The sequence below is a fragment of the Thermobia domestica genome, chromosome 18 (genome assembly GCF_964235325.1).
Source record: "Thermobia domestica chromosome 18, izTheDome1.hap1.1, whole genome shotgun sequence".
Lineage (NCBI taxonomy): Eukaryota > Metazoa > Arthropoda > Insecta > Zygentoma > Lepismatidae > Thermobia > Thermobia domestica.
Window position 1 is genome coordinate 153,137,565 of NC_137471.1, and position 72,089 is coordinate 153,209,653.

A 72,089-nucleotide genomic window follows, 5' to 3' on the forward strand; every position below is an offset into this window, starting at 1 on the left:
ATATATATATATAATATTACAGGGGCGGATCCAATATATGATCAAGGGAGGGGCTAAACAATGTATTGCCGTTTTATCCAGTGTAAAGCAGGATTGAAGCCCATTTTATCCAGTGTATACCTGAGCGTTAAGGGAGGGAGCTATAGCCCCTGTAGCCCCCCTTGGATCCGCCACTGCACTGTATATATATATATATATATATATATATATATATATATATAGAGAGAGAGAGAGAGAGAGAGAGAGAGAGAGAGTGAGAAACAGAGGAATAATATGGAAATGTTTAGGCCTACTCCCCAGTATCACCACCCTAACAGAAATCAATATTCATAAAATTATTATGTGAGTAAGATTTTGCGTGAGCATATCGGCGAACTAAATGTGTAAGAACACGGATGGTACGTTTACTTATACATCGCATTTACAATAACAGTGATCCAACGCAGACCTTAAGTGGATGAAAACAAGAAAACGCATAGACTATATGCCCATATGCTTTCTAGTCTTGTTTACAAGGCTTTGTAGGCAATCTCGTCTCGTCTCTAGTATATAGTATTTAATAATTCTTTCCAATTTCATTTCCATTTTCAAAAGCTTCTTTTGGTCTCGTCTCGTCTCTTGGTCAACACTAATTTTGTTATAATTGTAAACACAAAGTCCAGACAATGTGAAAAGAATAATTTTGATTAAAAAAAAGAGTCAATGCGGATCTCGGTTAAATATTTTCGGCGGAAGATACGGTAGCTAGAATTCTTTTGAAGGGGGTGGAATTGCTCGCACAAATGTTGAAAAAAATTAAAAGCACAAATTCTGCAATTGAATAGGGTAATACGGAACTGTTATTTCTTTCGAAGCAGCAGCAACGAAACATATTTGTTAACGCTATCGTCGTTCTTATTTGTATGTGTAAAATCTTTTTTCTCTTTTTACCCGGAAATTACAATCTAAATTAGTTATTTTTACCGCTATACCATACCGGCCGATTTTCTAACTTTCGGATGCATAACCGGCTCATACCGGCTCACTTTAAGCACTGCGTACAGATCGAAAACGACATTGATACAGGAACGCATCATCATACAGATAAAACTGCAGCAACTATGGCTTTTTTTTATAGCTGATCAGTTGCGTACAAATCTGATAAAATTTCTCAAGCAAACAGATTGTTTTTCAGTTTCAGCGAACGGATCTACAGACAAGTTTGCGGATAAGCACTTGCTGTTATATATATGACTTATGTGGACGAAGAAAATAACCCTTGTTGTTGGTTTTATAAATTAGTGCCTGTAGAAAATGCCGATGCAAAATCCTTTGAAGAGAAAATTATTCCAACCTTTGGCGAAGATAGCATAGATATTTTAAATATGAAAGTAAAGCTTGTTGGATTTTGTTCGAACGGAGCTGCAGCGTTTACTGAGAGAAATGAAGGTCTAGCCATTCGAATTTGAAGAAATATTAACCCGTGCCTAATTAGCAAACACTGCATGGCACATCGAAAGCATCTTGTTTCTCCAAAAGTTTTTGGTGTTGTGAATGCTGTTCACAACTTTGAGTGTTTGTTAGATGAACTTTACAAAGTGTTCAGTTAGCCTTCTGCAGCTGCAAAACTTAAAAGTATCGCGACAGTCACAAATGCTGCAGGACTGCTTAAAATCAAAAAATTGTTTTCATCTGCGTAGGATTTCAAGTGTGAGGGACGCATTATTTGCAGTTTTTGCAGATTTTTCTCGTATAATTCAATTTCTATTTTGGAGTGTGAAAACACTGACGATTTCAGCAGAGACCGCTCTAAACTGAGTGTTATTTACAAAATACTCTCAGTGAAATAAAACATTCTATTGCTAGGCTTTCTTCTGGATATTGGTCCATTCTTTCTAATATTAGTAAAACGATGCAAAAACTAGCAGTTTTGTACAACGATATAGAGTGAGTGAGTGATTTTGAGTTTAACGTCCCGTTCAGTAGCGAGGCTATATGAGACGTGGACCTAGTGATTAACGTGGAATCCGAACTACATGAGCTCCCGCCGGAAATCGAACCCGGGTCTCCCACGCCAAAGACGCGTACGCTAACTGCTTAGCCACGTAGAAACTGTACAATGAAATAGAGAAAAAATGCAATCTATAATTCAAACTGTAATACAAATGCATATGAAAAATGATGTCTCTTTAAGTCTTTGTAAAGAAAAGTAAGTGAAGATGGGGTAATAAGAGACAAAATGGCTGATACTTTAATTTTTCATCAGAAAAACTGAAAAAAATTGCTCAACTTACTGTATTATTTTGTGTAGAAGCCTCAGAAAAGCATGGCTTTTAGGCAGCTTCTTTATCTTCTTTCCCCCCTTTCAAAAGTTGTCTGTAGAAAACTTTATTTACGTAAAGTCAATCATTTTCGTGAAGATTTGTTTACACCTTAGTTATAAATGTTCCTAAAAAACTGTTTACATTGGTTTTCTCTTATAAATAAGCTTGCCAGAAAATGTGTCTCTTATTATCCGCCATTTTGTTTTGTCGGGGTAATAAGAGACAGTCCTTTGGTCTTTCCTGGTTCACTAACTGAAGATTAAAATTCCACTGGCCTCCTCATGATGACATTGAGGAAGTGAATAAAGTGTTTATCTTTTGTGGTCCTGTAATTTTATTAGGAAATGATCCGTTCATTGTTATAAAAGCAGAACTTGTAAATATTAAGAGGCTTTATTCTGCTAAAAAGAGAGAATGTTTGGTTTAAAAAGTTTTGGTCTAGACTTATTTTCTGTTTTAAGACTTAACGTTTCATTCTATTATTGTAAAAACATTCACGCAGGCAGTTTTTCATTTTAGTATAGCCCATTTAATTTTGTATAGCCCACTGTGTAAGAAGTCATTGTAGCATAAAGAGTTGTTTTATGATGTTGGCTCTACCTTTTTAATAAAAAAGGTTTATACGACTACAATGCCTAATTTTGTCATTCCAAAATGTTCAGAAGAAGTTAAAAACTTCACAGATTATGAAAGGCTGTATGTAATTGGTATAGCTTGTAATAAAAAGCATTCAACTTTCAAGGACGATTTCCAATAACCTTAATTTTTACATGGCAATTGACAGAAAAGTAGCCAGAATAGAAACATGTAATAAGGTAGGGGTACTGGGGTTGTAAGGCATGTCTCTTACAACCCCAGTTTAATAACAAGACACAACATGAAAGAAATCTGGGCAGCGTCTCTTATTACCCCATACAGGGTAATAAGAGACAATTTAAATTTTAAAAGAAAATTTCTCGTAGTCTTCATTGGGAAGAAATAAAATAATTTTCTATTTTGTCGTCCAGTAACAAAGTATACATACACAAAGAATGAGGACATTTTAAATTACCTTGCTCTCTTATTACCCCATCTTCCCCTATTTAGTGCACTACAGACAAGCGTCAGATACAGGGAGTGATGATACTAAGTTTGATCAAATAAGGGGGCAGGTAATCCAGGGTTTAGTAGACGAAGTGGAAAGAAGGTATGTTTCTAATGTTGTGCTAAAGTGATTTCCAGTGTTTGAAAATAAAGATCGTAACAGCATGAGTGGTTTATACGGTAACGTAAGCGTATATAAAGCAACTCAATTGTTGGGATTGAATAATGATATTCCAGTGTCAGAATTGAGAGGAGGTTGGCAAGATGGCGTAGAATGTTTTACACAATAGAGCGTCATGCTCTATAATTATTTCAAGTTAAATTTAAAACACAATTTCAATTTTAGATACAACCTAGTGTACAGGAACGGCGCCAGAAACGTTTGATGGGGTGGGCGGAAAGAGGCGGACCTAGTTGCTGGGTGGGCGGACAATGAAAATAAGAACTGAGCAATGTAGACATTTTTGACAATAATTTTCAATTTTTATACTCTTTAGTTAGCTAAGGCTCAGACCGAAATAGGGGAAGAACAAGTATGTGGAAAATAGCTGTCTTGGCCTTATAGAAGGTACAATTTCGACATTCGCCTGGTGGGACTGAAGAAATGCAGGACTTAGGATGGGCTGCGCGAGTTCGTGGCTATATGCTCGACCTACCGAATTCCAAGTGGCAGACACACTACCTCACCTTTTTTTTTAACGATAACGGTGTGTACTGTGTAGTCAATGAAGTTCAAGACAGCTTTACCTTCTCTCTCTCCAAGAATACACATGAATGCATAGAAACAAAAGAAGGTTCAAACAACACAGACTAACGGATACTACTCTATCTTTCGTTAATAACATAAAATAAACAATAAGTAGGTAAAGTAAAACAAGGATAAAATAGGCTACTGCGCTGTTCTGATTTGTGTAATGACACGCAAGAATTAAACCACAGAACCTTTATTGATAACCATATTTTGAGAAACCCAACTTACAATACCAACATACGCAACATTTTTATCTTTGAAGGATTTATTACAAGAAAGCAAGAGAAAAAATTAAATCATTTATATTTTCTCTCATATATTCTTAATTTGTGAACATTAAATTTTTTAACGTGATCTCTATATGCAACAGCAAAGACCTATTTTACTAAAAGAATAAAGACATTCGACAGCATGATTGTTTGATCATACCTTACACAGAAATCTTTGAAACTGAAACTCAAGTTGGAAAAACAACTAAAACAATTATAAATTGGATAAAGAAGTAAATAGCAATTAACAAAACTTCATCATGATCCACAAAAACAACAATGTATTTTAAACTATGAAGGGCTGATCACATGTTACGAACAAGCTTGCAATAAACTTTCATACCTGCACTTTAATTAAGTGCAAATCGTCGATATTTGTGTCCAGCATCGAATGCGTTTACCACATCCTCTACAGCAATATTCATTACAAGTGTTCTTTCTACTGAAAGGAAACAAAGATCGCTTATGCGACTGTTTGCCATTCGATTTCTTAGTTATGTTTTAACCCGTCTAAGACACGAGAAAGAACGCTCACATGGTGAACTAGATACAAGAATGGTGATAGCAATTACGGCTAATTTGTGAATTTCATGAAAAGCAATTTTGAAACGATCCATCCCTTCAGTAAACTGAGAAACGGAGGTAATTTTGCATTGCTTTTCCTCCTCATGGTGTTTCAAAACTTTCGGGAGAAGTTTCAGTTCCACCTCTACATTATCGACATCACATCCATAATGACGTGCAAGTGGTTCAATTTTCTCAAATGAGAGGAAGTGTTCACTTTTAGAGTGAAAACTGTTTATCCCACTTAAAATCACTGTTCATTGCAGAGATAAACAGGGTCCTAGAACCTATTACATTACACTTGAAAGTAATACCTATTGCTTTTGAAGTACATTATGTTACCTTCATTATTCTACTTCTGTTGGGGTGGGCGAGGGAATTCATCGGGTGGGCGGTCGCCCACCCCCGCCCATCCTTAATGCCGTCCCTGCTAGTGCAGGGTTGAATTCAGGGGGTAGCCCGGGGGAATCTCTCCCCCGAAGAAAATTCATTCCCCCCCGGAGAAACTCAAAAATTTTCAGTCACAAAATGTAGAAATTGCTTCACATAATTATTTGCTTTCTTTCCGTGCACGTGCAGACAAAATCCAATCTCTCAATATACATATAAATGACGCAGACTCATTCTATATAAATATTAAACATGTAACATCTAAGATAGAATACCAAATAGCCAATAAAACTTGTATTTCTTAACGCTATGACCGAGTTTGGCAGAACATGAAATTGTCAACTGTTGAAGAAAGGTTTGTATTTTAGTAGGTACTATACACTGTTAAAAATGATTTCTTAAATTCGAGAAAAAAAATCCGCGTATTTGAGAACATCCGTTTCTTATCTGTGGACCGAGTAATACATTCTTGAAAGTGAGATTTCTGTTTTCTCAAATCATTTTGAGAAATAATGACTCAAATGAGAGGAATTATGTCTCATTTCCGAGGGTGCAAATGTTTTCTCAAATTTGAGAAAAAATGTATTTTTTCTTAAAATTAAGAAAATAATATTTCAGGAAATGAGACGTATAACCCCAATTTTGAGAAACACATTTCTCAAAATGATTTGAGAAATATCTTCCTCAAAAGCGAGAAACGGTGCACAGAAACGGGGTTCTCAAATACGAGAAGACATAAAAGGATATAATCAAATATATAAACATGCAAAAAATTCAAACTATTAACACACCCAGAATTTATATTAAACAAACACTTATAGTTATAGATATTGTTTAAAACATAACACATTTAAATCTTCACTTCAACTCAAGAAAATTCCACGAATACCACGACGACTTGTACTTTAGGTGCGTTACTTATTCCTACTGCAACAGACAGCAGAACATTTTCCTTTTTATCACTGTCCACTTTCTCAAGACTTTTCTTTTTCATCGACGTGGTTTACTCAAGATTGTCCCGTTTCCTCCAACATTATACCAACTTCTTGATAATTCAGATTCAAGTATTATCCGTCTACTTCAGAATAACGGCAACAATTTCTGCTGGAGTGTAACGTCCAACGCTTATGCTACGAAGCTCAGGGAGACGTTATGATGATATTGAGCGAAAATGCTGTAATGAAGAAAGTGAGGGAATCCCGAGAAAACACACATAAGATGTTTACTCACACTGCCCACTTGACGGAAGTGGAATCAAACTAGGGACCCCAGGCATCGGAGGCTAGTTCTACCACTGAGTCATCGCAGTCCAATATGCCTACTTCTCTACCATAAAAAAGTTGCCTACATGAGAAAACACCGTGTTTGTCGGCTTTTCCAGGATTCTCCAGTTTCCGCCTACAAGAAACGTACATAGGAATTTATTTCGGAGGGGTTCCAAGTTCAATACGAGGTCAAATTGTATTAAAATGTGTAAAATTGCCCCTAAAATTAGATGAAATTTTCATAAAAGTAGCGATTTCGGAGAAGGTCCGGAGTTCCCGGACTCAGCCCCTACCTTCCACCTTCTTCATTACGGCAGGGGCATGCGACAGTTTCTGCCCCTCATAAATGTGCTGAAACTCCACTGCTAAGGATTCAATTCAGATTGAAAACAAGGTCACAAACCCATGCAAAAACTGCCAAGAACCGTACGTCCACATTTTCATTACACCTTTATTATCTATCTCTATCACTATCTCTCTTAGCCTTGTAGCACAATCGTGGGACGTTGGGTTAAAAAAATAAATGAAATCTTTGAGTTTTACTTTCCACAGTTGAGTTGGGTAGGCTAAAGGAGACAATGATAATGAGAATGAAAAAGATAGTGGAATGAAGAAAGTGGGAAGAAATAGGAGAACCCCCGAGAAAACCCATGCACACTGTGTTTATCCACCAGAAAAACCCACTTGCCGCGAGATGAGAATCCTGAGATCAAAGCAAGGGCCTTATCGCACCAGAGGTGAACGCTCTACCACTGAGCTACCGCAGCCTCTACGTAAAATTAAGAGCAAATGCTTACAGTAGTATGCAACAAATAACCTGCAAACTTGTGTCATTAAAACGATTACTGGTGGTGAAAAAAAAAGGAGGCGCCAATCTAAGCTTGGTGATCAGTACAAAGTGCCTTTGTATTACAATTCCATAATAATAAATCGTACGTTATTTTGTAACGCTGTTTCTAACTACACAAATGACTTATGTATTCTTTGTTTCCGTACATGAGCTATTTTGCACATTATAACGAATGGCGAAGGGTGTAAAACTTCCCCGTTCTATTGCATGCCTCCCCGTTCTATTGTAATATAGAAAACAACGTGACTACGGGGCTCTAACCCGCCTTCACTTGTCATTGCTGCACTCGTTGTTATGTGAATTGAGTACTGAGCTTTGATACATAAAGGAGCCAACCTGACTGCTATAGCCTATATAACCTGTTTGAGGGGGGTCAGTGCTCTACACCCCAACGAATGTACTACAGTAAATTTCAGTCTATGGTAGTATATTTACAATTTACCCAAACTTACGTTCAAATGTTGATATGTATACTGCTCCTCGCCGCTGTCACATGACATGTATCCACACGCAACCTCAGCTGCATCACCTACTGCGTACTCATATCCATTCGCACTCTGCTACAACTGAAATCCTTTATCTCGTTTCCTGAATAGTAATTGAGCCCTAGCAATATTACTCCTTAGTAAAACATAGTAATATTATTTCGGTAAGATTGTTACCGTTATTTTTTAATCATCTATGATATCGCAAATCACGCACTGTTCCATTCTCATTTTTAAGAAGTGAGAAAATATCATAAATAGGAACCTGAAAATTTTCCTTGAGCTCACAAATGAAAACACGTTTGGAAATAATGAGACATTTTCTCTCAAATATGAGTAAACATTACTTATTTTGTTTTGAACTTGCATTTTTCTCATTTCTGAGCAAGGAAATTTTTAAGAGTGTACTCTCGCACTATATTGTATATTAGTAGGTAGCACTAGCACAGGTTGAGATAGGAAAGATAGAGAAGATCTTTCGATCATTCCATGTGATCTCTGATGTCAACAGACTTCAGTTCTTGAAAATGTACAGTTCTTGCATTATTTGAAATAGGGCACCTAAATCCCATTTCTTGCATCGGAAGTAACAAACGTAAATGTGTTTTACGATTGTTAAAGTAAACACACCTTTCTTTAATTAAAAATAATTCAGTTAAAGGGAGAGATTCAGAGGGCGTCATTTAGAGGGATCAGGGAGGAACAGTTATCCCTCCTGGATTAGAGACTTATATAGAATTTATCAATATGATAGTAGTATATAAGTGAAAGATTGCTATTGAAGGTGATGAAGATCCTGCTCAGACCGTGCCATGGGGGAGGGGCAAGCGGGGCGACGGCTCCGGGCGCCGAAGTAAGGGGTGCAAAATTCGGGAGGGAAAAAGAAAAGAAAAGAAGGAAAGAAAAACAGAGGAATAAAACACATGTGCACATATTATATAAAATGAAAGGAAAAAAGTAATGAAAAGTGCTCAAAATCAAAGAAAAGCATGATTTATTTTTTAAAATTTTCTCACCTTTCGCGGCTGGTCTGTCGACCTCACTCATATATACGAGGGTGCCGTCGTATACTCTCGCGCCAAGCGCTGATTTTCCACGACACGGCAGTAGTGAAGAAACCAAGGCTAATATGCTTGATTTAGAATCAGAAGTGTGAGAAAGAATGATAACTTTTTGTTAAGATATTTCTGTGTGTGTTTGTTTTAGGACAAAAAATATTTGAGTTAATTTAAATCTTTTAAAAACTTCTACATTAGTAACTAACAGTAACTACTGAATATAGGAAATAATAACAAAAATAGCTACTGTAAATAGCAGTTAAAGTTTAGTGTAAAATATTTTTGCCAGTCTTTATTTAATGCTTTAGATAAAATCAAACGATTGTTTTTTTTTTAATTATAATTTCACATTGAATATTCATCAGCAATTAGTCTCAATATTAGGTAAGATGTGTATGTGAATGAAATTTTTAAATATGCTGCTTTCTTGCAAAAATACAGAAAAACAACCCTCCCCCCGAGGGAGTTGACATTCCCCCCCGGGTGAAAATGTCTTAATTCAACATTGCTATTTTTATAGTATTTTACATAATTTTTTGTATGTTCTACATTTCTGCCTTTCTTCTTATTTAATAAAATAGTGTGAAAACAGAATTACAGTAGAAACTCGATTAACCGTCACCCTCGGAACCGGGACCATGACGGTTAAGCGAATAGACGGATAACAGAAATATCGTTATAAACCTCTACAGTAAGTAGATTTAAAAGGTTCTTAAGCCGGACCGGCGTTGGAAAAAGCGGAAATCAAGCAACATCTCCTTTTTTAAAAAATTGATTTTCATAAATATCCATCACAACTTATAATGATTGAACAGGAGCAGAGTAAACCGTATTCCTTCCATGTTACACTAATATAGGTTCGTCTTGAAAATAATTCATAACAGTTTGTAATTTAATTTCTGGCATGTTGAGTGTTTCAAGTCCATGCTTTTCTCCATAAGGGTTTCAGTACTGTACCAAGCTTTTGTGTGGAAACTAGCATGACCGGAAGTAACCCATGACTATTTCAGTCCATTTCGCTTACACTGTATTCCGTGCTCTGCACGGCGCACGGCGTCAATTACGGCACATTTAAAGTACAATACTGTCCGAAACAGTGACGGATAACAGAGTGACGGTTAATCGAGTTTCTACTGTACTTGAAACAGGCCAATTCGTCAATTTTGGAACGGGCCATCTTCAACAATTATAATATCAACAAAAAGTTTTAAAACAATTATAGTGAAACAGTCAACTGGGCCATAGTGCTGTGACTCTTTTGTTATATAAAATCCTCCGCAAGAATACAATAAAATTGAAAGAGTACAAGTCAAGTTCTAAGTCGGTAGATGCTTTTCTAGTTCTTAAAGCCTTAACGCGGAAAGTTCGCTCTGTGCAATTATCAACTACTGCCTTTGAACGTGGATTCAGTGTTGCTCATAATATTAAAAGTTCCGAAAGAAATCGTATGTTGGCGAGTACCTTGTAATCGTTATTGACAATTAAACTAAATGGACCTCAGTTAAAATCATGCGATGCTGGTACTGCTGTTGATACGTGGGTTTCGTCCAACCATCACATGTCAACATCCCGGTACACATGGAAAGAAAGTGAAGAGGAGAAGTTTAACCTTATTTTTTTCTCTAAGGTAAGATACGTTATTGTAAATTATGATTTAGGTCTATAAATACAGTAACACTATCATTCAATATTCGTATTATTGTGGCTCTCCCCGCTAGTCTAGTGGCTAGCACACACGCACGATCTTTGTTTCACGGGATCCCGGGTTCGATTCCCGTTGGGAGAAGCTTACAAAATTTTGAACGATTACCTAGGTTCGGATTGCACCTTAAACTGTAAGACCGCATCTCATAGCCTCGCTCTGAAAAGGCACGCTAAACTTAAATCATCAAATCAATCGTATTATTGTACTTGAAGTTGCATTTTTTAAACTTTAACGTCCTACGAATATCCACCAAGACTAAGGAAGACTGTCATGATGAGGTAGATGATAATAGTGGATTAAGAAAATGAAAGGAAACGGTAAAATCCTAAGAAAACCCACACATACAGTGTTTGTGCGCAGAATTTGGCGCGAGCTAGGATCCAGCCAGGGATCCTACGCACCTGAGGTGAGCGCTCTACCACTGAGGCAACGCGACTTTTTCTTGTGCTTTCAAGTATTTGTATTGAAATTATATATGTTATTTATAATAAGATATTCTTGCCTAATAATACAATATAGAAGAATAGATAGTTACTGTTTCATTTTAACTTTTCATTATAACAGTTTTTTTAATACTTTTAAAAGCATACATATTTTAAAAAAATAGCAAAAAAAAATATATAGGTACATAGTATTATTTAGACTTTCATAGGTGATCGAATATTTGAGTGACCAAACTGAAACACTAAATACTTACCGAAGAAATGGAAATTTCGTAAATAATAATAAAAACTATACTCTGACTCTACAGCTCATGGGGATCTACCGCTGGCCAGGTAGAGCGCTTCAACTTTGTAGGTCTAAGTGCTTGATTAGCACATCCGTTCTCAGGAGCTATTATTTCTAACTTCTAGATTTCATACCGCTATTTTCATGAATGCAATCTTCAATATGATGATAAACAGAAGGGGACTGAGTTCCACGGGAGTCTAACCCTGGACTGTACGCGCCGAAGCGTATAATAAACGCATTAGACAAGCGTACTAATTAAGGTTAAATGAATAAATAACATTATTAAAGTATTTTAAAAAAAAATGACGACTCGTTTGAACACATTATTATTATTATTATTATTATTATTATTATTATTATTATTATTATTATTATTATTATTATTATTATTATTATTATTATTATTATTATTATTATTATTGAAGCACAGTAGGCATTAGTGGATCACTGAACTTGTTTCCTTCACCACCGTTTTGAAACGATTTTACACCCTGTGTATTTTTGTCACACTCAAAGACTTTTCTCCTATTTGCTTTGATTATTAAATAGTTAGATATTACAATTTTAGTCATTAATATTAACAAAGGTATAACCACTTGTTAATTGGAAACCGAAACAGAATGCTAGTGCATGTGTATTAGCTGAACACAGCTTATTCCATCTGTTTCAAACTGGAAAGGATATTTAATACGAGTAATGAAAATTGTTTTGTTTGAAAGCGATTTCCCGGAAGCAGCTTTTGTCGGATGCAGCAACTGTTTTTTTCTAATCTAGTTACTGTGATATTTCCTTTCCATTTTTTTAAATAAAATTTATTGTATGGTTTTGTCTTCTACAGGTAGGCAGTCTTTATATTCGTTTGACAGATTTACTGTAATCAATTTTGAATTTTGAGAACTTCTTAAAATCACATTTATGCTAATTGCTCAATATATTTCGAACATAAACATTAATTATTTTCACCATAATAGCAGAGACAACCGCTCGCTGTAGTTGATTGATTGATCCAGCTTGATAGGAAAACGTGCAAGCATGCCGCAAGCTGGATTCTAGTAACGAAGCTACATGGGGGCAGGGACGTAGCTAAGGGGAGTACAGGGTGCACCGGCCTCCCCAAATCTTGGCTTGGCCCCTCAAATATTCATTACAATTATATGTTATAAATTGTTTTTTATTCAACAATAAATGAAAAAATTATTCACAGTAAACTGAAATTATTCATACTTCTTAAAAAATGATTAGTTCTTAAATCCATTTACAGGCTATTCCTTAAACACTAAATGAACAGTAAGAAGAATATAAGATCAGTAAATTTTGGGACCGGGCGTCATCTTAGTTAATATTACGAGGCTCTTCCGACCCTTAGAGTGATTAGAGTCTTAAAGTCGTCTTGAGGTACTAAGAGCTAAAAATGTATAAGAATGCACTTTTTGTAACCGACTAAGACAAAACTAAAAGGTCGATTCGACTCAGAGGTTAGGAGGATGCTCCCCCACTGCTGGGTTTTGCAAAATACTACTTTGTTTTAATTGTTTTACGAAAAGGTATTGAATGTAGATTTACTTTACTTTTATTATCTTCAACAACGATTCTGGCAAAACAGAGAATACCAACTATTTAAACCATTATCTATACTGGCAACACTACGGCTGAGCGGGAAACAGTCTGCAAATTATCCGGATTTTATATATATATTACAGGGGTTGGACAAAAAATCTAAAATGTTTGCAAAGGTGTAAAATCATATCTACTATGGTGTGGGGCCTCCTTTTGCGTCCAAAACAGCTTGGATCCGACATGGAATGGACGTATACAGCTCCTGAATCATGGTGCGTGGAATTTTGTACCATTGTTTCTCAAAAACATGCTCCAATTTCTTAAGGGATGCTGATGGAGGGTAATGAAACGGAACACGCCTTTCTAACTCAGACCATAATAGCTCAATGATGTTCAGTTCTGGTGATTGTGGGACGCAGGGGAGGTGTGATAACTCCTCATCATGGTCCTCAAACCATGATTTCACCATTTTGCCGCGTGACAGGTGAAAAATCATCTTGGTAGATGCCATCACCATCCGGGAACAATATTTGGGTCATGGGTAGAACCCGATCCCCCAAAATGGCCTCATACGAGTTAGCATTCATCATTCCATGTAGGGCTTTGATGGGATCTCCAGAAAACCACGATATCACTGCCCATACTGTAACAGAACCACGACCATGCTTTACAGTTGGTAGCAGACAGTCTGTATCATAGGCTTGCGACGGTGATCTCCATACGTAAACACGACCGGTTGTTGGAAACAAGGCGAAGGTCGATTCATCGGACCACATTACGTGTTTCCACTGCTCATGAGTTCACGCCTTGTGGTCCTTTCACCACTGGATACGCCTCTTCGCATTCACTGCAGGGGTTTGGTGATAGCGGCCCTGCAATGAATTTTCATTTTATGAAGTTCCCGCCGCACTGTTTTCGATTAAACCGTGTTCTGTAGGCCGGAATTGAGTTCAAACGTAATTTTCATTGCAGTGGTCTTCTTTATAGCTGCTACAATCCGTTTTAATGCCCTCCGGTCTCTATCTGACAGGATTGTCTTTCGACCACTGTTGTTCTTTGCAGACGTCGTTTACCCATGAATTGTGTATGCCCTCGTGACATTGGACACAGTGCCTTTCCATATCAATACAATGTTCGCCACTGTTGCCACTGAAGCTCCAATCAGACGGGCACCAACGATCATGCCTCTTGAAGTCTATCAGGTTGCCCATTTTACCACACAACTTTCAAACCACGACCCTCACAGTTGAACTGGTTGCTGGTGACGGAAGAGGAAGGTCCACATCACAAATTGAAAACAAAAAACGATCGGCAACAGCAACACGTGTTGTACATTGTGAGCTAGTGGTCTACTTTGCCACGCTTAGTTGCATGCATGGGGAGCATGCCCGCGACCGTTCGGTCTATTTAATGGACGGGTTCCGCCTACAATGCACCCCGCCCGTAGTTCCACAATATACGCTATTATTGCTCGTGCACGAAGTGCACCGTCAAGATTTGTCCCTTAACCTTGACACCTTAGTGTATAACAGTAGTAATCGCCCCACTTGAGGCCATTTTCCGCCCCCTAGAGCGTGGCGCCCGCCGCCGCCGCCAAAAATTTCCGCCCCGGGCGCCCGGCACCCATTTTTTGGGTTACGTGGCCCGGGGGTCAAGGACCTAGGGGTACATAGGACCACCCCTTTTAGATTTTGGTAGGGGTACCATGGCCCACCCCCTAAATTTTGGCAGGGGGTACCTAGGACCATCCCCCTTAAATTTTGGAAATTGCCAAATCTAAAAATTTGGTGTGGTAGCCTAGGACCATAGTATGGACCTCTATCAGTATTGGATGTCTATGTTGTTCCCTTTCATGGGTAAAAAATTGCCAAAATTTCAAATTTCGGGGTTTTTTGACCTAATTTATCCTCTTGGATGAGGTGTTATTATCCCCACCTTTGATGAGGTGTTATTACCCTATATGGATATATGTGCATATACAGGGTCAATTACCTTTCATAAGACATGGGTATATTTGTGCACCCCTTGAAAAATTTGGGAGGAGTACATTGGCCCACCCCTTAAATTTTGGAAATCGCCCAATTTAAACATTTGGTATAATAGTATAAAACCCTAATATAGACCACTATAAATTTGGGTGGTCTACCTCGTTCCCTTTTAGGGGTATAAAATTGCCAAAATATAAACGTAAGCAATACGTTGTATCACGTGTTTGTTTTTTTTGACCTAATTTATTCCAATGGATGAGGTCCTATTATCTTATATGGTTATATGGTCATGTATAGGGGTCCATCCCATATTATAAGACATAGGTACATTTGTGCACCCCTTGAAAATTTTTTTGGGAATGATACCTTGGCCCACCCTTAAGTTTTAGAAATTGCCAAATTTAAACATTTGGTATCATAGTACTGGACCCTAATATATATTACTATAAATTTGGGTGGTCCACCTCGTTCCCTTTTAGGGGCCATTTTGTTCCGCTTTAGGGGTGAACATGGATACAGTGGTCCACCTCGTTCCCTTTTAGGGGGCATTTTTGTTCCGCTTTAGGGATGAACATGGATACCTTGGAATCGTCCCGAGTTTGATTCTTGGAAATGTTGAATTTAACGTCCACGCGAAAACGGTGAGAAATGATAGGACGAAACATGAACTTACTTGACTGAGGATTGAAGAAGGGACCTCATACAGTAGAGACAAGTGCTAAGCGACCGTACACGTGTGTTGATTAGGCCTACTATGCAATGGTCCCGAGTTTGATTCTTGGTGCTAGTGTTAGAAAAATTTAACGTCCCACTTGAAACGATGATGAGAGATGAGAAAACATCATAAACTTACTTGCTTGCGGATTGAAGCAGAGACCTCACACATCAGAAAAAAAAACGCTGAGCCACCATGCCAACTTCAGTGCAAGCAGTTTTGCGTATGAAAAGAACATGAACAGATTATGTTACATTACACATTTCTGCTCGTTGTTAAGCATAGAAGTTTGTTATTGTGAAATTGCAGAATCTGCTTATACTACATCAGCATTTTTCTCAGCTGACGGACTTTTAAAGCTCAACTTTACATTTATGTCAAAGACAGTTTCATAACATATCGATGAGTGTTACATTTTTTCAATCAAGTTTAAGGAAAATGAATCACATTTTAGATGTGGTAATTTGAATGTCGTATTAAACTAACGAGTCAACGGTATGATGTCATGATCAAAATTGCGATACTAGATGTCGTAACGATTGATGTGTAAGGAGAAAAAACGTGAATAATGACACAACCAATCAGATTGTTTCTTACATCACGTTTTGGCTCATGATACATGATGAAAGCTGTGTTTCTATTGGTTCTCCGTGATGTCATTGATTCATTTCATCGTTTCTGATTGGCTGATAGTGATGTCACTTTATAGTTGAACCCGTTTCAGACCTAAATAAAATTCTTAATTTCATTTTCAAATCCTACTTCCACGAAGATCTTGAATGAACGTAGGTGTACCTCTAGTGACATCGTGACTTTACTCCGTTCCTTGAATTTGAGGTAAGTATCAACCGCGTTTTCTTAATATCAATGGAGTGCTTTTGCATGAGGATAACATTGTTATCACTGTTTTTTATTTTAGCATGAAATATTTAGCAAATGGAAGAATAACCCTCACTTACTTGACCGGGGATCGAATTAGGAATCACACACATTAGAAGTAAGCACGAGAAATGATATGATTTATTGATTTTGGTTTAGCGTCCCTTTAGCAGTGAGGCTAGGAATACAACTTAATGTTGAATCTGAGCGCATACTGGGTGTTGAACCCGGGCCAGAGGTGCGAAACGCTAACCACTTAGCTCAGTTTCTAAAAGTTACCATTAACGTAACCAAAAACTACGCACGAATTTGTTCCCCCTACAACGTGAGACGTGGACCTTCAGTTTAATGTGGGATCTGATCTCCCGCCGAGAATCGAATTCGTGTCTTTCTTGCCTTAGCTCGAGAAAAGCAAACGCATGAGATTTTGTTTTCGTTTCATGTTCGTCATACGTTTTAAAGTTCAGTGTCAGGGGAAAAATGCTTACTACAATGATTCTCTCAGCACAGTTAGAAAAAAAAAATCATTCATTCTTTTTATCATTACAGAATCTTAGGTCAATTACATGTTGATGTTGGTCCCGGGTTTGATTTCCAGCATGACGACAATAAAAATTTTTAACAGTAAAACTATTTGAGATATGATAGTTCTTTTTAGGATTGATCGTGTAGTCATTTTGATACTGTTAAACTTGTTAGCGATCTCTGAATTCAATTTTAATTCGTGCTTTTTTTCGTTTTAGATATTTGTTTTCTTTGCCTATTCCTTTTTGCTTACCTTACCTTTTTTACCTATTTGAATATGGCTACTTCTGAGGAGCATTTCGCCAGCCCCCCCCACCTTGGAGTTTCGAAAAAAAACTTATGCCAATCGTTTGTGCTACGTTTGTGCCGGAATGTACCGCAAAAATTTTTGTTTGTACCACTTCCGGTACGAAGTTATAAGGGTTTCAAAGTGGGTGGCTGGAGAAACGGAAGCCTGCAACCTTGGAATTTCGAAACAAAAACTATGCTAATCGTTTGTGCTACGTTTGTGCCGGAATGTACCGTAAACATTTTCGTTTGTACCACTTCCGGTACGAAGTTATAAGAGTTTTAAAGTGGGGGGCTGGAGAAGTGGCAGCCTCCAAACTTGGAATTACGAAAACAAACCTATGGCAATCGTTTGTGCTACCTTTGTGCCGGAATATACCGCAAAAATTTTTGTCTGTACCACTTCCGGTACGAAGTTATAAGGGTTTTGAAGTGGGGGGGCTAGGAAAACGGCAGCCTCCAACCTAGGAATTTCAAAACAAAACCAATCGTTTGTGCTACGTTTGTGCCGGAATGTACCGTAAAAATTATCGTTTGTACCACTTCCGGTACGACGTTATAAGGGTTTTGAAGTGGAGGGGCTGCAGAAACGGAAGCCTGCAACCTTGGAATTTCGAAACAAAAACTATGCTAATCGTTTGTGCTACGTTTGTGCCGGAATGTACCGCAAACATTATCGTTTGTACCACTTCCGGTACGAAGATATAAGGGTTTTAAAGTGGGGGGGCTGGAGAAACGGCCGCCTCCAAATTTGGAATTTCGAAACAAAACCTATGGCAATCGTTTGTGCTACGTTTGTACCGGAATGTACCGCAAAAATTTTCGTTTGTACCACTTCCGGTACGAAGTTATAAGGGTTTCAAAGTGTGGGGCTGGAGAAACGGAAGCCTCCAACCTTGGAATTTCGAAACAAAAGGTATGCCAATCGTTTGTGCTACGTTTGTGCTTTAATGTACCTCAAAAATTTTCGTTTGTACCACTTCCGGTACGAAGTTAAAAGGGTTTTAAAGTGGGGGCTGGAGAAACGGCAGCCTCCAAACTTGGAATTTCGAAACAAAACCTATGGCAATCGTTTGTGCTACATTTGTGCCGGAATGTACCGCAAAAATTTTCGTTTGTACCACTTCCGGTACGAAGTTATAAGGGTTTTAAAGTGGGGGGCTGGAGAAACGGCAGCCTCAAAACTTCGAATTTCGAAACAAAAACTATGGCATTCGTTTGTGCTACGTTTGTGCCGAAATGTACCGCAAAAATTTTCGTTTGTACCACTTCCGGTACGAAGTTATAAGGGTTTTGAAGTGGAGGGGCTGCAGAAACGGAAGCCTGCAACCTTGGAATTTCGAAACAAAAACTATCCTAATCGTTTGTGCTACGTTTGTGCCGGAATGTACCGCAAAAATTTTCGTTCGTACCACTTCCGGTACGAAGTTATAATAGTTTTAAAGTGGGGGGCTGGGGAAACGGCAGCCCCCCCACCTTGGAATTTCTAAACGAAACCTATGCCAATCGTTTGTGCTACGTTTGTGCCGGAATGTACCGCAAAAATTTTCGTTTGTACCACTTCTGGTTCGCAGTTATAAGGGTTTTGAAATGGGAGGCTGGGGAAACGGCAGCCCCCCACCTAGGAGTTTCAAAACAAAACCTATGTTAATCGTTTGTGCTACGTTTGTGCCGGAATGTACCGCAAAAATTTTCGGTTGTACCACTTCCGGTACTAAGTTATAAGGGTTTCAAAGTGGGGGGGCTGGAGAAACGGCAGCCTCCAACCTTGGAATTTCGAAACAAAAACTATGCCAATCGTGTGTGCTACGTTTGTGCCGTAATGTACCGCAAACATTTTCGTTTGTACCACTTTCGGTACGTAGTTATAAGGGTTTTAAAGTGGGAGGGTGGAGAAACGGCAGCCTCCAACCTTGGAATTTCGAAACAAAACCTATGCCAATCGTGTGTGCTACGTTTGTGCCGGAATGTACCGCAAACATTTTCGTTTGTTCCACTTCCGGTACTAAGTTATATGAGTTTTCAGGAAGGGCTGTGGTAACGGCAGCCCCGCACCCAGTAATTTCGAAATGAAACCTATGCCCACTCTTTGCACTACTTTTGAACAAGAACGTTTCGCTAAACTCTTTTCTGTACCACTTCCGGTACAAAAATACGAGAGTTTGAAGCTACGGGGCTGCCGTTTTGATGTCCCCTCGGAATTTCGAAACGAGACCTATGCAAATTGTTTAACAACATTTGTGTCGGAATGTATCGCAAACATTTTTGTATGTATCACTTCCAGTACAAAAGTATGACAGTTTTAACTAGGGGGCTGCCGTTTCCAGAACCCCCCATCTTGGAATTTCGAGATAAGACTATGTCAATCGTTTGTGGTACGTTTTTACCGGAATGTACCGCAAAAAAAATTACGTGCCTGAAGTTGGCCCCCCACCTTTCCCAAATCACACCAAACGTTGCACATCGTTAATGCATCGTTAGTGCACGTTAGTGCATTTAGAACTAACGTTAGTGCTATCAGCGTTTACGAGATATTGAAGATTTTGGTTTGGGACCTACTTCATATTAAGTTAGCCCCCCACCTATCTTTATGCAGACAGATTTTCACTAAACTTAGCGCATCCTTAGTGCACTTAAACACACTAAGCACTACCGTAAGTGCTACCATATTTTGGGATTATTCAAGATTTTCGGTGGGGGGGCCAACTTCAGAAATATCAAATTCTATACAAATAGAGGTAGAAACATGGGGTTGACGGTAATCGTTAGTGCATTGTTAGTGCACTTAAACGCAATAAGCACTAACATTAGTGCTACCATATTTTGGGATTTATTCGAGATCTTTGGTGGGGGGCCAACTTCAAAAATATCAAATTTTATACAAATAGAGGTAGAAACGTGGAGTTAACGGCAATCGTTAGAGCGTGATTAGTGCACTTAAATGCACTAAGCACTAACGTTAGTGTTAACACATTTTGAAATTTATTCAAAATTTTTGGTGGGGGGCAACTTCAGAAATATCAAATTCCATACAAAGTGTCAGTATTTTCAAGAATCAGTAACGAATGCACTAATTACTTTGTTAGTGCTTGAAGAGGGCGCAAATTCACGCTGACCACCAAAGATATTTTACTTGTAGCACCTACACTAATTAAGCACTAACGTTAGGGGTTGGTGCACGAAGAAGCACTAACGATGCACTAAAGATTGTGCTGGAAATGATCATTAGTGCTTTTTAATTTGGTAGAAATTTGACACAGTGAAAAACTCCCCTTAAATTTCTTATGTGAGTTTCCTGAGATGTAACTGGCCATAACTACACTAATAGTGAAGCACTAACGAAAACAGCTCTAATTTTTTCGTTATTGGTTGAAGTGGGGCGCCAAGTTCATGAAAGCTTCCAAAGGTTTTTTTACTTGTAGGACCTACATTAATGAAGAACTAACGTTAGGTGTTAATGCACTAAGAAACACTGACGATTTCAGTAGAAGAGGTCATTAGTGCTTTTGATTTTGGCGGAAATTTGATGCAATGAAAAATTCCACATGAATCTCTTATGGGATTTTTGTGGCATATAATTGGCCATATCTACATCAATAGTTAAGCATTAACGGAACTATGAGTGTTTTGCAGAAGCGCTAACGATACATTAACGAATGAACTTATTTTTCGTTACTGCTTGAAGTGGGAACCAAGTTCACGCTGGCCCGCAAAGGTTTCTTACTTGTAGCACCTACACTAATGAAGCACGAAACTTAGGTGTTGGTGCACTAGGAAGCACTAATATTACAAGGAAAGAAAACTTTCGAATTTATCGTGAACTTAGCCCCCACTACAAGCACTAACGAAAAAATTAGTTTTATACGTTAGTGCATTGTTAGTACTTCTAGAAGATACAAGTAGTTTCGTTAGTGTTTCACCATTAGTGTAGAAATGGCCAATTATAAGTCTCAAAACTCCCATAAGAATCACATGGGGAATTATTCATTGTATCAAATTCCCATCTCATTCAAAAGCACTAATTACCTCTGTTAGTGCAATTGTTAGTGCATCGTAATTGCTTCTTAGAGCACAAACACCTAACGTTAGTGCTTCATTACTGTAGGTGTTACAAGTAAAAAACCTATGGAGAAGTCAGCGTGAATTTCGCACCGACACTTTAAGCACTAACGGAAAAAATAGTCCAATTCGTTAGTGCTTCTATAAAGCACTAACAATTTCGTTAGTGCTTCACTATTAGTGTAGTTATGGCCAATTACATATCACGAGACTCACAAGAAATTTAGGCAAATTTTTCATTGAATCAAATTTCCGCCAAATTCAAAATCACTAATGATCTCTTCTAGAGCGATCGTTAGTGCATTGTTAGTGCTTCTTAGCGCATCTACACCTAAGGTTAGTGCTTCATTAGTAAATGTGCTACAATTAAAATACCTTTTGAGGCCAGAGTGAACTTAGCGCCCCCACTTCAAGCACTAACTAAAACTTAGTGCCATTCGTTAGTGCATTGGAAGTGCTTCTGGAAAACACTAACAATTTAGTTAGAACTTCAATATTAGTTTACTTATGGCCAATTACATGTAACGAAACACATAATAAATTTATGGGAAATTTTTCATTGCGTCAAATTTCCGTCAAATTCAAGAGTACTAATGATCTATTCTAGTGCAATCGTTAGTGCATCGTTAGTGCTTCTAGAAAACACTAACAGTTTCGTTTGTCCTTCAATATTAGTGTAGTTATGGACAATTACATGTCACTAAACTCCTATAAGACATTTATTGGGAATTTTTAATTGCATCAAATTTCCGCCATATGCAAAATCACTAATGATATCTTCTAGTGCAATTGTTAGTGGTTCTTAGTGCACCAACCCCTAACGTTGGTACTTCATTAGTGTAGGTGCTACAGGTACAATATCTTTGGAGGGCACGGTGAACTTGCGTCAACTTCAAGCACTAACAAAAAATTAATGCCATTCATTAGTGTATCGTTCGTGCTTCTAGAAAGCACTAAATGTTTGTATGAAATTTGATATTTCTTAAGTTGGTCCCACCAGAAATCTTGAATAAATCCCAAAATATGGTAATGCTAACCTTAATGCTTAGTGCATTTAAGTGCACTAACGATGCAATAACGATTGTCTTTAACTGCATGTTTCTACCTCTATTTGTATAGAACTTGATATTTCTGAAGTTGGCCCCCATCCAAAATCTTGAATAAATCCCAAAATATTGTAGCACTAACGTCAGTGTTTAGTATTTTAAGTGCACTAACGATGCACTAACGATTGCCGTTAACCCTATGTTCCTATCTCTATTTGTATACAATTTGAAATTACTGAAGTTGCCCATCCCACCGAAAATCTTGAATGAATTCCAAAATATGGTAGCACCAACGAGAGTGCTTAGTACGTTTAAGTGCACTAACGATGCACTAACGTTTGCCATTAACCCCATGTTTCTATCCCTATTTGTATAGAATTTGATATTTCTGAAGTTGACCACCCCACCAAATTTTTTGAATAAATCTCAAAATATAGTAGCGCTAACGTTAGTACTTAGTGCGTTTAAGTGCACTAATGATGCACTAATGATTGCTGTTAACACTATGTTTCTACCTTTATTTGTATATAATTTGATATTTCTGAAGTTGGCTTTCCCACCAAAAATTTTGAATAAATCCCAAAATATCATAGCACTAACGTTAGAGCTTAGTGCTTATAAGTGCACTAACGATTCCCGTTAACTCAATGTTTCTATCTCTATTTGTATTGAATTTGATGTTTCTGAAGTTTGCTCCCCACTTTAAAACTATTATAACTTCGTACCGGAAGTGGTACAAACGAAAATTTTTGCGGTACATTCCGGCACAAACTTAGCACAAACGATTGCCATAGGTTTTGTTTCGAAATTCCAAGGTTGGAGACTGCCGTCTCTCCAGCCCCCCCTTTAAATGACTTATAACTTCTTACCGGAAGTGGTACAAACGAAAATTTTTGCGGTATATTCCGGCACAAACGTAGCACATACGATTGCCATAGGTTTTGTTTCGAAATTCCAAGTTTGGAGGCTGCCGCTTCTCCAGCCCCCCCACTTTAAAACCCTTATAACTTCGTACCGGAAGTGGTACAAATGAAAATTTTTGCGGTACATTCCATCACAAACGTAGCACAAGCGACTGCCATAGTTTTTGTTTCGAAAATCCAAGTTTTGAGACTGCCGTTTCTCCAGCCCCCCCCCCACTTTGAAACCCTTATAACTTCGTACCGGAAGTGGTACAAACGAAAATGTTTACGGTGCATTGCGGCACAAACGTAGCACAAATCATTGACATAGGTTTTGTTTCGAAATTCCAAGTTTGGAGGCAGCCCTTTCTCCAGCCCCCACTTTAAAACCCTTATAACTTCGTACCGGAAGAGGTACAAACGTAAATTTTTGCGGTACGATCCGGCACAAACGTGGCAAAAAACAATTGGCATAGCTTTTGTTTCGAAATTCCAACGTGGGAGGCTTCCGTTTCTCCAGCCCCCCCCACTTTGAAACCCTTATAACTTCGTACCGGAAGTGGTACAAACGAAAATTTTTGCGGTACATTCCGGCACAAACGTAGCACAAACGATTGGCATAGGTTTCGTTTCGAAATTCCAAGGTGGGGGGCTGCCGTTTCCCTAGCCCCCACTTTAAAACTATTATAACATCGTACCGGAAGTGGTACAAACGAAAATTTTTGCGGCACATTCCGGCACAAACGTAGCACAAACAATCAGCATAGGTTTTGTTTCGAAATTCCAAGTTTAGAGCTGCCGTTTCGCCACCCCCCACTTTTAAACCTTATAACTTCATACCGGAAGTTGTACAAACGAAAATTTTTGCGGTACATTCAGGCACAAACCTAGCATAAACGATTGACATAAATTTTGCTTTAAAATTCCTAGGTGCGGGGCTGCCGTTTCCCCAGCCCGCCACTTCAAAACACTTACAATTTCGTACCGGAAGTGGTACAACCGAAAATTTTTGCGGTACATTCCGGCACAAACGTAGCAAAAACGATTAGCATAGTTTTTGTTTCGAAATTCCAATTTTGCAGGCTTCCGTTTCTGCAGCCTCTCCACTCCAAAACCCTTATAACTTCGTACCGGAAGTGGTACAAACGATAATTTTTGCGGTACATTCCGGCACAAGCGTAGCACAAACGATTGGCATAGGTTTTGTTTTGAAATTCCTAGGTTGGAGGCTGCCGTTTCCCTAGCCCCCAACTTCAAAAACCTTATAACTTCGTACCGGAAATGGTACAGACAAAAATTTTTGCGGTACATTCCGGCACAAACGCAGCAAAAACGATTGCCATAGGTTTTGTTTCGAAATTCTAAGTTCGGAGGCTGCCGCTTTTCCAGCCCCTCCACTTTAAAACCCTTATAACTTCGTACCGGAAGTGGTACAAACGAAAATTTTTGCGGTACATTCCGGAACAAACGTAGCAAAAACGAATGCCATAGTTTTTGTTTCGAAATTCCAAGTTTTGAGGCTGCCGTTTCTCCAGCCCCCCCGACTTTAAAACCCTTATAACTTCGTACCGGAAGTGGTACAAACGAAAATTTTTGCGGTACATTCCGGCACAAACGTAGCACAAACGATTGGCATACATTTGTTTCGAAATTCCAAATTTTGAGGCTTCCGTTTCTCCAGCCACCCACTTTGAAACCCTTATAACTTCGTACCTGAAGTGGTACAAACGATAATTCTTGCAGTATATCCCGGCACACACGTATCACAAACGATTGGCATAGGTTTTGTTTTGAAATTTCTAGTTTGGAAGGTGCCGTTTCCCTAGCCCCCCACTTCAAAACCCTTATAACTTCGTACCGGAAGTGGTACAAACGAAGATTTTTGCGGTACATTCCGGCACAAACGTAGCACAAACGATTGCCATAGGTTTTGTTTCGAAATTCCAAGTTTGGAGGCTGCCGCTTCTCCAGCCCCGCCACTTTAAAACCCTTATAACTTCGTACCGGAAGTGGTACAAACGAAAATTTTTGCGGTATATTCCGGCACAGACGTAGCACATACGATTGCCATAGGTTTTGTTTCGAAATTCCAAGTTTGGAGGCTGCCGCCTCTCCAGCCCCCCCACTTTAAAACCCTTATAACTTCGTACCGGAAGTGGTACAAATGAAAATTTTTGCGGTACATTCCGGCACAAACGTAGCACAAGCGATTGCCATAGTTTTTGTTTCGAAAATCCAAGTTTTGAGACTGCCGTTTCTCCAGCCCCCCCCCCACTTTGAAACCCTTATAACTTCGTACCGGAAGTGGTACAAACGAAAATGTTTACGGTGTATTGCGGCACAAACGTAGCACAAATCATTGACATAGGTTTTGTTTCGAAATTCCAAGTTTGGAGGCAGCCGTTTCTCGAGCCCCCCACTTTAAAACCCTTATAATTTCGTACCGAAAGTGGTACAAACGTAAATTTTTGCGGTACGATCCGGCACAAACGTGGCACAAACAATTGGCATAGCTTTTGTTCAAAATTCCAACGTGGGAGGCTTCCGTTTCTCTAGCCCCCCCCCACTTTGAAACTCTTATAACTTCGTACCGGAAGTGGTACAAACGAAAATTTTTGCAGTACATTCCGGCACAAACGTAGCACAAACGATTGGCATAGGTTTCGTTTCGAAATTCCAAGGTGGGGGGGGCTGCCGTTTCCCTAGCCCCCACTTTAAAACTATTATAACATCGTACCGGAAGTGGTACAAACGAAAATTTTTACGGCACATTCCGGCACAAACGTAGCACAAACAATCAGCATAGGTTTTGTTTCGAAATTCCAAGTTTGGAGCTGCCGTTTCTCCATCCCCCCACTTTTAAACCTTATAACTTCATACCGGAAGTTGTACAAACGAAAATTTTTGCGGTACATTCAGGCACAAACCTAGCATAAACGATTGACATAAATTTTGCTTTGAAATTCCTAGGTGGGGGGCTGCCGTTTCCCCAGCCCGCCACTTCAAAACACAATTTCGTACCGGAAGTGGTACAACCGAAAATTTTTGCGGTACATTCCGGCACAAACGTAGCAAAAACGATTAGCATAGTTTTTGTTTCGAAATTCCAATTTTGCAGGCTTCCGTTTCTGCAGCCTCTCCACTCCAAAACCCTTATAACTTCGTACCGGAAGTGGTACAAACGATAATTTTTGCGGTACATTCCGGCACAAACGTAGCACAAACGATTGGCATAGGTTTTGTTTTGAAATTCCTAGGTTGGAGGCTGCCGTTTCTCCAGCCCCCCCCACTTTAAAACCCTTATAACTTCGTACCGGAAGTGGTACAAACGAAGATTTTTGCGGTACATTCCGGCACAAACATAGCACAAACGATTGCCATAGGTTTTGTTTCGAAATTCCAAGTTTGGAGGCTGCCGCTTCTCCAGCCCCCCCACTTTTAAACCCTTATAACTTCGTACCGGAAGTGGTAAAAACGAAAATTTTTGCGGTACATTCCGGAACAACCGTAGCACAAACGAATGCCATAGTTTTTGTTTCGAAATTCCAAGTTTTGAGGCTGCCGTTTCTCCAGCCCCCCCACTTTAAAACCCTTATAACTTCGTACCGGAAGTGGTACAAACGAAAATTTTTGGGGTACACTCCGGCTCAAACGTAGCACAAACGATTGCCATAGGTTTTGTTTCGAAATTCTATGTCTGGAGGCTGCCGTTTCTCCAGCCACCCCACTTTAAAACCCTTATTACTTCGTACCGGAAGTGGTACAAACGAAAATTTTTGCGGTACATTCCGGCACAAACGTAGCACAAACGATTGGCATACTTTTGTTTCGAAATTCCAAGTTTTGAGGCTTCCGTTTCTCCAGCCACCCACATTGAAACCCTTATAACTTCGAACCTGAAGTGGTACAAACGATAATTCTTGCAGTATATCCCGGCACACACGTAGCACAAACGATTGGCATAGGTTTTGTTTTGAAATTCCTGGTTTAGAGGGTGCCGCTTCCCTAGCCCCCCACTTCAAAACCCTTATAACTTCGTACCGGAAGTGGTACAAACGAAGATTTTTGCGGTACATTCCGGCACAAACATAGCACAAACGATTGCCATAGGTTTTGTTTCGAAATTCCAAGTTTAGAGGCTGCCGCTTCTCCAGCCCCCCCACTTTAAAACCCTTATAACTTCGTACCGGAAGTGGTAAAAACGAAAATTTTTGCGGTACATTCCGGAACAAACGTAGCACAAACGAATGCCATTGTTTTTGTTTCGAAATTCCAAGTTTTGAGACTGCCGTTTCTCCAGCCCCCCTCCCACATTAAAACCCTTATAACTTCGTACCGGAAGTGGTACAAACGAAAATTTTTGCGGTACATTCCGGCACAAACGTAGCACAAACGATTGGCATAGGTTTTGTTTCGAAATTCGAAGTTTGGAGGCTGCCGTTTCTCCAGCCACACCACTTTAAAACCCTTATAACTTCGTACCGGAAGTGGTACAAACGAAAATTTTTGCGGTACATTCCGGCACAAACGTAGCACAAACGATTGGCATACCTTTTGTTTCGAAATTCCGAGTTTTGAGGCTTCCGTTTCTCCAGCCACCCACTTTGAAAGCATTATAACTTCGTACCGGAAGTGGTACAAACGAAAATTTTTGTGTTACACTCCGGCACAAACACAGCACAAACGATTGCCATAGGTTTTGTTTCGAAATTCCGAGTTTGGAGGCTGCCGGTTCTCCAACCACCCCACTTTAAAACCCTTATAACTTCGTACCGGAAGTGGTACAAACGAAAATTTCTGCGGTACATTCCGGCACAAACGTAGCACAAACGATTGGCATAGGTTTTGTTTCGAAATTCGAAGTTTGGAGGCTGCCGTTTCTCCAGCCACACCACTTTAAAACCCTTATAACTTCGTACCGGAAGTGGTACAAGCGAAAATTCTTGCGGCACATTCCGGCACAAACGTAGCACAAACAATTAGCATAGTTTTTGTTTCGAAATTCCAAGTTTGGAGGCTGCTGTTTCCCCAGCCCCCACTTCAAAACCCTTATAACTTCGTACAGGAAGTAGTACAAACAAAAATGTTTACGGTGCATTCCGGCACAAACGTAGCACAAAGGATTGCCATACGATTTGTTTCGAAATCCCAAGTTTTGAGGCTGCCGTTTCTCCGCCCCCCCACACTTTAAAACCCTTGTAACTTCGTACCGGAAGTGGTACAAACGTAAATTTTTGCGGTACACTCCGACACAAACGTAGCACAAACGATTGCCATTGGTTTTGTTTCGAAATTCCAAGTTTTGAGGCTGCCGTTTCTCCAGCCACCCCACTTTAAAACCCTTAAAACTTCGTACCGGAAGTGGTACAAACGAAAATTTTTGCGGTACATTCCAGCACAAACGTAGCACAAACGATTGGCATACCTTTTGTTTCGAAATTCCGAGTTTTGAGGCTTCCGTTTCTCCTGCCACCCACTTTGAAACTCTTATAGCTTCGTACCGGAAGTGGTACAAACGAAAATTCTTGCGGTACATTCCGGCACAAACGTAGCACAAACGAATGCCATAGTTTTTGTTTCGAAATTCCAAGTTTTGAGGCTGGTGTTTCCCCAGCCCCCACATTAAAACTATTATAACTTCGTAACGGAAGTGGTACAAACGAAAATTTTTGCGGCACATTCCGGCACAAACTTAGCACAATGGATTGCCATAGGTTTTGTTTCGAAATTCCAAGTTTTGAGGCTGCCGTTTCTCCAGCTTCCCCCCCACTTTAAAACCCTAATAACTTCGTACCGCAAGTGGTATAAACGAAAATTTTTGCGGCACATTCCGGCACAAACGTAGCACAAACGATTGGCATAACTTTTGTTTCGAAATTCCGAGTTTTGAGGCTTCCGTTCCTCCAGCCACCCACTTTGAAAGCCTTATAACTTCGTACCGGAAGTGGAACAAACGAAACTTTTTGCGGTACATTCCGGCACAAACGTAGCACAAACGAATGCCAAAGTTTTTGTTTCGAAATTCCAAGTTTTGAGGCTGCTGTTTCCCCAGCCCCCGGTTTGAAACTCTTATAACTTCGTATCGGAAGTGGTACAAACGAAAATTTTTGCGGCACATTCCGGCACAATCGTAGCACAAACAATTACCTTAGTTTTTGTTTCGAAATTCCAAGTTTAGAGGCTGCTGTTTCCTCAGCCCCCACTACAAAACCCTTATAACTTCGTACCGGAAGTGGTACAAAAATGTTTACGGTGCATTCCGGCACAAACGTAGCACAAAGGATTGCCATAGGTTTTGTTTCGAAATTCCAAATTTGGAGGCAGCCGTTTCTCCAGCCCTCCACTTTAAAACCCTTATAACTTCGTACCGGAAGTGGTACAAACGTAAATTTTTGCGGTACATTCCGGCACAAACGTAGCACAAACAATTGGCATAGCTTTTGTTTTCAAATTCCAAGGTTGGAGGCTTCCGTTTCTCCAGCCACAAACTTTGAAACCCTTATAACTTCGTACCGGAATTGGTACAAACGAAAATTTTTGCGGTACACTCCGGCACAAACACAGCACAAACGATTGCCATAGGTTTTGTTTCGAAATTCCAAGTTTGGATGCTGCCGCTTCTCCAGCCACCCCACTTTAAAACCCTTAAAACTTCGTACCGGAAGTGGTACAAACGAAAATTTTTGCGGTACATTCCAGCACAAATGTAGCACAAACGATTGGCATACCTTTTGTTTCGAAATTCCGAGTTTTGAGGCTTCCGTTTCTCCTGCCACCCACTTTGAAACTCTTATAGCTTCGTACCGGAAGTGGTACAAACGAAAATTCTTGGGTACATTCCGGCACAAACGTAGCACAAACGAATGCCATAGTTTTTGTTTCGAAATTCCAAGTTTTGAGGCTGGTGTTTCCCCAGCCCCCACATTAAAACTATTATAACTTCGTAACGGAAGTGGTACAAACGAAAATTTTTGCGGCACATTCCGGCACAAACTTAGCACAATGGATTGCCATAGGTTTTGTTTCGAAATTCCAAGTTTTGAGGCTGCCGTTTCTCCAGCTTCCCCCCCCACTTTAAAACCCTAATAACTTCGTACCGCAAGTGGTACAAACGAAAATTTTTGCGGCACATTCCGGCACAAACGTAGCACAAACGATTGGCATAACTTTGTTTCGAAATTCCGAGTTCTGAGGCTTCCGTTCCTCCAGCCACCCACTTTGAAAGCCTTATAACTTCGTACCGGAAGTGGAACAAACGAAACTTTTTGCGGTACATTCCGGCACAAACGTAGCACAAACGAATGCCAAAGTTTTTGTTTCGAAATTCCAAGTTTTGAGGCTGCTGTTTCCCCAGCCCCCGGTTTGAAACTCTTATAACTTCGTATCGGAAGTGGTACAAACGAAAATTTTTGCGGCACATTCCGGCACAAACGTAGCACAAACAATTACCTTAGTTTTTGTTTCGAAATTCCAAGTTTAGAGGCTGCTGTTTCCTCAGCCCCCACTACAAAACCCTTATAACTTCGTACCGGAAGTGGTACAAAAATGTTTACGGTGCATTCCGGCACAAACGTAGCACAAAGGATTGCCATAGGTTTTGTTTCGAAATTCCAAATTTGGAGGCAGCCGTTTCTCCAGCCCTCCACTTTAAAACCCTTATAACTTCGTACCGGAAGTGGTACAAACGTAAATTTTTGCGGTACATTCCGGCACAAACGTAGCACAAACAATTGGCATAGCTTTTGTTTTCAAATTCCAAGGTTGGAGGCTTCCGTTTCTCCAGCCACAAACTTTGAAACCCTTATAACTTCGTACCGGAATTGGTACAAACGAAAATTTTTGCGGTACACTCCGGCACAAACACAGTACAAACGATTGCCATAGGTTTTGTTTCGAAATTCCAAGTTTGGATGCTGCCGCTTCTCCAGCCACCCCACTTTAAAACCCTTATAACTTCATACCGGAAATGGTACAAACGAAAATTTTTGCGGTACATTCCGGCACAAACGTAGCACAAACGAACGCCATGGTTTTTGTTTCGAAATTCCAAGTTTTGAGGCTGCCGTTTCTCCAGCCCCCCACTTTAAAAACCTTGTAACTTCGTACCGGAAGTGGTAGAAACGAAAATTTTTGCGGTACACACCGGCACAAACGTAGCACAAACGATTGGCATAGGTTTTGTTTTGAAATTCCTAGGTTGGTGGCTACCGTTTCCCTAGCCCCCCCACTTCAAAAACCTTATAACTTCGTACCGGAAGTGGTACAGACAAAAATTTTTGGAGTACATTCCGGCACAAACGTAGCACAAACGATTGCCATAGGTTTTGTTTCCAAATTCAAAGTTTTGAGGCTGCCGTTTCTCCAGCTTCCCCCCACTTTAAAACCCTTATAACTTCGTACCGGAAGTGGTACAAAAATGTTTACGGTGCATTCCAGCACAAACGTAGCACAAAGGATTGCCATAGGTTTTGTTTCGAAATTCCAAATTTGGAGGCAGCCGTTTCTCCAGCCCTCCACCTTAAAACCCTTATACCTTCGTAGCGGAAGTGGTACAAACGTAAATTTTTGCGGTACATTCCGGCACAAACGTAGCACAAACGAACGCCATAGGTTTTGTTTCGAAATTCCAAGTTTTGAGGCTTCCATTTCTCCAGCCACCCACTTTGAAACCTTCATAACATCGTACCGGAAGTGGTACAAACGAAAATTTTGCGGTACATTCCGGAACAAATATAGCACAAACGAATGCCATAGTTTTTGTTTCGAAATTCCAAGTTTTGAGGCTTCCGTTTCTCCAGCCACCCACTTTGAAACCCTTATAACTTCATACCGGAAATGGTACAAACGAAAATTTTTGCGGTACATTCCGGCACAAACGTAGCACAAACGAACGCAATGGTTTTTGTTTCGAAATTCCAAGTTTTGAGGCTGCCGTTTCTCCAGCCCCCCACTTTAAAAACCTTGTAACTTCGTACCGGAAGTGGTAGAAACGAAAATTTTTGCGGTACACACCGGCACAAACGTAGCACAAACGATTGCCATTGATTTTGTTTCGAAATTCCAAGTTTGGAGGCTGCCGTTTCTCCAGCCACCCCACTTTAAAACCCTTATAACTTCGTACCGGAAGTGGTACAAACGAAAATTTTTGCTTTACATTCCGGCACAAACGTAGCACAAACGACTGGCATACCTTTTGTTTCGAAATTCCAAGTTTTGAGGTTTCCGTTTCTCCAGCCACCCAATTTGAAACCCTTAAAACTTCGTACCGGAAGTGGTGCAAACGATAATTTTTGCGGTACATTCCGGCACAAACGTAACACAAACGAATGCAATAATTTTTGTTTCGAAATTCCAAGTTTTGAGGCTGGTGTTTCCCCAGCCGCCACTTTAAAACTATTATAACTTCGTACCGGAAGTGGTACAAACGAAAATTCTTGCGGCACATTCCGGCACAAACGTAGCACAAACAATTAGCATAGTTTTTGTTTCGAAATTCCAAGTTTGGAGGCTGCTGTTTCCCCAGCCCCCACTTCAAAACCCTTATAACTTCGTACCGGAAGTGGTACAAACAAAGATGTTTACGGTGCATTCCGGCACAAATGTAGCACAAAGGATTGCCATTGGTTTTGTTTCGAAATTCCAAGTTTGGAGGCTGCCGTTTCTCCAGCCCCCGCCACTTTAAAACCCTTGTAACTTCGTACCGGAAGTGGTAGAAACGAAAACTTTTGCGGTACACTCCGGCACAAACGTAGCACAAACGATTGCCATTGGTTTTGTTTCGAAATTCCAAGTTTGGAGGCTGCCGTTTCTCCAGCCACCCCATTTTAAAACCCTTATAACTTCGTACCGGAAGTGGTACAAACGAAAATTTTTGCGGTACATTCCGGCACAAACGTAGCACAAACGATTATCATACCTTTTGTTTCGAAATTCCGAGTTTTGAGGCTTCCGTTTCTCCAGCCACCCCCACTTTAAAACCCTTATAACTTCGTACCGGAAGTGGTACAAACGATAATTTTTGCGGTACATTCCGGCACAAACGTAGCACAAACGAATGCCATAGTTTTTGTTTCGAAATTCCAAGTTTGGAGGCAGCAGTTTCTCCAGCCACCCCACTTTAAAACCCTTAAAACTTCGTACCGGAAGTGTTACAAACAAAAATTTTTGCGGTACATTCCAGCACAAACGTAGCACAAACGATTGGCATAACTTTTGTTTCGAAATTCCGAGTTTTGAGGCTTCCGTTTCTCCTGTCACCCACTTTGAAACTCTTATAACTTCGTACCGGAAGTGGTACAAACGAAAATTCTTGGGGTACATTCCTGCACAAACGTAGCACAAACGAATGCCATAGTTTTTGTTTCGAAATTCCAAGTTTTGAGGCTGGTGTTTCCCCAGCCCCCACTTTAAAATTATTATAAATTAGTAACGGAAGTGGTACAAACGAAAATTTTTGCGGCACATTCCGGCACAAACGTAGCAAAAACGATTGGCATACCTTTTGTTTCGAAATTCCGAGTTTTGAGGCTTCCGTTTCTCCAGCCACCCCCACATTAAAACCCTTATAACTTCGTACCGGAAGTGGTACAGACGATAATTTTTGCGGTACATTCCGGCACAAACGTAGCACAAACGAACGCCATAGTTTTTGTTTCGAAATTCCAAGTTTTGAGGCTGCCGTTTCTCCAGCCCCCCCCCCACTTTAAAAACCTTCTAACTTCGTACCGGAAGTGGTAGAAACGAAAACTTTTGCGGTACACTCCGGCACAAACGTAGCACAAACGATTGCCATTGGTTTTGTTTCGAAATTCCAAGTTTGGAGGCTGCCGTTTCTCCAGCCACCCCACTTTAAAACCCTTATAACTTCGTACCGGAAGTGGTACAAACGAAAATTTTTGCGGTACATTCCGGCACAAACGTAGCACAAACGATTGGCATACCTTTTGTTTCGAAATCAAGAGTTTTGAGGCTTCCGTTTCTCCAGCCACCCAATTTAAACCCTTAAAACTTTGTACCGGAAGTGGTACAAACGATAATTTTTGCGCTACATTCCGGCACAAACGTAGCACAAACGAATGCCATAGTTTTTGTTTCGAAATTCCAAGTTTTGAGGCTGGTGTTTCTTCAGCCGCCACTTTAAAACTATTATAACTTCGTACCGGAAGTGGTACAAACGAAAATTCTTGCGGCACATTCCGGCACAAACGTAGCACAAACAATTAGCATAGTTTTTGTTTCGAAATTTCAAGTTTGGAGGCTGCTGTTTCCCCAGCCCCCACTTCAAAACCCTTATAACTTCGTATCGGAAGTGGTACAAACAAAAATGTTTACGGTGCATTCCGGCACAAACGTACCACAAAGGATTGCCATAGGTTTTGTTTCGAAATTCCAAGTTTTGAGGCTGCTGTTTCTCCAGCCACCCCACTTTAAAACCCTTATAACTTCGTACCGGAAGTGGTAGAAACGAAAACTTTTGCGGTACACTCCGGCACAAACGTAGCACAAACGATTGCTATTGGTTTTTTTTTCGAAATTCCAAGTTTGGAGGCTGCCGTTTCTCCAGCCACCCCACTTTAAAACCCTTATAACTTCGTACCGGAAGTGGTACAAACGAAAATTTTTGCGGTACATTCCAGCACGAAAGTAGCACAAACGATTGGCATACCTTTTGTTTCGAAATTCCGAGTTTTGAGGCTTCCGTTTCTCCTGCCACCCACTTTGAGACTCTTATAACTTCATACCGGAAGTGGTACAAACGAAAATTCTTGGGGTACATTCCGGCACAAACGTAGCACAAACGAATGCCATAGTTTTGGTTTCGAAACTCCAAGTTTTGAGGCTGGTGTTTCCCCAGCCCCCACTTCAAAACTATTATAACTTCGTAACGGAAGTGGTACAAACGAAAAATTTTGCGGCACATTCCGGCACAAACTTAGCGCAAAGGATTGCCATAGGTTTTGCTTCGAAATTCCAAGTTTGGAGACAGCCGTTTCTCCAGCCCCTCACTTTAAAACCCTTATAACTTCATACCGGAAGTGGTAAAAACGTAAATTTTTGCGGTACATTCCGGAACAAACGTAGCACAAACAATTGGCATAGATTTTTTTTCGAAATTCTTAGGTTGGAGCCTTAAGTTTCTCCAGCCACCCACTTTGAAACCCTTATAACTTCATACCGGAAGTGGTACAACCGAAAGTTTTTGCGGTACACTCCGGCACAAACGTAGCACAAACGATTGCAATAGGTTTTGTTTCGAAATTCCAAGTTTGGAGGCTGCTGTTTCTCCAGCCACCCCACTTTAAAACCCTTATAACTTCGTACCGGAAGTGGTCCAAACGAAAATTTTTGCGGTACATTCCGGCACAAACGTAGCACAAACGATTGGCATACCTTTTGTTTCGAAATTCCCAGTTTTGAGGCTTCCGTTTCTCCAGCCACCCACTTTGAAACCCTTATAACTTCGTACCGGAAGTGGTACAAACGATAATTTTTGGGGTACATTCCGGCACAAACGTAGCACAAACGAATGCCATAGTTTTTGTTTCGAAATTCCAAGTTTTGAGGCTGCTGTTTCCCCAGCCCCCACTTCAAAACCCTTATAACTTCATACCGAAAGTGGTACAAACACAAAAGTTTCGGGCACATTCCGGCACTAACGTAGCAGAAAGGATTGCCATAGTTTTTTTTTCGAAATTCCAAGTTTTGAGGCTTCCGTTTCTCTAGCCACCCACATTGAAACCTTTATAACTTCGTACCTCAAGTGGTACAAACGATAATTTTTGCGGTACATTCCGGCACACACGTAGCACAAACGATTGGCATAGGTTTTGTTTTGAAATTCCTAGGTTGGTGGCTGCCGTTTCCCTAGCCCCCCACTTCAAAAACCATATAACTTCGTACCGGAAGTGGTACAGACAAACATTTTTGCGGTACATTCCGGCACAAACGTAGGACAAACGATTGCCATAGGTTTTGTTTGGAAATTCCAAGTTTTGAGGCTGCTGTTTCTCCAGCCACCCCACTTTAAAACCCTTATAACTTCGTACCGGAAGTGGTACAAACGAAAATTTTTGCGGCACATTCCGGCACAAACGTAGCACAAACAATTAGCATAGTTTTTGTTTCGAAATTCCAAGTTTTGAGGCTTCCGTTTCTCCAGCCACCCACTACAAAACCCTTATAACTTCGTACCGGAAGTTGTACAAAAATGTTTACGGTGCATTCCGGCACAAACCTAGCACAAAGGATTGCCATAGGTTTTGTTTCGAATTTCCAAGTTTTGAGGCTGCAGTTTCTCCAGCCACCCCACTTTAAAACCCTTATAACTTCGTACCGGAAGTGGTACAAACGAAAATTTTTGCGGTACATTCCGGCACAAACGTTGCACAAACGATTGGCATACCTTTTGTTTCGAAATTCCGAGTTTTGAGGCTTCCGTTTCTCCAGCCACCCTATTTGAAAAACTTATAACTTCGTACCGGAAGTGGTAGAAACGAACATTTTTGCGGTACATTCCGGCACAAATGTAGCACATACGAATCCCATAGTTTTTGTTTCGAAAATCCAAGTTTTGAGGCTGGTGTTTCCCCAGCCCCCACTTTAAAACTATTATAACTTCGTACCGGAAGTGGTACAAAAATGTTTACGGTGCATTCCGGCACAAACGTAGCACAAAGGATTGCCATAGGTTTTGTTTCGAAATTCCAAATTTGGAGGCAACCGTTTCTCCAGCCCTCCACTTTAAAACCCTTATAACTTCGTACCGGAAGTGGTACAAACGTAAATTTTTGCGGTACATTCCGGCACAAACGTAGCACAAACAATTGGCATAGCTTTTGTTTTCAAATTCCAAGGTTGGAGGCTTCCGTTTCTCCAGCCACAAACTTTGAAACCCTTATAACTTCGTACCGGAATTGGTACAAACGAAAATTTTTGCGGTACACTCCGGCACAAACACAGCACAAACGATTGCCATAGGTTTTGTTTCGAAATTCCAAGTTTGGATGCTGCCGCTTCTCCAGCCACCCCACTTTAAAACCCTTATAACTTCGTACCGGAAATGGTACAAACGAAAATTTTTACTGTGCATTCCGGCACAAACGTAGCACAAACGATTGGCATACCTTTTGTTTCGAAATTCCGAGTTTTGAGGCTTCCGTTTCTCCAGCCACCCACTTTTTAACCCTTATAACTTCGTACCGGAAGTAGTACAAACGAAAATTTTTGCGGTACATTCCGGCACGAACGTACCACAAACGAATGCCATAGTTTTTGTTTCGAAATTCCAAGTTTGGAGGCTGCCGCTTCTCCAGCCACCCCACTTTAAAACCCTTATAACTTCGTACCGGAAATGGTACAAACGAAAATTTTTACGGTGCATTCCGTCACATACGTAGCACAAAGGATTGCCATAGGTTTTGTTTCGAAATTCCAAGTTTTGAGGCTTCCGTTTCTCCAGCCACCCACTTTGAAACCCTTATAACTCGTACCTGAGTGGTACAAACGATAATTTTTGCGGTACATTTCGGCACAAACGTAGCACAAACGATTGGCATAGGTTTTGTTTTGAAATTCCTAGGTTGGTGGCTACCGTTTCCCTAGCCCCCCACTTCAAAAACCTTATAACTTCGTACCGGAAGTGGTACAGACAAAAATTTTTGGGGTACATTCCGGCATAAACTTAGCACAAACGATTGCCATAGGTTTTGTTTCCAAATTCAAAGTTTTGAGGCTGCCGTTTCTCCAGCTTCCCCCCACTTTAAAACCCTTATAACTTCGTACCGGAAGTGGTACAAAAATGTTTACGGTGCATTCCAGCACAAACGTAGCACAAAGGATTGCCATAGGTTTTGTTTCGAAATTCCAAATTTGGAGGCAGCCGTTTCTCCAGCCCTCCACTTTAAAACCCTTATAACTTCGTAGCGGAAGTGGTACAAACGTAAATTTTTGCGGTACATTCCGGCACAAACGTAGCACAAACGAACGCCATAGGTTTTGTTTCGAAATTCCAAGTTTTGAGGCTTCCATTTCTCCAGCCACCCACTTTGAAACCTTTATAACATCGTACCGGAAGTGGTACAAACGAAAATTTTGCGGTACATTCCGGAACAAATATAGCACAAACGAATGCCATAGTTTTGTTTCGAAATTCCAAGTTTTGAGGCTTCCGTTTCTCCAGCCACCCACTTTGAAACCCTTATAACTTCATACCGGAAATGGTACAAACGAAAATTTTTGCGGTACATTCCGGCACAAACGTAGCACAAACGAAAGCCATAGTTTTTGTTTCGAAATTCCAAGTTTTGAGGCTGCCGTTTCTCCAGCCCCCCCACTTTAAAAACCTTGTAACTTCGTACCGGAAGTGGTAGAAACGAAAATTTTTGCGGTATACTCCGGCACAAACGTAGCACAAACGATTGCCATTGATTTTGTTTCGAAATTCCAAGTTTGGAGGCTGCCGTTTCTCCAGCCACCCCACTTTAAAACCCTTATAACTTCGTACCGGAAGTGGTACAAACGAAAATTTTTGCTTTACATTCCGGCACAAACGTAGCACAAACGACTGGCATACCTTTTGTTTCGAAATCCCGAGTTTTGAGGTTTCCGTTTCTCCAGCCACCCAATTTGAAACCCTTAAAACTTCGTACCGGAAGTGGTGCAAACGATAATTTTTGCGGTACATTCCGGCACAAACGTAACACAAACGAATGCAATAGTTTTTGTTTCGAAATTCCAAGTTTTGAGGCTGGTGTTTCCCCAGCCGCCACTTTAAAACGATTATAACTTCGTACCGGAAGTGGTACAAACGAAAATTCTTGCGGCACATTCCGGCACAAACGTAGCACAAACAATTAGCATAGTTTTTGTTTCGAAATTCCAAGTTTGGAGGCTGCTGTTTCCCCAGCCCCCACTTCAAAACCCTTATAACTTCGTACCGGAAGTGGTACAAACAAAGATGTTTACGGTGCATTCCGGCACAAATGTAGCACAAAGGATTGCCATTGGTTTTGTTTCGAAATTCCAAGTTTGGAGGCTGCCGTTTCTCCAGCCCCCGCCACTTTAAAACCCTTGTAACTTCGTACCGGAAGTGGTAGAAACGAAAACTTTTGCGGTACACTCCGGCACAAACGTAGCACAAACGATTGCCATTGGTTTTGTTTCGAAATTCCAAGTTTGGAGGCTGCCGTTTCTCCAGCCACCCCATTTTAAAACCCTTATATCTTCGTACCGGAAGTGGTACAAACGAAAATTTTTGCGGTACATTCCGGCACAAACGTAGCACAAACGATTATCATACCTTTTGTTTCGAAATTCCGAGTTTTGAGGCTTCCGTTTCTCCAGCCACCCCCACTTTAAAACCCTTATAACTTCGTACCGGAAGTGGTACAAACGATAATTTTTGCGGTACATTCCGGCACAAACGTAGCACAAACGAATGCCATAGTTTTTGTTTCGAAATTCCAAGTTTGGAGGCAGCAGTTTCTCCAGCCACCCCACTTTAAAACCCTTAAAACTTCGTACCGGAAGTGTTAAAAACAAAAATTTTTGCGGTACATTCCAGCACAAACGTAGCACAAACGATTGGCATAACTTTTGTTTCGAAATTCCGAGTTTTGAGGCTTCCGTTTCTCCTGTCACCCACTTTGAAACTCTTATAACTTCGTACCGGAAGTGGTACAAACGAAAATTCTTGGGGTACATTCCTGCACAAACGTAGCACATACGAATGCCATAGTTTTTGTTTCGAAATTCCAAGTTTTGAGGCTGGTGTTTCCCCAGCACCCACATTAAAATTATTATAACTTCGTAACGGAAGTGGTACAAACGAAAATTTTTGCGGCACATTCCGGCACAAACGTAGCAAAAACGATTGGCATACCTTTTGTTTCGAAATTCCGAGTTTTGAGGCTTCCGTTTCTCCAGCCACCCCCACATTAAAACCCTTATAACTTCGTACCGGAAGTGGTACAGACGATAATTTTTGCGGTACATTCCGGCACAAACGTAGCACAAACGAATGCCATAGTTTTTGTTTCGAAATTCCAAGTTTTGAGGCTGCCGTTTCTCCAGCTCCCCCCCCACTTTAAAAACCTTGTAACTTCGTACCGGAAGTGGTAGAAACGAAAACTTTTGCGGTACACTCCGGCACAAACGTAGCACAAACGATTGCCATTGGTTTTGTTTCGAAATTCCAAGTTTGGAGGCTGCCGTTTCTCCAGCCACCCCACTTTAAAACCCTTATAACTTCGTACCGGAAGTGGTACAAACGAAAATTTTTGCGGTACATTCCGGCACAAACGTAGCACAAACGATTGGCATACCTTTTGTTTCGAAATCAAGAGTTTTGAGGCTTCCGTTTCTCCAGCCACCCAATTTAAACCCTTAAAACTTTGTACCGGAAGTGGTACAAACGATAATTTTTGCGCTACATTCCGGCACAAACGTAGCACAAACGAATGCCATAGTTTTTGTTTCGAAATTCCAAGTTTTGAGGCTGGTGTTTCTTCAGCCGCCACTTTAAAACTATTATAACTTCGTACCGGAAGTGGTACAAACGAAAATTCTTGCGGCACATTCCGGCACAAACGTAGCACAAACAATTAGCATAGTTTTTGTTTCGAAATTCCAAGTTTGGAGGCTGCTGTTTCCCCAGCCCCCACTTCAAAACCCTTATAACTTAGTATCGGAAGTGGTACAAACAAAAATGTTTACGGTGCATTCCGGCACAAACGTACCACAAAGGATTGCCATAGGTTTTGTTTCGAAATTCCAAGTTTTGAGGCTGCCGTTTCTCCAGCCTCCTCCCCACTTTAAAACCCTTGTAACTTCGTACCGGAAGTGGTAGAAACGAAAACTTTTGCGGTACACTCCGGCACAAACGTAGCACAAACGATTGCTATTGGTTTTTTTTTCGAAATTCCAAGTTTGGAGGCTGCCGTTTCTCCAGCCACCCCACTTTAAAACCCTTATAACTTCGTACCGGAAGTGGTACAAACGAAAATTTTTGCGGTACATTCCAGCACAAAAGTAGCACAAACGATTGGCATACCTTTTGTTTCGAAATTCCGAGTTTTGAGGCTTCCGTTTCTCCTGCCACCCACTTTGAGACTCTTATAACTTCATACCGGAAGTGGTACAAACGAAAATTCTTGGGGTACATTCCGGCACAAACGTAGCACAAACGAATGCCATAGTTTTGGTTTCGAAACTCCAAGTTTTGAGGCTGGTGTTTCCCCAGCCCACACTTCAAAACTATTATAACTTCGTAACGGAAGTGGTACAAACGAAAAATTTTGCGGCACATTCCGGCACAAACTTAGCACAAAGGATTGCCATAGGTTTTGCTTCGAAATTCCAAGTTTGGAGACAGCCGTTTCTCCAGCCCCCCACTTTAAAACCCTTATAACTTCATACCGGAAGTGGTAAAAACGTAAATTTTTGCGGTACATTCCGGAACAAACGTAGCACAAACAATTGGCATAGCTTTTTTTTCGAAATTCTTAGGTTGGAGCCTTAAGTTTCTCCAGCCACCCACTTTGAAACCCTTATAACTTCATACCGGAAGTGGTACAACCGAAAGTTTTTGCGGTACACTCCGGCACAAACGTAGCACAAACGATTGCAATAGGTTTTGTTTCGAAATTCCAAGTTTGGAGGCTGCTGTTTCTCCAGCCACCCCACTTTAAAACCCTTATAACTTCGTACCGGAAGTGGTACAAACGAAAATTTTTGCGGTACATTCCGGCACAAACGTAGCACAAACGATTGGCATACCTTTTGTTTCGAAATTCCCAGTTTTGAGGCTTCCGTTTCTCCAGCCACCCACTTTGAAACCCTTATAACTTCGTACCGGAAGTGGTACAAACGATAATTTTTGCGGTACATTCCGGCACAAACGTAGCACAAACGAATGCCATAGTTTTTGTTTGGAAATTCCAAGTTTTGAGGCTGCTGTTTCTCCAGCCACCCCACTTTAAAACCCTTATAACTTCGTACCGGAAGTGGTACAAACGAAAATTTTTGCGGTACATTCCGGCACAAACGTAGCACAAACGATTGGCATACCTTTTGTTTCGAAATTCCAAGTTTTGAGGCTGCTGTTTCCCCAGCCCCCACTTCAAAACCCTTATAACTTCATACCGAAAGTGGTACAAACACAAAAGTTTCGGGCACATTCCGGCACAAACGTAGCAGAAAGGATTGCCATAGTTTTTTTTTCGAAATTCCAAGTTTTGAGGCTTCCGTTTCTCTAGCCACCCACATTGAAACCTTTATAACTTCGTACCTCAAGTGGTACAAACGATAATTTTTGCGGTACATTCCGGCACACACGTAGCACAAACGATTGGCATAGGTTTTGTTTTGAAATTCCTAGGTTGGTGGCTGCCGTTTCCCTAGCCCCCCACTTCAAAAACCATATAACTTCGTACCGGAAGTGGTACAGACAAAAATTTTTGCGGTACATTCCGGCACAAACGTAGGACAAACGATTGCCATAGGTTTTGTTTGGAAATTCCAAGTTTTGAGGCTGCTGTTTCTCCAGCCACCCCACTTTAAAACCCTTATAACTTCGTACCGGAAGTGGTACAAACGAAAATTTTTGCGGCACATTCCGGCACAAACGTAGCACAAACAATTAGCATAGTTTTTGTTTCGAAATTCCAAGTTTGGAGGATGCTGTTTCCTCAGCCCTCACTACAAAACCCTTATAACTTCGTACCGGAAGTTGTACAAAAATGTTTACGGTGCATTCCGGCACAAACCTAGCACAAAGGATTGCCATAGGTTTTGTTTCGAATTTCCAAGTTTTGAGGCTGCCGTTTCTCCAGCCACCCCACTTTAAAACCCTTATAACTTCGTACCAGAAGTGGTACAAACGAAAATTTTTGCGGTACATTCCGGCACAAACGTTGCACAAACGATTGGCATACCTTTTGTTTCGAAATTCGTAGTTTTGAGGCTTCCGTTTCCCCAGCCACCCTATTTGAAAAACTTATAACTTCGTACCGGAAGTGGTAGAAACGAACATTTTTGCGGTACATTCCGGCACAAATGTAGCACATACGAATGCCATAGTTTTTGTTTCGAAAATCCAAGTTTTGAGGCTGGTGTTTCCCCAGCCCCCACTTTAAAACTATTATAACTTCGTAACGGAAGTGGTAAAAACGAAAATTTTTGCGGCACATTCCGGCACAAACGTAGCACAAACAATTAGCATAGTTTTTGTTTCGAAATTCCAAGTTTGGAGGATGCTGTTTCCTCAGCCCTCACTACAAAACCCTTATAACTTCGTACCGGAAGTTGTACAAAAATGTTTACGGTGCATTCCGGCACAAACCTAGCACAAAGGATTGCCATAGGTTTTGTTTCGAATTTCCAAGTTTTGAGGCTTCCGTTTCTCCAGCCACCCACTTTGAAACCCTTATAACTCGTACCTGAGTGGTACAAACGATAATTTTTGCGGTACATTTCGGCACAAACGTAGCACAAACGATTGGCATAAATTTTGTTTTGAAATTCCTAGGTTGGTGGCTACCGTTTCCCTAGCCCCCCCACTTTAAAAACCTTATAACTTCGTACCGGAAGTGGTACAGACAAAAATTTTTGGGGTACATTCCGGCACAAACGTAGCACAAACGATTGCCATAGGTTTTGTTTCCAAATTCAAAGTTTTCAGGCTGCCGTTTCTCCAGTTTCCCCCCACTTTAAAACCCTTATAACTTCGTACCGGAAGTGGTACAAACGAAAATGTTTACAGTGCATTCCGGCACAAACGTAGCACAAAGGATTGCCATAGGTTTTGTTTCGAAATTCCAATTTTTGAGGCTTCCGTTTCTCAAGCCACCCACTTTGAAACCCTTATAACTTCCTACCGGAAGTGGTACAAACGAAAATTTTTGCGGTACATTCCGGCACAAACGTAGCACAAACGAATGCCATAGGTTTTGTTTTGAAGTTCCAAGTTTTGAGGCTTCTGTTTCTCCAGCCTCCACATTAAAACTATTATAATTTCGTACCGGAAGTGGTACAAACGAAAATTTTTGCGGCACATTCCGGCACAAACGTAGCACAAAGGATTGCCATAGGTTTTGTTTCGAAATTCCAAGTTTTGAGGCTTCCGTTTCTCCAGCCACCCACTTTGAAACCCTTATAACTTCGTACCTGAAGTGGTACAAACCATAATTTTTGCGGTACATTCCGGCACACACGTAGCACAAACGATTGGCATAGGTTTTGTTTTGAAATTCCTAGGTTGGAGGCTGCCGTTTCCCTAGCCCCCCACATCAAAACTCTTATAACTTCGTACCGGAAGTGGTACAGACAAAAATTTTTGCGGTACATTCCGGCACAAACGTAGCACAAACGAATGCCATAGTTTTTGTTTCGAAATTCCAAGTTTGGAGGCTGCTGCTTCTCCAGCCACCCCACTTTGAAACCCTTATAACTTCGTACCGGAAATGGTACAAACGAAAATTTTTGCGGTGCATTCAGGCACAAACGTAGCACAAATGATTGCCATAGGTTTTGTTTCGAAATTCCAAGTTTTGAGGGTCCATTTCTCCAGCCACCCACTTTGAAACCCTTATAACATCGTACCCGAAGTGGTACAAAGGAAAATTTTTGCGGTACATTCCGGCACAAACGTAGCACAAACGAACGCCATAGGTTTTGTTTCGAAATTCCAAGTTTTGAAGCTTCCATTTCTCCAGCCACCCACTTTGAAACCCTTATAACATCGTACCGGAAGTGGTACAAACGAAAATTTTGCGGTACATTCCGGAACAAATGTAGCACAAACGAATGCCATAGTTTTTGTTTCGAAATTCCAAGTTTTGAGGCTTCCGTTTCTCCAGCCACCCACTTTGAAACCCTTATAACTTCATACCGGAAATGGTACAAACGAAAATTTTTGCGGTACATTCCGGCACAAACGTAGCACAAACGAACGCCATAGTTTTTGTTTCGAAATTCCAAGTTTTGAGGCTGCCGTTTCTCCAGCCCCCCACTTTACAAACCTTGTAACTTCGTACCGGAAGTGGTAGAAACGAAAATTTTTGCGGTACACTCCGGCACAAACGTAGCACAAACGATTGCCATTGATTTTGTTTCGAAATTCCAAGTTTGGAGGCTGCCGTTTCTCCAGCCACCCCACTTTAAAACCCTTATAACTTCGTACCGGAAGTGGTACAAACGAAAATTTTTGCTTTACATTCCGGCACAAACGTAGCACAAACGACTGGCATACCTTTTGTTTCGAAATCCCGAGTTTTGAGGTTTCCGTTTCTCCAGCCACCCAATTTGAAACCCTTAAAACTTCGTACCGGAAGTGGTGCAAACGATATTTTTTGCGGTACATTCCGGCACAAACGTAACACAAACGAATGCAATAGTTTTTGTTTCGAAATTCCAAGTTTTGAGGCTGGTGTTTCCCCAGCCGCCACTTTAAAACTATTATAACTTCGTACCGGAAGTGGTACAAACGAAAATTCTTGCGGCACATTCCGGCACAAACGTAGCACAAACAATTAGCATAGTTTTTGTTTCGAAATTCCAAGTTTGGAGGCTGCTGTTTCCCCAGCCCCCACTTCAAAACCCTTATAACTTCGTACCGGAAGTGGTACAAACAAAGATTTTTACGGTGCATTCCGGCACAAATGTAGCACAAAGGATTGCCATTGGTTTTGTTTCGAAATTCCAAGTTTGGAGGCTGCCGTTTCTCCAGCCCCCGCCACTTTAAAACCCTTGTAACTTCGTACCGGAAGTGGTAGAAACGAAAACTTTTGCGGTACACTCCGGCACAAACGTAGCACAAACGATTGCCATTGGTTTTGTTTCGAAATTCCAAGTTTGGAGGCTGCCGTTTCTCCAGCCACCCCATTTTAAAACCCTTATAACTTCGTACCGGAAGTGGTACAAACGAAAATTTTTGCGGTACATTCCGGCACAAACGTAGCACAAACGATTAGCATACCTTTTGTTTCGAAATTCCGAGTTTTGAGGCTTCCGTTTCTCCAGCCACCCCCACTTTAAAACCCTTATAACTTCGTACCGGAAGTGGTACAAACGATAATTTTTGCGGTACATTCCGGCACAAACGTAGCACAAACGAATGCCATAGTTTTTGTTTCGAAATTCCAAGTTTGGAGGCAGCAGTTTCTCCAGCCACCCCACTTTAAAACCCTTAAAACTTCGTACCGGAAGTGGTACAAACAAAAATTTTTGCGGTACATTCCAGCACAAACGTAGCACAAACGATTGGCATAACTTTTGTTTCGAAATTCCGAGTTTTGAGGCTTCCGTTTCTCCTGTCACCCACTTTGAAACTCTTATAACTTCGTACCGGAAGTGGTACAAACGAAAATTCTTGGGGTACATTCCGGCACAAACGTAGCACAAACGAATGCCATAGTTTTTGTTTCGAAATTCCAAGTTTTGAGGCTGGTGTTTCCCCAGCCCCCACTTTAAATTTATTATAACTTCGTAACGGAAGTGGTACAAACGAAAATTTTTGCGGCACATTCCGGCACAAACGTAGCAAAAACGATTGGCATACCTTTTGTTTCGAAATTCCGAGTTTTGAGGCTTCCGTTTCTCCAGCCACCCCCACATTAAAACCCTTATAACTTCGTAACGGAAGTGGTACAAACGAAAATTTTTGCGGTACATTACGGCACAAACGTAGCACAAACGATTGGCATAACTTTTGTTTCGAAATCAAGAGTTTTGAGGCTTCCGTTTCTCCTGTCACCCACTTTGAAACTCTTATAACTTGGTACCGGAAGTGGTACAAACGATAATTTTTGCGGTACATTCCGGCACAAACGTAGCACAAACGAACGCCATAGTTTTTGTTTCGAAATTCCAAGTTTTGAGGCTGCCGTTTCTCCAGCCCCCCCCACTTTAAAAACCTTGTAACTTCGTACCGGAAGTGGTAGAAACGAAAACTTTTGCGGTACACTCCGGCACAAACGTAGCACAAACGATTGCCATTGGTTTTGTTTCGAAATTCCAAGTTTGGAGGCTGCCGTTTCTCCAGCCACCCCACTTTAAAACCCTTATAACTTCGTACCGGAAGTGGTACAAACGAAAATTTTTGCGGTACATTCCGGCACAAACGTAGCACAAACGATTGGCATACCTTTTGTTTCGAAATCAAGAGTTTTGAGGCTTCCGTTTCTCCAGCCACCCAATTTAAACCCTTAAAACTTTGTACCGGAAGTGGTACAAACGATAATTTTTGCGCTACATTCCGGCACAAACGTACCACAAACGATTGCAATAGGTTTTGTTTCGAAATTCCAAGTTTGGAGGCTGCCGTTTCTCCAGCCACCCCACTTTAAAACCCTTATAACTTCGTACCGGAAGTGGTACAAACGAAAATTTTTGCGGTACATTCCGGCACAAACGTAGCACAAACGATTGCCATAGATTTTGTTTCGAAATTCCAAGTTTTGAGGCTGCTGTTTCCCCAGAACCCACATTAAAACTGTTATAACTTCGTACCTGAAGTGGTACAAACGAAAATTTTTGCGGCACATTCCGGCACAAACTCAGCACAAACAATTAGCATAGTTTTTGTTTCGAAATTCCAAGTTTGGAGGCTGCTGTTTCCCCAGCCCCCAGTTCAAAACCCTTATAACTTCGTACCGGAAGTGGTACAAACGAAAATGTTTACAGTGCATTCCGGCACAAACGTAGCACAAAGGATTGCCATAGGTTTTGTTTCGAAATTCCAATTTTTGAGGCTTCCGTTTCTCAAGCCACCCACTTTGAAACCCTTATAACTTCCTACCGGAAGTGGTACAAACGAAAATTTTTGCGGTACATTCCGGCACAAACGTAGCACAAACGAATGCCATAGGTTTTGTTTTGAAGTTCCAAGTTTTGAGGCTTCCTTTTTCTCCAGCCTCCACATTAAAACTATTATAATTTCGTACCGGAAGTGGTACAAACGAAAATTTTTGCGGCACATTCCGGCACAAACGCAGCACAAGCAATTAGCATAGTTTTTGTTTCGAAATTCCAAATTTGGAATCTGCTGTTTCCCCAGCCCCCACTTCAAAACCCTTATAACTTCGTACCGGAAGTGGTACAAACAAAAATGTTTACAGTGCATTCCGGCACAAACGTAGCACAAAGGATTGCCATAGGTTTTGTTTCGAAATTCCAAGTTTTGAGGCTTCCGTTTCTCCAGCCACCCACTTTGAAACCCTTATAACTTCGTACCTGAAGTGGTACAAACCATAATTTTTGCGGTACATTCCGGCACACACGTAGCACAAACGATTGGCATAGGTTTTGTTTTGAAATTCCTAGGTTGGAGGCTGCCGTTTCCCTAGCCCCCCACATCAAAACTCTTATAACTTCGTACCGGAAGTGGTACAGACAAAAATTTTTGCGGTACATTCCGGCACAAACGTAGCACAAACGAATGCCATAGTTTTTGTTTCGAAATTCCAAGTTTGGAGGCTGCTGCTTCTCCAGCCACCCCACTTTGAAATCCTTATAACTTCGTACCAGAAATGGTACAAACGAAAATTTTTGCGGTGCATTCAGGCACAAGCGTAGCACAAATGATTGCCATAGGTTTTGTTTCGAAATTCCAAGTTTTGAGGCTTCCATTTCTCCAGCCACCCACTTTGAAACCCTTATAACATCGTACCCGAAGTGGTACAAAGGAAAATTTTTGCGGTACATTCCGGCACAAACGTAGCACAAACGAAGGCCATAGGTTTTGTTTCGAAATTCCAAGTTTTGAGGCTTCCATTTCTCCAGCCACCCACTTTGAAACCCTTATAACATCGTACCGGAAGTAGTACAAACGAAAATTTTGCGGTACATTCCGGAACAAATGTAGCACAAACGAATGCCATAGTTTTTGTTTCGAAATTCCAAGTTTTGAGGCTTCCGTTTCTCCAGCCACCCACTTTGAAACCCTTATAACTTCATACCGGAAATGGTACAAACGAAAATTTTTGCGGTACATTCCGGCACAAACGTAGCACAAACGAACGCCATAGTTTTTGTTTCGAAATTCCAAGTTTTGAGGCTGCCGTTTCTCCAGCCCCCCCACTTTAAAAACCTTGTAACTTCGTACCGGAAGTGGTAGAAACGAAAATTTTTGCGGTACACTCCGGCACAAACGTAGCACAAACGATTGCCATTGATTTTGTTTCGAAATTCCAAGTTTGGAGGCTGCCGTTTCTCCAGCCACCCCACTTTAAAACCCTTATAACTTCGTACCGGAAGTGGTACAAACGAAAATTTTTGCTTTACATTCCGGCACAAACGTAGCACAAACGACTGGCATACCTTTTGTTTCGAAATCCCGAGTTTTGAGGTTTCCGTTTCTCCAGCCACCCAATTTGAAACCCTTAAAACTTCGTACCGGAAGTGGTGCAAACGATAATTTTTGCGGTACATTCCGGCACAAACGTAACACAAACGAATGCAATAGTTTTTGTTTCGAAATTCCAAAGTTTTGAGGCTGGTGTTTCCCCAGCCGCCACTTTAAAACTATTATAACTTCGTACCGGAAGTGGTACAAACGAAAATTCTTGCGGCACATTCCGGCACAAACGTAGCACAAACAATTAGCATAGTTTTTGTTTCGAAATTCCAAGTTTGGAGACTGCCGTTTCTCCAGCCACCCCCACTTTAAAACCCTTATAACTTCGTACCGGAAGTGGTACAAACGATAATTTTTGCGGTACATTCCGGCACAAACGTAGCACAAACGAATGCCATAGTTTTCGTTTCGAAATTCCAAGTTTGGAGGCAGCAGTTTCTCCAGCCACCCCACTTTAAAACCCTTAAAACTTCGTACCGGAAGTGGTACAAACAAAAATTTTTGCGGTACATTCCGGCACAAACGTAGCACAAACGATTGGCATACCTTTTGTTTCGAAATTCCGAGTTTTGAGGCTTCCGTTTCTCCAGCCACCCCCACTTTAAAACCCTTATAACTTCGTACCGGAAGTGGTAGAAACGAAAACTTTTGCGGTACACTCCGGCACAAACGTAGCACAAACGTTTGCCATTGGTTTTGTTTCGAAATTCCAAGTTTGGAGGCTGCCGTTTCTCCAGCCACCCCATTTTAAAACCCTTATAACTTCGTACCGGAAGTGGTACAAACGAAAATTTTTGCGGTACATTCCGGCACAAACGTAGCACAAACGATTGGCATACCTTTTGTTTCGAAATTCCGAGTTTTGAGGCTTCCGTTTCTCCAGCCACCCCCACTTTAAAACCCTTATAACTTCGTACCGGAAGTGGTACAAACGATAATTTTTGCGGTACATTCCGGCACAAACGTAGCACAAACGAATGCCATAGTTTTCGTTTCGAAATTCCAAGTTTGGAGGCAGCAGTTTCTCCAGCCACCCCACTTTAAAACCCTTAAAACTTCGTACCGGAAGTGGTACAAACAAAAATTTTTGCGGTACATTCCAGCACAAACGTAGCACAAACGATTGGCATAACTTTTGTTTCGAAATTCCGAGTTTTGAGGCTTCCGTTTCTCCTGTCACCCACTTTGAAACTCTTATAACTTCGTACCGGAAGTGGTACAAACGAAAATTCTTGGGGTACATTCCGGCACAAACGTAGCACAAACGAATGCCATAGTTTTTGTTTCGAAATTCCAAGTTTTGAGGCTGGTGTTTCCCCAGCCCCCACTTTAAATTTATTATAACTTCGTAACGGAAGTGGTACAAACGAAAATTTTTGCGGCACATTCCGGCACAAACGTAGCAAAAACGATTGGCATACCTTTTGTTTCGAAATTCCGAGTTTGAGGCTTCCGTTTCTCCAGCCACCCCCACATTAAAACCCTTATAACTTCGTAACGGAAGTGGTACAAACGAAAATTTTTGCGGTACATTCCGGCACAAACGTAGCACAAACGATTGGCGTAACTTTTGTTTCGAAATCAAGAGTTTTGAGGCTTCCGTTTCTCCTGTCACCCACTTTGAAACTCTTATAACTTCGTACCGGAAGTGGTACAAACGATAATTTTTGCGGTACATTCCGGCACAAACGTAGCAAAAACGAACGCCATAGTTTTTGTTTCGAAATTCCAATTTTTGAGGCTTCCGTTTCTCAAGCCACCCACTTTGAAACCCTTATAACTTCCTACCGGAAGTGGTACAAACGAAAATTTTTGCGGTACATTCCGGCACAAACGTAGCACAAACGAATGCCATAGGTTTTGTTTTGAAGTTCCAAGTTTTGAGGCTTCTGTTTCTCCAGCCTCCACATTAAAACTATTATAATTTCGTACCGGAAGTGGTACAAACGAAAATTTTTGCGGCACATTCCGGCACAAACGCAGCACAAGCAATTAGCATAGTTTTTGTTTCGAAATTCCAAATTTGGAGGCTGCTGTTTCCCCAGCCCCCAGTTCAAAACCCTTATAACTTCGTACCGGAAGTGGTACAAACGAAAATGTTTACAGTGCATTCCGGCACAAACGTAGCACAAAGGATTGCCATAGGTTTTGTTTCGAAATTCCAAGTTTTGAGGCTTCCGTTTCTCCAGCCACCCACTTTGAAACCCTTATAACTTCGTACCTGAAGTGGTACAAACCATAATTTTTGCGGTACATTCCGGCACACACGTAGCACAAACGATTGGCATAGGTTTTGTTTTGAAATTCCTAGGTTGGAGGCTGCCGTTTCCCTAGCCCCCCACATCAAAACTCTTATAACTTCGTACCGGAAGTGGTACAGACAAAAATTTTTGCGGTACATTCCGGCACAAACGTAGCACAAACGAATGCCATAGTTTTTGTTTCGAAATTCCAAGTTTGGAGGCTGCTGCTTCTCCAGCCACCCCACTTTGAAACCCTTATAACTTCGTACCAGAAATGGTACAAACGAAAATTTTTGCGGTGCATTCAGGCACAAACGTAGCACAAATGATTGCCATAGGTTTTGTTTCGAAATTCCAAGTTTTGAGGCTTCCATTTCTCCAGCCACCCACTTTGAAACCCTTATAACATCGTACCCGAAGTGGTACAAAGGAAAATTTTTGCGGTACATTCCGGCACAAACGTAGCACAAACGAACGCCATAGGTTTTGTTTCGAAATTCCAAGTTTTGAGGCTTCCATTTCTCCAGCCACCCACTTTGAAACCCTTATAACATCGTACCGGAAGTGGTACAAACGAAAATTTTGCGGTACATTCCGGAACAAATGTAGCACAAACGAATGCCATAGTTTTTGTTTCGAAATTCCAAGTTTTGAGGCTTCCGTTTCTCCAGCCACCCACTTTGAAACCCTTATAACTTCATACCGGAAATGGTACAAACGAAAATTTTTGCGGTACATTCCGGCACAAACGTAGCACAAACGAACGCCATAGTTTTTGTTTCGAAATTCCAAGTTTTGAGGCTGCCGTTTCTCCAGCCCCCCCACTTTAAAAACCTTGTAACTTCTTACCGGAAGTGGTAGAAACGAAAATTTTTGCGGTACACTCCGGCACAAACGTAGCACAAACGATTGCCATTGATTTTGTTTCGAAATTCCAAGTTTGGAGGCTGCCGTTTCTCCAGCCACCCCACTTTAAAACCCTTATAACTTCGTACCGGAAGTGGTACAAACGAAAATTTTTGCTTTACATTCCGGCACAAACGTAGCACAAACGACTGGCATACCTTTTGTTTCGAAATCCCGAGTTTTGAGGTTTCCGTTTCTCCAGCCACCCAATTTGAAACCCTTAAAACTTCGTACCGGAAGTGGTGCAAACGATAATTCTTGGGGTACATTCCGGCACAAACGTAGCACAAACGAATGCCATAGTTTTTGTTTCGAAATTCCAAGTTTTGAGGCTGGTGTTTCCCCAGCCCCCACTTTAAATTTATTATAACTTCGTAACGGAAGTGGTACAAACGAAAATTTTTGCAGCACATTCCGGCACAAACGTAGCAAAAACGATTGGCATACCTTTTGTTTCGAAATTCCGAGTTTTGAGGCTTCCGTTTCTCCAGCCACCCCCACATTAAAACCCTTATAACTTCGTAACGGAAGTGGTACAAACGAAAATTTTTGCGGTACATTCCGGCACAAACGTAGCACAAACGATTGGCGTAACTTTTGTTTCGAAATCAAGAGTTTTGAGGCTTCCGTTTCTCCTGTCACCCACTTTGAAACTCTTATAACTTCGTACCGGAAGTGGTACAAACGATAATTTTTGCGGTACATTCCGGCACAAACGTAGCAAAAACGAACGCCATAGTTTTTGTTTCGAAATTCCAATTTTTGAGGCTTCCGTTTCTCAAGCCACCCACTTTGAAACCCTTATAACTTCCTACCGGAAGTGGTACAAACGAAAATTTTTGCGGTACATTCCGGCACAAACGTAGCACAAACGAATGCCATAGGTTTTGTTTTGAAGTTCCAAGTTTTGAGGCTTCTGTTTCTCCAGCCTCCACATTAAAACTATTATAATTTCGTACCGGAAGTGGTACAAACGAAAATTTTTGCGGCACATTCCGGCACAAACGCAGCACAAGCAATTAGCATAGTTTTTGTTTCGAAATTCCAAATTTGGAGGCTGCTGTTTCCCCAGCCCCCAGTTCAAAACCCTTATAACTTCGTACCGGAAGTGGTACAAACGAAAATGTTTACAGTGCATTCCGGCACAAACGTATTACAAAGGATTGCCATAGGTTTTGTTTCGAAATTCCAATTTTTGAGGCTTCCGTTTCTCAAGCCACCCACTTTGAAACCCTTATAACTTCCTACCGGAAGTGGTACAAACGAAAATTTTTGCGGTACATTCCGGCACAAACGTAGCACAAACGAATGCCATAGGTTTTGTTTTGAAGTTCCAAGTTTTGAGGCTTCTGTTTCTCCAGCCTCCACATTAAAACTATTATAATTTCGTACCGGAAGTGGTACAAACGAAAATTTTTGCGGCACATTCCGGCACAAACGCAGCACAAGCAATTAGCATAGTTTTTGTTTCGAAATTCCAAATTTGGAATCTGCTGTTTCCCCAGCCCCCACTTCAAAACCCTTATAACTTCGTACCGGAAGTGGTACAAACAAAAATGTTTACAGTGCATTCCGGCACAAACGTAGCACAAAGGATTGCCATAGGTTTTGTTTCGAAATTCCAAGTTTTGAGGCTTCCGTTTCTCCAGCCACCCACTTTGAAACCCTTATAACTTCGTACCTGAAGTGGTACAAACCATAATTTTTGCGGTACATTCCGGCACACACGTAGCACAAACGATTGGCATAGGTTTTGTTTTGAAATTCCTAGGTTGGAGGCTGCCGTTTCCCTAGCCCCCCACATCAAAACTCTTATAACTTCGTACCGGAAGTGGTACAGACAAAAATTTTTGCGGTACATTCCGGCACAAACGTAGCACAAACGAATGCCATAGTTTTTGTTTCGAAATTCCAAGTTTGGAGGCTGCTGCTTCTCCAGCCACCCCACTTTGAAACCCTTATAACTTCGTACCAGAAATGGTACAAACGAAAATTTTTGCGGTGCATTCAGGCACAAACGTAGCACAAATGATTGCCATAGGTTTTGTTTCGAAATTCCAAGTTTTGAGGCTTCCATTTCTCCAGCCACCCACTTTGAAACCCTTATAACATCGTACCCGAAGTGGTACAAAGGAAAATTTTTGCGGTACATTCCGGCACAAACGTAGCACAAACGAACGCCATAGGTTTTGTTTCGAAATTCCAAGTTTTGAGGCTTCCATTTCTCCAGCCACCCACTTTGAAACCCTTATAACATCGTACCGGAAGTGGTACAAACGAAAATTTTGCGGTACATTCCGGAACAAATGTAGCACAAACGAATGCCATAGTTTTTGTTTCGAAATTCCAAGTTTTGAGGCTTCCGTTTCTCCAGCCACCCACTTTGAAACCCTTATAACTTCATACCGGAAATGGTACAAACGAAAATTTTTGCGGTACATTCCGGCACAAACGTAGCACAAACGAACGCCATAGTTTTTGTTTCGAAATTCCAAGTTTTGAGGCTGCCGTTTCTCCAGCCCCCCCACTTTAAAAACCTTGTAACTTCGTACCGGAAGTGGTAGAAACGAAAATTTTTGCGGTACACTCCGGCACAAACGTAGCACAAACGATTGCCATTGATTTTGTTTCGAAATTCCAAGTTTGGAGGCTGCCGTTTCTCCAGCCACCCCACTTTAAAACCCTTATAACTTCGTACCGGAAGTGGTACAAACGAAAATTTTTGCTTTACATTCCGGCACAAACGTAGCACAAACGACTGGCATACCTTTTGTTTCGAAATCCCGAGTTTTGAGGTTTCCGTTTCTCCAGCCACCCAATTTGAAACCCTTAAAACTTCGTACCGGAAGTGGTGCAAACGATAATTTTTGCGGTACATTCCGGCACAAACGTAACACAAACGAATGCAATAGTTTTTGTTTCGAAATTCCAAGTTTTGAGGCTGGTGTTTCCCCAGCCGCCACTTTAAAACTATTATAACTTCGTACCGGAAGTGGTACAAACGAAAATTCTTGCGGCACATTCCGGCACAAACGTAGCACAAACAATTAGCATAGTTTTTGTTTCGAAATTCCAAGTTTGGAGACTGCCGTTTCTCCAGCCCCCGCCACTTTAAAACCCTTGTAACTTCGTACCGGAAGTGGTAGAAACGAAAACTTTTGCGGTACACTCCGGCACAAACGTAGCACAAACGATTGCCATTGGTTTTGTTTCGAAATTCCAAGTTTGGAGGCTGCCGTTTCTCCAGCCACCCCATTTTAAAACTTTTATAACTTCGTACCGGAAGTGGTACAAACGAAAATTTTTGCGGTACATTCCGGCACAAACGTAGCACAAACGATTGGCATACCTTTTGTTTCGAAATTCCGAGTTTTGAGGCTTCCGTTTCTCCAGCCACCCCCACTTTAAAACCCTTATAACTTCGTACCGGAAGTGGTACAAACGATAATTTTTGCGGTACATTCCGGCACAAACGTAGCACAAACGAATGCCATAGTTTTCGTTTCGAAATTCCAAGTTTGGAGGCAGCAGTTTCTCCAGCCACCCCACTTTAAAACCCTTAAAACTTCGTACCGGAAGTGGTACAAACAAAAATTTTTGCGGTACATTCCAGCACAAACGTAGCACAAACGATTGGCATAACTTTTGTTTCGAAATTCCGAGTTTTGAGGCTTCCGTTTCTCCTGTCACCCACTTTGAAACTCTTATAACTTCGTACCGGAAGTGGTACAAACGAAAATTCTTGGGGTACATTCCGGCACAAACGTAGCACAAACGAATGCCATAGTTTTTGTTTCGAAATTCCAAGTTTTGAGGCTGGTGTTTCCCCAGCCCCCACTTTAAATTTATTATAACTTCGTAACGGAAGTGGTACAAACGAAAATTTTTGCGGCACATTCCGGCACAAACGTAGCAAAAACGATTGGCATACCTTTTGTTTCGAAATTCCGAGTTTTGAGGCTTCCGTTTCTCCAGCCACCCCCACATTAAAACCCTTATAACTTCGTAACGGAAGTGGTACAAACGAAAATTTTTGCGGTACATTCCGGCACAAACGTAGCACAAACGATTGGCGTAACTTTTGTTTCGAAATCAAGAGTTTTGAGGCTTCCGTTTCTCCTGTCACCCACTTTGAAACTCTTATAACTTCGTACCGGAAGTGGTACAAACGATAATTTTTGCGGTACATTCCGGCACAAACGTAGCACAAACGAACGCCATAGTTTTTGTTTCGAAATTCCAAGTTTTGAGGCTGCTGTTTCTCCAGCCCCCCCCCACTTTAAAAACCTTGTAACTTCGTACCGGAAGTGGTAGAAACGAAAACTTTTGCGGTACACTCCGGCACAAACGTAGCACAAACGATTGCCATTGGTTTTGTTTCGAAATTCCAAGTTTGGAGGCTGCCGTTTCTCCAGCCACCCCACTTTAAAACCCTTATAACTTCGTACCGGAAGTGGTACAAACGAAAATTTTTGCGGTACATTCCGGCACAAACGTAGCACAAACGATTGGCATACCTTTTGTTTCGAAATCAAGAGTTTTGAGGTTTCCGTTTCTCCAGCCACCCAATTTAAACCCTTAAAACTTTGTACCGGAAGTGGTACAAACGATAATTTTTGCGCTACATTCCGGCACAAACGTAGCACAAACGAATGCCATAGTTTTTGTTTCGAAATTCCAAGTTTTGAGCTGGTGTTTCTTCAGCCGCCACTTTAAAACTATTATAACTTCGTACCGGAAGTGGTACAAACGAAAATTCTTGCGGCACATTCCGGCACAAACGTAGCACAAACAATTAGCATAGTTTTTGTTTCGAAATTCCAAGTTTGGAGGCTGCTGTTTCCCCAGCCCCCACTTCAAAACCCTTATAACTTCGTATCGGAAGTGGTACAATCAAAAATGTTTACGGTGCATTCCGGCACAAACGTACCACAAAGGATTGCCATAGGTTTTGTTTCGAAATTCCAAGTTTTGAGGCTGCCGTTTCTCCAGCCTCCTCCCCACTTTAAAACCCTTGTAACTTCGTACCGGAAGTGGTAGAAACGAAAACTTTTGCGGTACACTCCGGCACAAACGTAGCACAAACGATTGCTATTGGTTTTTTTCGAAATTCCAAGTTTGGAGGCTGCCGTTTCTCCAGCCACACCACTTTAAAACCCTTATAACTTCGTACCGGAAGTGGTACAAACGAAAATTTTTGCGGTACATTCCAGCACAAAAGTAGCACAAACGATTGGCATACCTTTTGTTTCGAAATTCCGAGTTTTGAGGCTTCCGTTTCTCCTGCCACCCACTTTGAGACTCTTATAACTTCATACCGGAAGTGGTACAAACGAAAATTCTTGGGGTACATTCCGGCAGAAACGTAGCACAAACGAATGCCATAGTTTTGGTTTCGAAACTCCAAGTTTTGAGGCTGGTGTTTCCCCAGCCCCCACTTCAAAACTATTATAACTTCGTAACGGAAGTGGTACAAACGAAAAATTTTGTGGCACATTCCGGCACAAACTTAGCACAAAGGATTGCCATAGGTTTTACTTCGAAATTCCAAGTTTGGAGACAGCCGTTTCTCCAGCCCCCCACTTTAAAACTCTTATAACTTCATACCGGAAGTGGTACAAACGTAAATTTTTGCGGTACATTCCGGAACAAACGTAGCACAAACAATTGGCTTAGCTTTTTTTTCGAAATTCTTAGGTTGGAGCCTTAAGTTTCTCCAGCCACCCACTTTGAAACCCTTATAACTTCATACCGGAAGTGGTACAACCGAAAGTTTTTGCGGTACACTCCGGCACAAACGTAGCACAAACGATTGCAATAGGTTTTGTTTCGAAACTCCAAGTTTGGAGGCTGCCGTTTCTCCAGCCACCCCACTTTAAAACCCTTATAACTTCGTACCGGAAGTGGTACAAACGAAAATTTTTGCGGTACATTCCGGCACAAACGTAGCACAAACGATTGGCATACCTTTTGTTTCGAAATTCCCAGTTTTGAGGCTTCCGTTTCTCCAGCCACCCACTTTGAAACCCTTATAACTTCGTACCGGAAGTGGTACAAACGAAAATTTTTGCGGTACATTCCGGCACAAACGTAGCACAAACGAATGCCATAGTTTTTGTTTCGAAATTCCAAGTTTTGAGGCTGCTGTTTCCCCAGCCCCCACTTCAAAACCCTTATAACTTCATACCGAAAGTGGTACAAACACAAAAGTTTCGGGCGCATTCCGGCACAAACGTAGCAGAAAGGATTGCCATAGTTTTTTTTTCGAAATTCCAAGTTTTGAGGCTTCCGTTTCTCTAGCCACCCACTTTGAAACCTTTATAACTTCGTACCTCAAGTGGTACAAACGATAATTTTTGCGGTACATTCCGGCACACACGTAGCACAAACGATTGGCATAGGTTTTGTTTTGAAATTCCTAGGTTGGTGGCTGCCGTTTCCCTAGCCCCCCACTTCAAAAACCTTATAACTTCGTACCGGAAGTGGTACAGGCAAAAATTCTTGCGGTACATTCCGGCACAAACGTAGGACAAACGATTGCCATAGGTTTTGTTTGGAAATTCCAAGTTTTGAGGCTGCTGTTTCTCCAGCCACCCCACTTTAAAACCCCATATAACTTCGTACCGGAAGTGGTACAAACGAAAATTTTTGCGGCACATTCCGGCACAAACGTAGCACAAACAATTAGCATAGTTTTTGTTTCGAAATTCCAAGTTTGGAGGATGCTGTTTCCTCAGCCCCCACTACAAAACCCTTATAACTTCGTATCGGAAGTTGTACAAAAATGTTTACGGTGCATTCCGGCACAAACCTAGCACAAAGGATTGCCATAGGTTTTGTTTCGAATTTCCAAGTTTTGAGGCTGCCGTTTCTCCAGCCACCCCACTTTAAAACCCTTATAACTTCGTACCGGAAGTGGTACAAACGAAAATTTTTGCGGTACATTCCGGCACAAACGTAGCACAAACGATTGGCATACCTTTTGTTTCGAAATTCCGAGTTTTGAGGCTTCCGTTTCTCCAGCCACCCTATTTGAAAAACTTATAACTTCGTACCGGAAGTGGTAGAAACGAACATTTTTGCGGTACATTCCGGCACAAATGTAGCACATACGAATGCCATAGTTTTTGTTTCGAAAATCCAAGTTTTGAGGCTGGTGTTTCCCCAGCCCCCACTTTAAAACTATTATAACTTCGTAACGGAAGTGGTAAAAACGAAAATTTTTGCGGCACATTCCGGCACAAACTTAACACAAAGGATTGCCATAGGTTTTGCTTCGAAATTCCAAGTTTGGAGACAGCCGTTTGTTCAGCCCCCCACGTTACAACCCTTATAACTTCGTACCGGAAGTGCTACAAACGAAAATTTTTGCGGTACATTCTGGCACAAACGTAGCACAAACGATTGGCATACCTTTTGTTTCGAAATTCCGAGTTTTGAGGCTTCCGTTTCTCCAGCCACCCTATTTGAAAAACTTATAACTTCGTACCGGAAGTGGTAGAAACGAACATTTTTGCGGTACATTCCGGCACAAATGTAGCACATACGAATGCCATAGTTTTTGTTTCGAAAATCCAAGTTTTGAGGCTGGTGTTTCCCCAGCCCCCACTTTAAAACTATTATAACTTCGTAACGGAAGTGGTAAAAACGAAAATTTTTGCGGTACATTACGGCACACACGTAGCACAAACGATTGGCATAGGTTTTGTTTTGAAATTCCTAGGTTGGAGGCTGCCGTTTCCCTAGCCCCCCACATCAAAACTCTTATAACTTCGTACCGGAAGTGGTACAGACAAAAATTTTTGCGGTACATTCCGGCACAAACGTAGCACAAACGAATGCCATAGTTTTTGTTTCGAAATTCCAAGTTTGGAGGCTGCTGCTTCTCCAGCCACCCCACTTTGAAACCCTTATAACTTCGTACCAGAAATGGTACAAACGAAAATTTTTGCGGTGCATTCAGGCACAAACGTAGCACAAATGATTGCCATAGGTTTTGTTTCGAAATTCCAAGTTTTGAGGCTTCCATTTCTCCAGCCACCCACTTTGAAACCCTTATAACATCGTACCCGAAGTGGTACAAAGGAAAATTTTTGCGGTACATTCCGGCACAAACGTAGCACAAACGAACGCCATAGGTTTTGTTTCGAAATTCCAAGTTTTGAGGCTTCCATTTCTCCAGCCACCCACTTTGAAACCCTTATAACATCGTACCGGAAGTGGTACAAACGAAAATTTTGCGGTACATTCCGGAACAAATGTAGCACAAACGAATGCCATAGTTTTTGTTTCGAAATTCCAAGTTTTGAGGCTTCCGTTTCTCCAGCCACCCACTTTGAAACCCTTATAACTTCATACCGGAAATGGTACAAACGAAAATTTTTGCGGTACATTCCGGCACAAACGTAGCACAAACGAACGCCATAGTTTTTGTTTCGAAATTCCAAGTTTTGAGGCTGCCGTTTCTCCAGCCCCCCCACTTTAAAAACCTTGTAACTTCGTACCGGAAGTGGTAGAAACGAAAATTTTTGCGGTACACTCCGGCACAAACGTAGCACAAACGATTGCCATTGATTTTGTTTCGAAATTCCAAGTTTGGAGGCTGCCGTTTCTCCAGCCACCCCACTTTAAAACCCTTATAACTTCGTACCGGAAGTGGTACAAACGAAAATTTTTGCTTTACATTCCGGCACAAACGTAGCACAAACGACTGGCATACCTTTTGTTTCGAAATCCCGAGTTTTGAGGTTTCCGTTTCTCCAGCCACCCAATTTGAAACCCTTAAAACTTCGTACCGGAAGTGGTGCAAACGATAATTTTTGCGGTACATTCCGGCACAAACGTAACACAAACGAATGCAATAGTTTTTGTTTCGAAATTCCAAGTTTTGAGGCTGGTGTTTCCCCAGCCGCCACTTTAAAACTATTATAACTTCGTACCGGAAGTGGTACAAACGAAAATTCTTGCGGCACATTCCGGCACAAACGTAGCACAAACAATTAGCATAGTTTTTGTTTCGAAATTCCAAGTTTGGAGGCTGCCGTTTCTCCAGCCCCCGCCACTTTAAAACCCTTGTAACTTCGTACCGGAAGTGGTAGAAACGAAAACTTTTGCGGTACACTCCGGCACAAACGTAGCACAAACGATTGCCATTGGTTTTGTTTCGAAATTCCAAGTTTGGAGGCTGCCGTTTCTCCAGCCACCCCATTTTAAAACCCTTATAACTTCGTACCGGAAGTGGTACAAACGAAAATTTTTGCGGTACATTCCGGCACAAACGTAGCACAAACGATTGGCATACCTTTTGTTTCGAAATTCCGAGTTTTGAGGCTTCCGTTTCTCCAGCCACCCCCACTTTAAAACCCTTATAACTTCGTACCGGAAGTGGTAGAAACGAAAACTTTTGCGGTACACTCCGGCACAAACGTAGCACAAACGATTGCCATTGGTTTTGTTTCGAAATTCCAAGTTTGGAGGCTGCCGTTTCTCCAGCCACCCCATTTTAAAACCCTTATAACTTCGTACCGGAAGTGGTACAAACGAAAATTTTTGCGGTACATTCCGGCACAAACGTAGCACAAAGGATTGCCATAGGTTTTGCTTCGAAATTCCAAGTTTGGAGACAGCCGTTTGTTCAGCCCCCCACGTTACAACCCTTATAACTTCGTACCGGAAGTGCTACAAACGAAAATTTTTGCGGTACATTCCGGCACAAACGTAGCACAAACGATTGGCATACCTTTTGTTTCGAAATTCCGAGTTTTGAGGCTTCCGTTTCTCCAGCCACCCTATTTGAAAAACTTATAACTTCGTACCGGAAGTGGTAGAAACGAACATTTTTGCGGTACATTCCGGCACAAATGTAGCACATACGAATGCCATAGTTTTTGTTTCGAAAATCCAAGTTTTGAGGCTGGTGTTTCCCCAGCCCCCACTTTAAAACTATTATAACTTCGTAACGGAAGTGGTAAAAACGAAAATTTTTGCGGTACATTCCGGCACACACGTAGCACAAACGATTGGCATAGGTTTTGTTTTGAAATTCCTAGGTTGGAGGCTGCCGTTTCCCTTGCCCCCCACATCAAAACTCTTATAACTTCGTACCGGAAGTGGTACAGACAAAAATTTTTGCGGTACATTCCGGCACAAACGTAGCACAAACGAATGCCATAGTTTTTGTTTCGAAATTCCAAGTTTGGAGGCTGCTGCTTCTCCAGCCACCCCACTTTGAAACCCTTATAACTTCGTACCAGAAATGGTACAAACGAAAATTTTTGCGGTGCATTCAGGCACAAACGTAGCACAAATGATTGCCATAGGTTTTGTTTCGAAATTCCAAGTTTTGAGGCTTCCATTTCTCCAGCCACCCACTTTGAAACCCTTATAACATCGTACCCGAAGTGGTACAAAGGAAAATTTTTGCGGTACATTCCGGCACAAACGTAGCACAAACGAACGCCATAGGTTTTGTTTCGAAATTCCAAGTTTTGAGGCTTCCATTTCTCCAGCCACCCACTTTGAAACCCTTATAACATCGTACCGGAAGTGGTACAAACGAAAATTTTGCGGTACATTCCGGAACAAATGTAGCACAAACGAATGCCATAGTTTTTGTTTCGAAATTCCAAGTTTTGAGGCTTCCGTTTCTCCAGCCACCCACTTTGAAACCCTTATAACTTCATACCGGAAATGGTACAAACGAAAATTTTTGCGGTACATTCCGGCACAAACGTAGCACAAACGAACGCCATAGTTTTTGTTTCGAAATTCCAAGTTTTGAGGCTGCCGTTTCTCCAGCCCCCCCACTTTAAAAACCTTGTAACTTCGTACCGGAAGTGGTAGAAACGAAAATTTTTGCGGTACACTCCGGCACAAACGTAGCACAAACGATTGCCATTGATTTTGTTTCGAAATTCCAAGTTTTGAGGCTGCCGTTTCTCCAGCCACCCCACTTTAAAACTCTTATAACTTCGTACCGGAAGTGGTACAAACGAAAATTTTTGCTTTACATTCCGGCACAAACGTAGCACAAACGACTGGCATACCTTTTGTTTCGAAATCCCGAGTTTTGAGGTTTCCGTTTCTCCAGCCACCCAATTTGAAACCCTTAAAACTTCGTACCGGAAGTGGTGCAAACGATAATTTTTGCGGTACATTCCGGCACAAACGTAACACAAACGAATGCAATAGTTTTTGTTTCGAAATTCCAAGTTTTGAGGCTGGTGTTTCCCCAGCCGCCACTTTAAAACTATTATAACTTCGTACCGGAAGTGGTACAAACGAAAATTCTTGCGGCACATTCCGGCACAAACGTAGCACAAACAATTAGCATAGTTTTTGTTTCGAAATTCCAAGTTTGGAGGCTGCCGTTTCTCCAGCCCCCGCCACTTTAAAACCCTTGTAACTTCGTACCGGAAGTGGTAGAAACGAAAACTTTTGCGGTACACTCCGGCACAAACGTAGCACAAACGATTGCCATTGGTTTTGTTTCGAAATTCCAAGTTTGGAGGCTGCCGTTTCTCCAGCCACCCCATTTTAAAACCCTTATAACTTCGTACCGGAAGTGGTACAAACGAAAATTTTTGCGGTACATTCCGGCACAAACGTAGCACAAACGATTGGCATACCTTTTGTTTCGAAATTCCGAGTTTTGAGGCTTCCGTTTCTCCAGCCACCCCCACTTTAAAACCCTTATAACTTCGTACCGGAAGTGGTACAAACGATAATTTTTGCGGTACATTCCGGCACAAACGTAGCACAAACGAATGCCATAGTTTTTGTTTCGAAATTCCAAGTTTGGAGGCAGCAGTTTCTCCAGCCTCCCCACTTTAAAACCCTTAAAACTTCGTACCGGAAGTGGTACAAACAAAAATTTTTGCGGTACATTCCAGCACAAACGTAGCACAAACGATTGGCATAACTTTTGTTTCGAAATTCCGAGTTTTGAGGCTTCCGTTTCTCCTGTCACCCACTTTGAAACTCTTAAAACTTCGTACCGGAAGTGGTACAAACGAAAATTCTTGGGGTACATTCCGGCACAAACGTAGCACAAACGAATGCCATAGTTTTTGTTTCGAAATTCCAAGTTTTGAGGCTTGTGTTTCCCCAGCCCCCACTTTAAATTTATTATAACTTCGTAACGGAAGTGGTACAAACGAAAATTTTTGCGGCACATTCCGGCACAAACGTAGCAAAAACGATTGGCATACCTTTTGTTTCGAAATTCCGAGTTTTGAGGCTTCCGTTTCTCCAGCCACCCCCACATTAAAACCCTTATAACTTCGTAACGGAAGTGGTACAAACGAAAATTTTTGCGGTACATTCCGGCACAAACGTAGCACAAACGAACGCCATAGTTTTTGTTTCGAAATTCCAAGTTTTGAGGCTGCCGTTTCTACAGCCACCCACTTTGAAACCCTTATAACTCGTACCTGAGTGGTACAAACGATAATTTTTGCGGTACATTCCGGCACAAACGTAGCACAAACGATTGGCATAGGTTTTGTTTTGAAATTCCTAGGTTGGTGGCTGCCGTTTCCCTAGCCCCCCACTGGAAAAACCTTATAACTTCGTACCGGAAGAGGTACAGACAAAAAATTTGCGGTACATTCCGGCACAAACGAATGCCATAGTTTTGGTTTCGAAACTCCAAGTTTTGAGGCTGGTGTTTCCCCAGCCCCCACTTCAAAACTATTATAACTTCGTAACGGAAGTGGTACAAACGAAAAATTTTGCGGCACATTCCGGGACAAACTTAGCACAAAGGATTGCCATAGGTTTTGCTTCGAAATTCCAAGTTTGGAGACAGCCGTTTCTCCAGCCCCCCACTTTAAAACCCTTATAACTTCATACCGGAAGTGGTACAAACGTAAATTTTTGCGGTACATTCCGGCACAAACGTAGCACAAACAATTGGCATAGCTTTTTTTTCGAAATTCTTAGGTTGGAGCCTTAAGTTTCTCCAGCCACCCACTTTGAAACCCTTATAACTTCATACCGGAAGTGGTACAACCGAAAATTTTTGCGGTACACTCCGGCACAAACGTAGCACAAACGATTGCAATAGGTTTTCTTTCGAAATTCCAAGTTTGGAGGCTGCCGTTTCTCCAGCCACCCCACTTTAAAACCCTTATAACTTCGTACCGGAAGTGGTACAAACGAAAATTTTTGCGGTACATTCCGGCACAAACGTAGCACAAACGATTGGCATACCTTTTGTTTCGAAATTCCGAGTTTTGAGGCTTCCGTTTCTCTAGCCACCCACTTTGAAACCCTTATAACTTCGTACCGGAAGTGGTACAAACGATAATTTTTGCGGTACATTCCGGCACAAACGTAGCACAAACGAATGCCATAGTTTTTGTTTCGAAATTCCAAGTTTTGAGGCTGCTGTTTCCCCAGCCCCCACTTCAAAACCCTTATAACTTCGTACCGGAAGTGGTAGAAACGAAAATTTTTGCGGTACATTCCGGCACAAACGTAGCATATACGAATGCCATAGTTTTGTTTCGAAAATCCAAGTTTTGAGGCTGGTGTTTCCCCAGCCCCCACTTTAAAACTATTATAACTTCGTAACGGAAGTGGTAAAAACGAAAATTTTTGCGGCACAATCCGGCACAAACTTAGCACAAAGGATTGCCATAGGTTTTGCTTCGAAATTCCAAGTTTGCAGACAGCCGTTTCTCCAGCCACCCACGTTAAAACCCTTATAACTTCATACCGGAAGTGGTACAAACGTAAATTTTTGCGGTACATTCCGGCACAAACGTAGCACAAACAATTGGCATAGCTTTTTTTCGAAATTCTTAGGTTGGAGCCTTAAGTTTTTCCAGCCACCCACTTTGAAACCCTTATAACTTCATACCGGAAGTGGTACAACCGAAAATTTTTGCGGTACACTCCGGCACAAACGTAGCACAAACGATTGTAATAGGTTTTGTTTCGAAACTCCAAGTTTGGAGGCTGCCGTTTCTCCAGCCACCCCACTTTAAAACCCTTATAACTTCGTACCGGAAGTGGTACAAACGAAAATTTTTGCGGTACATTCCGGCACAAACGTAGCACAAACGATTGCCATAGGTTTTTTTTCGAAATTCCAAGTTTTGAGGCTGCCGTTTCTCCAGCCACCCCACTTTAGAACTCTTATAACTTCGTACCGGAAGTGGTACAAACGAAAATTTTTGCGGTACATTCCGGCACAAACGTAGCAAAAACGAATGCCATAGTTTTTGTTTCGAAATTCCATGTTTTGAGGCTGGTGTTTCCCCAGCCCCCACTTCAAAACCCTTATAACTTCATACCGAAAGTGGTACAAACACAAAAGTTTCCGGCACATTCCGGCACAAATGTAGCACAAAGGATTGCCATAATTTTTTTTCGAAATTCCAAGTTTTGAGGCTTCCGTTTCTCCAGCCACCCTCTTTGAAACCCTTATAATTTCGTACCTGAAGTGGTACAAACGATAATTTTTGCGGTACATTCCGGCACAAACGTAGCACAAACGAATGCCATAGTTTTTGTTTCGAAATTCCAAGTTTTGAGGCTGCTGTTTCCCCAGCCCCCACATCAAAACCCTTATAACTTCATACCGAAAGTGGTACAAACACAAAAGTTTCGGGCACATTCCGGCACAAACGTAGCACAAAGGATTGCCATAGTTTTTTTTTCGAAATTCCAAGTTTTGAGGCTTCCGTTTCTCTAGCCACCCACTTTGAAACCTTTATAACTTCGTACCTCAAGTGGTACAAACGATAATTTTTGCGGTACATTCCGGCACACACGTAGCACAAACGATTGGCATAGGTTTTGTTTTGAAATTCCTAGGTTGGTGGCTGCCGTTTCCCTAGCCCCCCACTTCAAAAACCTTATAACTTCGTACCGGAAGTGGTACAGACAAAAATGTTTGCGGTACATTCCGGCACAAACGTAGGACAAACGATTGCCATAGGTTTTGTTTGGAAATTCCAAGTTTTGAGGCTGCCATTTCTCCAGCTTCCCCCCGACTTTAAAACCCTTATAACTTCGTACCGGAAGTGGTACAAACGAAAATTTTTGCGGTACACTCCGGCTCAAACGTAGCACAAACGATTGCCATAGGTTTTTTTTCGAAATTCCAAGTTTTGAGGCTGCCGTTTCTCCAGCCACCCCACTTTAGAACTCTTATAACTTCGTACCGGAAGTGGTACAAACGAAAATTTTTGCGGCACATTTCGGCACAAACGTAGCACAAACAATTAGCATAGTTTTTGTTTCGAAATTCCAAGTTTGGAGGCTGCTGTTTCCTCAGCCCCCACTACAAAACCCTTATAACTTCGTACCGGAAGTGGTACAAAAATGTTTACGGTGCATTCCGGCACAAACGTAGCACGAAGGATTGTAATAGCTTTTGTTTCCAAATTCCAAGGTTGGAGGCTTCCGTTTCTCCAGCCACCCACTTTGAAACCCTTATAACTTCGTACCGGAAGTGGTACAAACGAAAATTTTTGCGGTACATTCCGGCACAAACGTAACACAAACGATTGGAATACCTTTTGTTTCGAAATTCCCAGTTTTGAGGCTTCCGTTTCTCCAGCCACCCACTTTGAAACCCTTATAACTTCGTACCGGAAGTGGTACAAACGATAATTTTTGCGGTACATTCCGGCACAAGCGTAGCACAAACGAATGCCATAGTTTTTGTTTCGAAATTCCAAGTTTTGAGGCTGCTGTTTCCCCAGCCCCCACTTCAAAACCCTTATAACTTCATACCGAAAGTGGTACAAACACAAAAGTTTCGGGCACATTCCGGCACAAACGTAGCACAAAGGATTGCCATAGTTTTTTTTCGAAATTCCAAGTTTTGAGGCTTCCGTTTCTCTAGCCACCCACTTTGAAACCTTTATAACTTCGTACCTCAAGTGGTACAAACGATAATTTTTGCGGTACATTCCGGCACACACGTAGCACAAACGATTGGCATAGGTTTTGTTTTGAAATTCCTAGGTTGGTGGCTGCCGTTTCCCTAGCCCCCCACTTCAAAAACCTTATAACTTCGTACCGGAAGTGGTACAGACAAAAATGTTTGCAGTACATTCCGGCACAAACGTAGGACAAACGATTGCCATAGGTTTTGTTTGGAAATTCCAAGTTTTGAGGCTGCCATTTCTCCAGCTTCCCCCCGACTTTAAAACCCTTATAACTTCGTACCGGAAGTGGTACAAACGAAAATTTTTGCGGTACATTCCGGCTCAAACGTAGCACAAACGATTGCCATAGGTTTTGTTTCGAAATTCCAAGTTTTGAGGCTGCCGTTTCTCCAGCCACCCCACTTTAAAACCCTTATAACTTCGTACCGGAAGTGGTACAAACGAAAATTTGTGCGGCACATTCCGGCACAAACGTAGCACAAACGATTGGCATATTTTTTGTTTCGAAATTCCGAGTTTTGAGGCTTCCGTTCCTCCAGCCACCCACTTTGAAAGCCTTATAACTTCGTACCGGAAGTGGTACAAACGAAGATTTTTGCGGTACATTAAGGCACAAACGTAGCACAAACAAATGCCATAGTTTTTGTTTCGAAATTCCAAGTTTTGAGGCTGCCGTTTCTCCAGCCACCCCACTTTAGAACTCTTATAACTTCGTACCGGAAGTGGTACAAACGAAAATTTTTGCGGTACATTCCGGCACAAACGTAGCAAAAACGAATGCCATAGTTTTTGTTTCGAAATTCCATGTTTTGAGGCTGGTGTTTCCCCAGCCCCCACTTCAAAACCCTTATAACTTCATACCGAAAGTGGTACAAACACAAAAGTTTCCGGCACATTCCGGCACAAATGTAGCACAAAGGATTGCCATAATTTTTTTTCGAAATTCCAAGTTTTGAGGCTTCCGTTTCTCCAGCCACCCTCTTTGAAACCCTTATAATTTCGTACCTGAAGTGGTACAAACGATAATTTTTGCGGTACATTCCGGCACAAACGTAGCACAAACGAATGCCATAGTTTTTGTTTCGAAATTCCAAGTTTTGAGGCTGCTGTTTCCCCAGCCCCCACATCAAAACCCTTATAACTTCATACCGAAAGTGGTACAAACACAAAAGTTTCGGGCACATTCCGGCACAAACGTAGCACAAAGGATTGCCATAGTTTTTTTTTCGAAATTCCAAGTTTTGAGGCTTCCGTTTCTCTAGCCACCCACTTTGAAACCTTTATAACTTCGTACCTCAAGTGGTACAAACGATAATTTTTGCGGTACATTCCGGCACACACGTAGCACAAACGATTGGCATAGGTTTTGTTTTGAAATTCCTAGGTTGGTGGCTGCCGTTTCCCTAGCCCCCCACTTCAAAAACCTTATAACTTCGTACCGGAAGTGGTACAGACAAAAATGTTTGCGGTACATTCCGGCACAAACGTAGGACAAACGATTGCCATAGGTTTTGTTTGGAAATTCCAAGTTTTGAGGCTGCCATTTCTCCAGCTTCCCCCCGACTTTAAAACCCTTATAACTTCGTACCGGAAGTGGTACAAACGAAAATTTTTGCGGTACACTCCGGCTCAAACGTAGCACAAACGATTGCCATAGGTTTTTTTTCGAAATTCCAAGTTTTGAGGCTGCCGTTTCTCCAGCCACCCCACTTTAGAACTCTTATAACTTCGTACCGGAAGTGGTACAAACGAAAATTTTTGCGGCACATTTCGGCACAAACGTAGCACAAACAATTAGCATAGTTTTTGTTTCGAAATTCCAAGTTTGGAGGCTGCTGTTTCCTCAGCCCCCACTACAAAACCCTTATAACTTCGTACCGGAAGTGGTACAAAAATGTCTACGGTGCATTCCGGCACAAACGTAGCACGAAGGATTGTAATAGCTTTTGTTTCCAAATTCCAAGGTTGGAGGCTTCCGTTTCTCCAGCCACCCACTTTGAAACCCTTATAACTTCGTACCGGAAGTGGTACAAACGAAAATTTTTGCGGTACATTCCGGCACAAACGTAACACAAACGATTGGAATACCTTTTGTTTCGAAATTCCCAGTTTTGAGGCTTCCGTTTCTCCAGCCACCCACTTTGAAACCCTTATAACTTCGTACCGGAAGTGGTACAAACGATAATTTTTGCGGTACATTCCGGCACAAGCGTAGCACAAACGAATGCCATAGTTTTTGTTTCGAAATTCCAAGTTTTGAGGCTGCTGTTTCCCCAGCCCCCACTTCAAAACCCTTATAACTTCATACCGAAAGTGGTACAAACACAAAAGTTTCGGGCACATTCCGGCACAAACGTAGCACAAAGGATTGCCATAGTTTTTTTTCGAAATTCCAAGTTTTGAGGCTTCCGTTTCTCTAGCCACCCACTTTGAAACCTTTATAACTTCGTACCTCAAGTGGTACAAACGATAATTTTTGCGGTACATTCCGGCACACACGTAGCACAAACGATTGGCATAGGTTTTGTTTTGAAATTCCTAGGTTGGTGGCTGCCGTTTCCCTAGCCCCCCACTTCAAAAACCTTATAACTTCGTACCGGAAGTGGTACAGACAAAAATGTTTGCAGTACATTCCGGCACAAACGTAGGACAAACGATTGCCATAGGTTTTGTTTGGAAATTCCAAGTTTTGAGGCTGCCATTTCTCCAGCTTCCCCCCGACTTTAAAACCCTTATAACTTCGTACCGGAAGTGGTACAAACGAAAATTTTTGCGGTACATTCCGGCTCAAACGTAGCACAAACGATTGCCATAGGTTTTGTTTCGAAATTCCAAGTTTTGAGGCTGCCGTTTCTCCAGCCACCCCACTTTAAAACCCTTATAACTTCGTACCGGAAGTGGTACAAACGAAAATTTGTGCGGCACATTCCGGCACAAACGTAGCACAAACGATTGGCATATTTTTTGTTTCGAAATTCCGAGTTTTGAGGCTTCCGTTCCTCCAGCCACCCACTTTGAAAGCCTTATAACTTCGTACCGGAAGTGGTACAAACGAAGATTTTTGCGGTACATTAAGGCACAAACGTAGCACAAACAAATGCCATAGTTTTTGTTTCGAAATTCCAAGCTTTGAGGCTGCTGTTTCCCCAGCCCCCACTTTAGAACTCTTATAACTTCGTACCGGAAGTGGTACAAACGAAAATTTTTGCGGCACATTCCGGCACAAACGTAGCACAAACAATTAGCATAGTTTTTGTTTCGAAATTCCAAG